The sequence below is a fragment of the Sinohyriopsis cumingii genome, chromosome 2 (genome assembly GCF_028554795.1).
Source record: "Sinohyriopsis cumingii isolate HCF-2022 chromosome 2, ASM2855479v2, whole genome shotgun sequence".
In the NCBI taxonomy this organism is placed as follows: domain Eukaryota; kingdom Metazoa; phylum Mollusca; class Bivalvia; order Unionida; family Unionidae; genus Sinohyriopsis; species Sinohyriopsis cumingii.
In genome coordinates this window covers 17,198,206-17,270,294 of record NC_142962.1, presented here as the reverse complement: position 1 = coordinate 17,270,294, position 72,089 = coordinate 17,198,206, and positions in this window count along the sequence as shown.

Here is a 72,089-nt window from a genome sequence, read left to right as displayed (position 1 = left end):
ATTCCTTTATGTGCGCCATACAAGCGTGAACATTCTAATATTATCATCCATAAATTGTTATCATTTTCAATTGTATCTTTAAATAATTTAACTTTCTTGCTCAACATGTTCAACATTCAAGTTGAAGTATAATATCTTATAGTAACACTGATAATGTTAGCTTAACTTCAATACAAATACGACGCATCAAGAGCCATATACATTTTCAACGTCAAGAAGGCTGTTTCTATCACCCTTGACTTTAAATTTGCTAATTTGTTCGCCCTTAGTGCAATGAAAAAAAAAACGACCTTCACCATACCCAGAAAAGAGAAAAAATGCCGATATAATTGGTTTAGGTTTAAGCTTGTTTTGCTGCTTGTGAATTATATTTCATGTTCTAAGATAATTTTCCGCTGTCTGCTTTTGATTCGAATCTAGTGTCATATTTTGGTCTCTTTCCCTGAAAATGTTTATTTTTTTATTTTATTTTTATTATTATTAAAATCTATCCAGTTTTTCTGTGTCTAGCTGATTCGTTGCATTTTTACCTTTTGGAACTTATCACCGTTCCCCATATTTTTGGTAGCTCTAGAATATGTTGGTGACAAACCTTTGGTTGCCATTGTTAACTATTGTCTAGGAACTTATCTCAATAACGTTCAGATTCTTGTAATTAATAATTTACATCCATGTTCTGAAGTTTACATACATACATACATACATACATACATACATACATACACACACACACACATATATATATATATATATATATATATATATATATATATATATATATATATATATATATATATATATATATATATATATATATATATATATATATATATATATTCACACGGTTGTGTGTGATACAAAAACTGATAAACACTTTCTCACAAAATAAAACAATTACCATTATGGCACATACAGTGCAGTAGTTTAACAATAACAAGTGTCTTTTAACATTATGACGTATACAGCTGATAAGGGCGCTTAAATGCCCTTGTCTGTTATACATGCATGGATATGTGTCTTGATGGATAGGCTGAATAACCTTGATCTTATAACGTATACATTTACTGTAGTCTCATTACATAAATACTCCTGTTGTCCGATATACTATTATGGAAATTTTGTCTTGATGACAAGAAAAAGCTGACCTTTAATCTTATTCCATCCTGATATGTTGATAAAACAAAATATAATTTAAATTTTCAAGCACTTATAAGTTTAAATATGAAAAGTTTACTATAAACTTAAAATTCTGTATAACTTTACTTTCGATATTGTTACTTATTAAGCTGATGCAAATAGAAGATTAGCTATTGCTTCAGTTAGTTCGTAAAAGCAATACGTAGCTAATAACGGATACTAAATTAGTATGAAATCTTACATTTTGCGAGACTTTGCTCGACACATCTCGAGATTCTACTGCCGACTTGGTGTATCAGTTCAAATAAGATTTTTGGGGAAAATATTCTACAGTCTACACATGCTTATGAACTGAATCGCCTTGGATTCACCAGTTAATTACTACAATGAAGAGAACAAGAACATCAGCTAGAAAACAGGTTCCTTTATTCGCTCAGACGCCCCTTTTCTCGATTTAGTGTTACAGAAATCAAAGCTGATGTCCAATAATGACTATTTTCAGTTGATTATTTTCATTTAAAAAACAACGAATCCTTGAGTCATAATTGTTTTTTTAAATTTTATATATGATCTCTACCTTAGTTTCTTAGTATTTATATTTCATGTGTCTTAATCCTAATAAATCATATGTTAATCTAATACATCGTTTATGAACTCACAGTGAAGTTATTATCATAGATTATCGGGCATCTTTTTGGCGAGGCTGGACTGTAAACAAAGCATCATGCAATACAACATAGATTTTACTTCCGGATCAGCATACGTTACTCACAGTGCACTGTCGCCAAAATACACACAGCCAACCGCACCATAATGCTCAGATTCTATATATAAACACTTACCTTTAAGTCAATGCCAATAATGTATAAATCTAATTCTTGTATCACCACCAAAATAAAAGCTGTGGCTACATTCTTTGTTATTAACTAAAAATAATAATTGTGACCAGAGTCCAATTACAGCAGGGGACGGCGAGTCCATTGATGCAACCACAGACAGCGTTTCTGCCAGTATTTGTTGGGTTCTTTAAGTTTGCTTGACAGATATCTTCTTCAGATTCACCATATAGGTGAAAAGAATTAAAACTCAGCAAACCAGACTAATCACATAAACTGCTTATTGGCTTTTCATATGAAAATGTGTGAACAATTTTTCAGACAATAAACCTAATGCAGCGGACGTCTTTACAATGTTTAAGATTTGAACAGATTTTCGCATGGAATGATGTACAAACTAAAGTCAATGTTATACATTTTTTAAAATGTACTTCATTTTTTATTATCTGGTTAAAATACCAGACTAATTGCTGTCCTGGATTTGTTATATTGTCATATCATATTTCAAATATGCATACTATTGGGTTGTGTCGGCACCTCATGTACACCTTTCTCAGAATACAAAAATGCCATCCTGTCAACTTATGTGGATTCCTACTGTTAGGACAAAAACGAGATAAGAATATTAAACATTTTGTCGCGGATGTTAAATCATAGTTACACGAAGAACATGTTATCATTTTTCTCACATTTTAAATGTTCTTTTTATTCAAAAGATATCAGTAACGCAATGATGATCATAGACAGGTTTCAGCTGCTCATTCAAGCGCAGAAAGTAAAGTTTACGAAACTCAGCTTCCATATAGTCTTTCAAACAAATAAGTACACTTGTAATGTTTGCTTAACGTTCAAATGGATCAATATTTATAACTGGGTACATATCAAACGTTATATTTATAACAACTGAAGAGCTATTTTATCAAAATGTTCATTTTTTTAGAACTATATTACTTATACATAATGAATTCAAACCAAATTTTGCTAGAAGATAAGTGACCGAACATGTTAATGTATTTTTTTTTTGTGGGGGTGGGAAGGGGATCAGATTCTATAGACAGAAAATGTCCGGCCCTCAAATAGCTTGAAAAATATATTCTTGCTCTCATATAGAAAAAGAATATATTACATCCATTTTGTTAGATGAAATAAATAAAAAAATTGTCTTGAGGTAAAATAAAATAAAATCAAAAAGAAAATCACATGCCTATTACCCTCTCAGTAGTAACCACCACCACCACCACCACCACCAAACAAATTTCATTGGAAACTCATTTCAAATATTACAAAGAACACAAATATAACGAGTGGATTCGAACTACACACGAGTGAGCGTTGATAATTCATGATCTGTCTCGTACTTAAAAGGCCAAAACGAGATATGGTTCCGTAAAATGATAATTTGTTAGGTATGGATCATAGGATGTACAATATGAATTAGAGACTGACTTAATACCAACACGAATGTCAGTGCATATAAATTAAGTACTTGCTTTAACATCAGCTAATCAGTAAAAAAAACCTACAGCAGTGTTTTACTGTTCGACGAGACGTATAACTTGATTCGTCCCACGTATCAGTAGGGTATAAAGATAACTCCATTCGTCCCACGTATCAGTAGGGTCTATAGATAACTCGAGTCGTCCCACGTATCAGTAGGGTCTATAGATAACTCGATTCGTCCCACGTATCAGTAGGGTCTATAGATAACTCGAGTCGTCCCACGTATCCGTAGGGTCTATAGATAACTCGAGTTGTCTCACGTATCAGTAGGGCCTATAGATAACTCTAGTCGTCCCACGTATCAGTAGGGTCTATAGATAACTCGAGTCGTCCCACGTATCAGTAGGGCCTATAGATAACTCTATTCGTCCCACGTATCAGTAGGGTTTATAGATAAAATCAACCTTTATCACTACTAATGGAAATGTCATTATTTATGTGGCCATTTCATAGAATTCGCCACGGCTTCATCACACATGCAAACTATTTGCTTACTGTTAGAAAATCGAACAATTCACTCACTCACATTGACACCATAAAGTGCTTAGGTTTTCGAATGCACGTTATATATCTAACTTTATCAGCTGTTCTGATAGAGTATACAAAAAAAAAGAAGAAAAGATGGAGGGATATTGAAATTATCATGACGCAACTTACACTGGTTCATCCATAATAAGTGGATTGTTTAAAATACGGCTAGAGACGTGTGAATCCCGCAAGCTACAAAACATTCAAATGCAGAATAGTAGGTGGGTACTAACTGAATTGAGTGAAAAGAATAATGGACAAAAATATAAATATAAATCTTGAAAAGAGCGATATTGATGTCAGAAGAAAGTAGAGATCAGTCAAACACCACACACAACATATTCTGTATAACTCGCGATATCATACGTTACTGACATAAGCCAAAAAAAATTAAATTCACTCAAACTACTAGACCAAGGAGTGTTGTATGATCTTCAACCTCGTCACCAATGATATACTATGATACTGAATTAATCTCACTTCATTATATTAGAGATGTTTAGAGGGTGGAATAACAGCGTGCATTGATGTGACTCGATTTGTCCATGCACTGAATTCTGTATGTACATATTTTCTTTATGAAACTGATACAGAATTCGCAACCATCAGGAAGCAACGAAAAGAGGAACGAAGATGACTTTGATGTCCATAGAACTAAAAACGACAGGATCATATTATTTCAGCCGGGTACCCACTTAAGAACCGTTAAATATCAAAGTTATTACATACACAACTCTTTATACCATGCCTCAAGCCCAACTTTGTTGCAAGGATATCATTGTTGACACTAATATTCTGAATGATATATTACTTCAAAACTTGCATAAATATCGAATTCATCATCAAAATGCAAGTGGTATACATCGTGCTTGTTAATTGAACAATACAAATCTTTCAAAGTCCGCGATGGATACGACCTGTCACCGTCTCGTTAAGAAGGGTAATGTATTTGTAATAAGTCAATATCAAAATTATATCAAGCTATACAGTTGATATATTCGATGAAGCACTGTTTAAAGCATAACACTGGTTATCTGTATGCAATTGCAACCATTCTCTTAATTTTTTTGGGTGTCAGATTTAATTTTTTGTTATTGTGGCCGCAATAGGTTGAGCATTGGGCCAGGGAAGCATCCCAGTGTTGCATTCCCTGAAATGACACGGCGCTGATAATAGAAGGACCTAATATTCGTTTTTCTCTCTGATATTTGAGATTTAGGGATGAACGTTTGTGTGCTTATAGGGTAGGGTTGACTGCTGCGCTGTGTAGTTGGGAAATCCAGTTAGCACTTATTCCTAGGAATGTTATAGTCTATAATGTATTAAAAGTGCTGTTAAAGCCCACACAACAAAACAAAATTCACAGTGGAGTTTCCCATTCAAAGGCAAGGTCGCAGATCAGTATTTTAATTTTAATTTTACTTTTATAATTTCCTTTCCACTGTATAACTTTCAAGACCGTACACTTTGATTGATGACATATGAAACAAGATGTAATTATACACATTGATATTACGATTAGAACAGTATGTACCTTATTCTAGGTACTATCTTTAAGATCATGGACTCGTGTCAATATTTTAAATTTTGTTTCATACATTACTTTCCTTTGTTAACTTGAATGTCCTTTTAGATCATGAGAAATATCTTTTCACGATCCTGATGGTAGTATTGTGTAAAGTAATGTTTTCTTTCAGCACAAGATATTTTATTCATATCGCTGTTTATATATTTTGTCAAATTTGCATCCAACGCCAGAGCACAATTAATTTTGGGCATATCCACCGATTGTTTGTTTCCACAAATTCTTATTGTTAATTTTTACGATGGAAGAAAATGCAACAAAACAAATTGAATTTGTAGGGAAAGGAGCGAAAACATTACAGCTTGCATGAATCTGATTCCCCAGAAAAACATTACGCAACTATGTGAATACGAGACAGATATTAGCATTTCACAAGCCACCGTGAATGTTAAAAATTATTAAACAAAAAATTAGCTAAGCTCATAATATTGATACATGACAGTTTCAAATTACAGTCCGTGGCATCCGTCCGTCTACGAGAGACGATGGCATAGCTCCAAGGTACGCTTTTGCTTATCCTTCTTTTTAGCTCTCTTTTCAGCTTGCTTTATTCTTCTCTTTTCCTCTGCGTTTTGAACTCCCTGCCTGACAGCTAGACGCCAGCTGGAACGGTTGTTTGCACAGCTCTCCCAGTCGTTGACGTTGATGTTTGCTGTCTTCATATCCTTCTTGCAAACATCTTTGTAGCGCAGATGTGGTCGTCCAGTTGGTCGTGCACCTTCTGCTAACTCCCCATATAACAGGTCCTTGGGAATGCGACCTGGGTCCATTCTCTTGACATGGCCGAGCCAGCGAAGGCGCCTCTCGCTGAGTATGGAGAACATGCTGTTCATGTTGGCGCGTTCTAGAACCTCTGTGTTGGGTACTTTGTCCTGCCACTGGATGTGCAGAATGCGCCGCAGACATCTCAGGTGGAAGCTGTTGAGTTTCCTCTCGTGTCTTGCATAGGTGGTCCATGTTTCGCTGCTGTAGAGAAGTGAGCTGAGCACGCACGCTTGGTAGACACGCAGTTTGGTCTTCTCTGTGAGGTTGGGGTTGTTCCAGACCCTCTGGTTAAGTCTGGCCATCACTGCTGCTGCCTTGGCAATCCTGCCGCCCACCTCAGAATCAATGGAGAGTGAGCTGGAGATGTTAGACCCGAGGTATGTGAAGTTCTCGACAACTTCCAAATTGTACCCATCGATGGAGACAGAGGGAGGGGAGTCTGTGTCCTGTGCCATGACATTTGTTTTCTTCAAACTGATGGTCAGTCCAAATTCCTTACATGCATGGGAGAGGCAGCATACCAGCTGCTGAAGTCCATCTTCCGTGTGTGATGTCAAGGCTGCATCATCGGCAAAGAGCAATTCACGGATGAGTACCTCTGTGACTTTAGTCTTAGCACGGAGACGGGCGATGTTGAACAGCTTGCCGTCAGCCCTGGTATGGATGTACACTCCCTCGCTGCAGTCCTTGAATGCGTACTGGAGAAGCATGGAGAAGAAGATGGCAAAGAGCGTCGGTGCAAGGACACAGCCTTGTTTGACTCCGCTAACGACTGGGAATGCTTCAGATGTTGCGCCATTGAAGCACACTGTGCTGTGCATGTTCTCGTGGAACGACATAATGACAGCAAGCAAACGTGGGGGGCAACCGATCTTCTGCAGGAGTCTGAAGAGTCCACTCCGACTAACCATGTCAAACGCCTTCGTCAGGTCTATGAAGGCAATGTAGAGGGGCATCCGCTGCTCGCGACACTTCTCCTGCAGCTGACGTAGTGAGAAGATCATGTCTACAGTTGACCTGCCGGCTCGAAATCCACACTGGGATTCTGGGTAGACGCGGGAGGCTAGGATCTGCAAGCGTGCCAAGGCAACACGGGCGAAGGCCTTTCCAACGATGCTGAGGAGGGAGATGCCCCGATAGTTGTTGCAGTCGCTACGGTCTCCTTTGTTTTTGTACAAAGTGACGATGTTGGCATCACGCATGTCCTGTGGGATGTATCCCTGTTCCCAGCAAAGGCAGAGGAGTGTGTGTAGGGGCTGGAGCAGTGCTGGTTTTCCGCTCTTGAGGACTTCAGGCGGAATGCCGTCGCTTCCAGGAGCCTTCCCACAGGCAAGGCAATCGATGGCTTTTCCGAGCTCTTCCAGGGTGGGCTGTGTGTCTAGCTCCTCCATGACAGGCAGGTCTGGAATGGCGTCCAGGGCAGTTCCAGTGACATTGTTTTGGGTTGCATATAGCTCAAGATAGTGCTCAACCCATCGCTGCAGTTGTTTCCCCTGGTCTGTGATGACTTCACCCGTCTTGGACTTGAGGGGGGCGGTCTTGTAGCTGGGGGGGCCTGTCGCTTTTTTGATACCCTCATACATTCCTCTTGTATCCCCGGTGTCAGCAGCTGTCTGTATACTGTTGCAAAGGTTCAGCCAGTAGGTGTTGGCACAGCGGCGGGCGGTCTTCTGGGCGTTATTCCTTGCAATCCTGAGGGCTTGTAGTGTTCTGGGGCTAGGTGCAGCCTTGTATGCCAGAAGGGCTTTCCTCTTTGCCTCAGTCACGGGCTCCATCTCCTCCCAGTTTGCCTCATACCAGTCGACATTCTTTCGCTCCCTCTTCCCGTAAGCTGTGATGGCTGAATTGTACACAGAGTCACGGATATGGGACCACTTGGAATCAATGGTGTCATCAGGTGTCACTTTGGTGAGGGCTTCCTTCAGTTTGCTGATGAACTGCTGTGTTTTCTCTGGGTTGCTTGCACAGTAGGTGTTGATACGTGGGTGACCCTTCTTCTTGGCGTGGTGCAGCTTCTTGGGTAATATTCGCACCTTGCTGGCCACGAGGGAATGGTCCGTGTCACAATCGGCACTGTGGTAGCTGCGGGTAAGGAGGACACTGGCCAGTTCTGCACGCCTGGTGATGACGAGGTCTAGCTGGTGCCAGTGGCGTGAACGTGGGTGTCTCCACGACACCTGGTGGATCTCCTTGCATTTGAAGAAAGTGTTTGTCACACATAGGCTGTGGGAGCAGCACATCTCCAACAGTCGCTGACCATTCTCGTTGATCTTGCCCCTTCCGTAAAAGCCGAGACAGGTGGACCAGGCCTCATGGTCAGCTCCCACTCTAGCATTGAAGTCTCCTAGTAAGTAAAGGCTTTCATTGTTGGGGATACTGGATATTGCCTGATCCAGAGCCTCATAAAACTTGTCTTTCTCCTCGTAGGTGGAGTAGAGGGTTGGGGCGTACACACTGAAGATGTTGACCGGGCCTAAGGATGTTGACAGCCGGAGGGCAAGGATTCTCTCAGTACCTGATGATGGAGGTTCAATGAAGGCGATTAGCGTGTTCTTGACGGCAAAGCCTACACCATGCTGCCTAGGTTCATCCAAGGGCTTCCCCTGCCAAAAGAATGTGTAATTGGCTTCCCTGATGGTGCCGCTGTCAGCCAGTCGGGTCTCCTGGAGGCAGGCAATGTCGATGTTCAGTCGTGAGAGTTCTCTGTCAATGACGGCAGTCTTCCGTGCATCGTCGATCTGCTGTAGGTCAGTGGTCAATCCAGGACACATGGTCCTGATGTTCCAGGTTGCAAAACGAAGAGTTGGAGTCTTTTTATTTCTTCTTTTAGTCTTTCCTGGTGCAGAGTTTTGTGGCCCACTTGTCAAGATGGTTCTCTAAGCTCCACGCACCCAGTGAAGCAGGCAGGCCATGGCGGGCAGCACCTTACTGACTGGGGGTTGCCCAGCTTGAGGCGGGCGGTAGCTGTCCAGTGAGACCTGATGATCTCTCCCACCGTCAGAAGTAACCCCTGGCGCCAAGCTCTACGCCAATCGAGCTTTGACTTAGAACCGGTAAACTGCTACTTCTCGTGTTGTGCCGACGCCGTACGACGACGCTGGAGTGTCCTCTCCAGTGGAGCTATGAAGCCTGGGCAGGGTGGTATGGAGAATCAGCTGTTGCCCATGCAGCAGATCCCCCCTCTCCACGCAGCTGGTGTGCCCAAGGGAACGACGAATGCCGATACAGCTTGGCACCAACGGCGTCGCAGGAGTTGCCGGAATGACGTTGAAGTCAATGTCATACCGCCTTAGGGACTCCATCTCCGGATTTTCTGTCGGGGTTTACTCCCTTAGCCTTTCCCATGAGTGGGTATAGCCACAAGGCAGCAGAGGTTTGGAATCGGAGTTTTCCTTCTCCTAGATGAGCTACCATCCAAGGTTTACGAGTCCCATCTACCCGAAGCAACTGGTTTTAAGGCGCCAGTGGGCCGCCTTCACCCCTTCTCCTGTTAGTAGAAAACATGGTCTGCCGGGCTTCAAATCTAAGCCACTCGCGAAGGCCAGGAGCTGGATTTTAGTTGACAGAGGCAGTAAGAGACGCAGGCCGTATGGGGCATTTTGGAGGATTGGGGCGCTTGTCTCCCACTCCCACCCCGGGCAATGTCAGCCTTAGACCACATGACAGTTTCAAATTACAATTTAGTGAACATTGCAATAGACTGATTACCGTTAATTTCCGAACATGTCATTTATTCTCAAAGAACTTTGGTAACATAAAAATTGTAGGTAGTTCTCCACCCTGCCGAGCCTCGCCATCAAACTCTAGTTTATAGATGTGTTAATAGTCAATAACTAGAATACATAAATATGTCAAGGACAGCCTTAATTAGAAATTATCACTCGTATTGATCTCTTGAAGAATTATGCTGCTTCAACAAAATTCAATACAGAGATAAGATTTGTGCCGACATGTGTATTCATTTACCCAATCATAACAAGACGTCTCTTGAAAGCGCAGCGCATTACATCAGTAACATGCTCAACAATGAGGTACAGCGTTTAAAAGCTCGAAAACAGAGGCAACAATCAACAAAATCAATACGCCAGAAAGAATAAGAATCAATCCCAGCCAAAAGTCCTTCTTGCACATTCAAAGAAAGTAATGACCCTAATTTAGAACAGGAAGACGACGAACCAGATGATAATAGCATTGTTGCATATCGCGATACCCTGAACGAAGAACAGAACGAACCAAGCACTGGAGACGACAGTATAACACACTTGAAACAGACATATAAAACCTCAAGCAGTGTGTCGACGAATCCAGACGAAAAATACACAGAAACTGTGACTGATAATGAGTTTATGTGTAGTTCTGTAAAGCAATAGGCAAGTCAAAAACAAAATTTAAAAATATGACAAGGTGTAACATCTGCATGTCTTGGTATCATGATACTTGTGCTGGTATTAGCAGAACAGACCCAATAGGATTCTGGGTCTGTATTCTATATAGAAATATGCCTAAAGACCTTAGAACAATTCAGGCTTCGGTAAATTAAATGCATGCTTGTACAACGGTCATTTTAAACCAAATACAAATTCTGTCAAACAGAATGGAATCAAAATTTGCAAACATAAATGACCAAATATCCAACATCACAAACGCATGGCTGTGTATGACAAATCAACCTCACTACAACTTGAAGAAATCAAACAGCAAACACTAGATGCCAAACTTGAAACAAACAAAAAGACAGTTTTATTGTTGAACAAAACACGAAATGCAATCGAATTGCTAAAAACTAATACAAAATACCCAAAGTCAGGTAATGAAATGGTCAAAAGCCAGACCGACAGGAGTCAACCAAGAACTGATAAACCAACACGAGCTAATGATAGATACGAACATCCTCAAACAGATCAAAATCGACGTAGTCGTTCTCTTCCAAAACCATCAATGACACTGATTACAGGATCATCTCTCCTGAAAGATATCAAAACCAGAGGACTTTCACGTGAGGTACATGTGAAGTCATACCCTGGTGCCACCATTGACAGTCTCAAAAGAGAACGAACAAACTTGACCTAAATATTTACCATACGATTATTGTACAAGTAGGTGAAAATGACGCCGATAGAGATCTGGAAATAAACCAGTTTGAAGTCAAATACATGTCCCTCATTAACCAGTTGCTAGCCCAAGTAGACAATGTCGTTATATCTGGTCTTATTCCAAGACGTGACGTCGATATGACGCAATATGATGACATCCTCATAAATATTAGCAGATCCTTCAACCTGCCATACGTATCAAACCATGACAGCTTTTTGCTAGCGTCGGGTCAGCTACCATCTACTTTCTTTCACTCCGACCTGATCCACCTGAAAGATGAGGGCACAGCAAACCTATTGAAAAATATACATAGTGTTACTCCTGTACTCAAAACAACACCTACCAACGTGAGTAAGCACTACCCAACTGCTAAATACCAACATAAGCAACAGAAGAGCCACAGACTTGCAATGCAAGCCCGTAATGGGTGGGAACAGAATCATCAACATAATACACAGAATACATGGCATGGTTATCGAGGCAGACTCGAACGTTATACAAGGCCTTGGAAAAGTGACACTTCGATCATACAACAGTACGCACATGACAGACGTGGCGTACCAAACTATAATTATAACCATTAGGTATGTCCATCTCGATACAATGATTATTATACATACACCTCAACCAATAATAAGTATCATGTTTTTGGAGATATTTGTTCCGACGGCATCTCTGTTCAAAGTACAAATTCTAATTGTACATGCCAAGATTATGAGGTCTCTCCCACGGACTCAGGAATAACAAATAAATCTGTCTTCATTCCTATAACGACTGAGAAAAATTTAAACTGTACATCCTTTGGTCTGAAAAAGAAAGGTTTGCAACTTATCAATATCAATGTAAGACACATCTTACCAAAGATCGATGAACTAAGACTAACGATACAAAATGAACCCAGCCTTGCAGTAATTGGACTATGCGAAACGTTTCTAGATTGTAATGTACCTGACAGTGCTATCTCTATTAGCAACTTTTCTTCGGAAAGACGAGATCGACCACAAGGCATAGGAGGAGGGATAGTCATGTACGTTTCAAATAACTTAACATACAAGAGAAGAACAGATTTGGAAAATTCTACTATCGAATCAATATGGATCGAGTTAAGTTTCCTCAATAGCAAATCACTCTATATCTGCTCAGCATACCGACCCCCAAACTCCCTCTCCTCATGGACTGACCAATTTGAACACGAGTTAGAGGCTGTTTTATCTTCCAACAATGAAGTAATTATCATGGGAGACTTTAATATTGACCTCATCTCTGATACTAACACTAAATGGCTACATATGATACAACTGCACGACCTTACACAAGTAATATATGCTCCAACAAGAGTAACAGCCTGTACTTCTACTCTGATTGACCACATCTATACTACCCATCCAACCAATCTCTACGAGATAAACGTACCATGTTTCCCTATTAGTGATCACTATCCTATATGTGCAACTCGTAAGCAATAGAGCGCAAAAAAAAACTTACACTCCTACATGCAGTACAGATGTTTCAAAAACTTTTCTGAAAATGAATTTCTCTCCGAACTATCACAAAACATTAACATAATATATTTCCCTAACATAGACCTAGATTATGACTTGTCTAACTGGAATCACTGTTTTCTTACTATCCTAAATAAACACGCCCCCATACGCATCAAGAGAATTAAACGATCAAAACAACCAGAATGGTATACTAATGAAATCGCAGAGGCACAATGCAAACGAAACTACTACCATAAACATAAAGACTTCACAAACTATCATTTATGGTGAAACAAAGTCAAATCAATCATTGTAAAACACAAACGCTCCTTTTTCAAAGAAGCCATCACATCAAAGTCCGATAACAGATCCATCTGGAATCACTTACGAAATCTAACTTCAACGAAACCTGCGCCTATAGTTCCATGTGAAATTATAGTTGATGGCACTAAATATACTGAAGAGCTCGATATTGCAAACCAGCTGAACCATTTTTTTTTACTAATATCTCCCAAACGCTTGACAGGTCTAAGAATACAGAGCCTAATTTAGACAAACTTACTAAATTCGTGAATGAAAGGGTACCCGATCATGTTAGTTTCAACATACCCTTAATAACAATAAATGACACTTTTGATATTATAAATAAACTTGACACAAACAAATCAGCTGGTCTAGATGGAATTCACCCCAAAACTCTGAAAATGTCGGCTTTATCAATCTCAGAGTCGTTGAAAAAAATAATTAACTGTAGTATCACTTCCAATAAATTCCCGGAGTCACTGAAGTTAGCAAAAGTATTTGCAATTTATAAGGGAAATGAAAAGAATGACCCATCCAACTATCGACCCATATCTGTTCTATCCGTACTTTTAAAATTTATGGAAAAACATGTCAGCAAGCATATTTTCAGATATCTTGACAAGTACCAACTCCTCCATAGATCACAATCAGGTTTTCGAAAGAATCATTCATGTCAGACTGCAATGACAAAACTTATAGACCAATGGCTACTAGCAGTAGAATCAGGTGAACTTACTGGTGCAATCTTCATTGATTTTAAAAAAGCAATCGATTTGGTTGACCATTCGGTGCTCATTAAAAAACTTTCAGCCTACAAGTTTTCTCCAAACTCAGTTGCCTGGTTCACGTCGTATCTCACAAACAGACAGCTGGTTGTTTGCACGGGTAAACATATCCGAACCAAATCATATCTTAAGTGGTATTCCTCAAGGATCTATATTAGGGCCTCTTCTTTTTCTACTATTTATCAATGACTTAGCCTTGTATCCAGAGCATGCTAACACTGATCTTTTCGCTGACGATTCGACATTGCATTTATCTGATGAATCTCGAGACTCCATTAAAATTAACTTCAAACCGACCTCAACAATATATCAGTTTGGTGTCATCAAAACAAAATGCGTATTAACATCTCTAAAACGAAATGTATGACAATTGGAACAAGGCAGCGTCTATCTACTAACATTGATTTACTTCTAACTCAAAATGGCTTAGACGTATCTATTGTCAAAAATCAAAAACTTCTTGGTATCTACATTGATCAACACCTCAGCTGGAATGCGCATATCGATCACTTATGTGCAATGGTAGTCAAAAGAGTAACTCTATTAAAATTGTTTTCAAAATTTCTACATCCACAATCACTTGAAATTTATTTTTCGGGTTATATACTACCACTGATAGATTACGGCTGTACCATATGGGGAAACACATCAAATTATAATCTGTCCAGAACTGATAGACTCCAGAAAAGGGCAGCCCGAATAATACTGAAACTTCCTGTTATGACTCCCTCAAATGTTTTGTTTTCACGTCTGAAATGGCTACCTATACAAAAACGTATTCTTTATTTTAAAGGAATCATGACATACAAGTCTTTAAACGGTCTTTCTCCAGATTATATCTCTAACATAATTGAACTAAGATCATCAAATACTGAGCGTAATCTCCGATCGACGAATAACAACGATCTCCAGATTCCTTGGTCGAAAACCAATCATTACAAAAGCTCATTTTCTGTATCAGCACCTACTGTATGGAATTGCTTACCAATGAGGATACGTAATTCAACATCCCTTGCTTCTTTTAAATTATCATTAAAGAAATTCTTTCTAGACCAGCTGGAATGATATATAAAAGCTCTGAATAGAAAACTTTAAAATCATATCCATAATTGATATATATTTGTATGTTTCCCAGTATAGTCACACATAGTCATTCATGTCAAATATGTACGAATGAGTGTGCGACGATACATGGTTATGTGCATGAAATTCTATTTTTATTATTTTATTACAAAAACTGAGGACCACATGGCAGATGGGTCAGCCATGACCAAATGTGTTATCCTCGTTAAAGAGAATTTATTATTATTATTATTACATAAGATTGGTCCTAATACGTCTATAGCTCTATTTACACGACTTCTGAATCGTCTATTACAATGCCAAAGATGAAATGGCAGAAAATGGAGAAAGATTATTAAAAAAACTTTGTAAGTTCAATACACTACACGTTTGAACACTCTGAGCTTAGAGTACTTATTGACTGGCATGAAAGACAGCTACCTATGTCAATCACGTTTTAAAGATTAGAGTCGCCAATAATAGCAAATTCTTGTAAAGCTTACAGGAGTTTAGTTATCTTTATTATCATAGGTCGAATTGATCAGAAATATAAATGATACAAAACGTTATATATGTCACTCACAAGACCTTAGTCAATCAGAAATAAAAATGACACAAAACGTTATATATATCACTCACAAGTCCTTAGTCAGAAATATAAATGACACAAAACGTTATATATATCACTCACAGGACCTTAGTCAAGTCCACGATATGTTTACGTAATATATTTAATGTCTTTAGATATTCAAAATTCTTATCTCGATGCTTTAAAACCATAGATGTAAAGTGAATGACATCATCTAGCAGAATGACTATATATCCGGGATCCATTTTTGGAATGAGGCCCAGATTCACACTCAATAATAATAAAGATTTTTAATTTGACAAGAAAAGACTCTTAAGTTCATAAATGCAAAGACAAACACGGATCACATGTACCATTCCGCCCACAGTCAGAATGACAATTATATTCAAACGATAAATGATTTGGTTGATATTGTAGTAAATTTAGAGTATGTGCACGTGGTTGTAGTGCCCCGTTTTAAGCAATTCTTAGATTTGTGTGATTACTTGTTTGATTATTGGAATTTGGCGCCATGGAAATATTCCTGGCCCGAACTAATGAGCTAATCAATAGGAGCAAACGTCACGGAGTGAAGTGTTAGTGTGTTTCCATGATGTCCTGGTTCACTAGTAGTGAATTCCGACCAGAACCGAATGACTGTCCCTGTAGTAAAATAGTACATATTAAAATCTAGTGGTATACATTGGTAGCGTGACTGCAAGGACAGCACTTACGGTATTAAACCGGTAAATTACACAAGGGCATAAATAAAAAGGGACTTGGCAGAGACCGTTTATATCGCCATGCGGCCGAATATGGTGCAGTTATATCGGCGAAATGTGCCTGGAAAGCATACATTGACTGGCCTAAGGTGGCGGAGTTAAAATAGTTCCCATTGTTAGGGAGTACTCACATAGGTTCTAAGGCGTGAACGGTTGGTGGTACGGAAACATAATGAAGCCAAAACACGCAGATGTACGGGTGATGGATAGTTGACAGTTTGGTTTTTCTGTGGTCTTGCATTAATTAGAGGAAAATTTAGGTATCGAATGGACACGTCGGGCTTTCTGATTTACAACTGAGGTTGTATGGAAGTCTTTGGAAAGTCGGGGAAACTTATGACTTCTAGCGAGAATCGCGCCAGGGTTTGACAACCGCTCGGTCAAGTAAATACCCGTGTGCGTATAACAATATTATTCCTATTAGATATATAAAATGACTCATGAACATACAAACTCAAGTAACACTATCCAAGCAAAGATTCATTCCTTCCGATACAACTTTTATTACACTTTGGATCAGTTTTCGCGACCTCCAGCATCTTTGATGCGGCCTAACAGCCTAGATAACCGTAATATAAATATTTGAAATCATTCTATGTATGCATGGCAGATTTATTTAGTCAATTTAGCTGCCAATTTATGATATGGTATACTTCAATGTTTTATTTAGACCACTTACAGATGAAGTAGATAAAGATGATGAGTGTGAAGTTCTTTCTTTAATGTAATTAATGCAACTATTCTTCAATGAAGCTGATGTCTTTTGATTGAGGCTACATTAAAATGTATGAACCGAAGGCAGAGACAGTGTTTCCTAATATTCGATAAAAGTATATATGCGGTTTCTGGGGATAACATATCTGCAAAACACTTTGGCGACCAATTAATACAACAAATGTTGTCTGGTAAATTGGGCTTGCATTGGATAAATACATTCAACAAACGCCATATGGTCATAGACAAATTATCAGAAAGAATGAAAAACAGGTAAAACGAAAGTTAAAAAAGAAGAGAGATTGGATGCAGGTGAGTGGCTCTGCATCGTCTCGTATATCATAGTTTGTAACTGATTGACTGATTGATGTATTCTGATATCATTATTAGCCTACCATGTATGTATGTATGTATGTATGTATGTATGTATGTATGTACGTACGTACGTACGTACGTACGTACGTATGTATGTATGTATGTATGTATGTATGTATGTATGTATGTATGTATGTATGTATGTATGTATTGTATCTATGACTTGCTCGGGTATCTAACTGATTATTTGCATCATTCTGAAATTCCAGATAAACATAATTGGAAAGAAATTGTAAGGTCAAAAATTGTTGGTCTTGAAAATAGCCTCTGGAGAGTTCGTATGTCTAATCAAGCAGATTTTGATAGATTCTCTTTGATACACGAATACTTACGACCTGCCTCAGTGTGGCAGTCGGCTAAAACCAGACAACACACTAAGGTATTTACATATGTAGCTAAACTATGGGCTGCTGTTCCTCAAACACAGCTCGATATGTGTATTAGATGTGGGAATGTTTATACAGACTTGATACTTCATTGTTGTGTTAGTTGTCCTTATATGTCAAATTTTAGAAACTCTTTTTGGGATTTCCTTACTGATAAATTTCCACTGAGCCTGCACATTACGTTATTTAATGCAGAAGATGAGCTGCAACTACAATATCTTTTAGGTAAAAGGTTACCATCAGGTGTAATCGACAAAGAAAACTCCAAGCTATTCGTCCTGTATGCAGCATACTTTGTCATGCAGTGTGCAGCTATCTTCTGTAAATAAGGTACTGAAACTTGCAACTTATGCAGTTGACGAACACTTTGTTGACTTTGTATTCTAATATATATTTTTATATTATTTTTTAAATATGTTTTAAATATTTATTTTTTATATTTTTTTTTAAATACTTATTTATTGATTGTATTCAGATGATTTATTCTTATATCATGTAATCTTCCATGGAAGGAAATAAAGATGATGATGATGATGATCATTACACAAATCAACATTATTACTGCGCACATAACTCCGCCCAGATAAATTTGAACTTAGCCGCGCGCTCGACATAACTTTCGAAAGAAAATAGCGTGTCTAGTTAAAAATGAAATTTGGAGTCATATTGTGAATGAATGTGCATTGCAACAACTTTTCCATTTGATCTGGAATGAATTGATTTTGGTATTTTTCTCGATTCTAGGAAATTTCGTGATCATAGACTGGATTTATATGTGACAATTCCACATGAAATACATCAGATTGAAGAAGCTAGAGCGAAGCGTGTTGACATCTGCAAATGTGTTTCTGTTTCTGTCATTGAATGTTTGAAATCATAATGTGGGAAAAATATGAAGTCTTTCAATTGCAATTATCAAAAAGACGCTATGGAATTTAACGCTTTTTTCATTTTGAGTGCAGTAAGGAGGATGTAGTTGCACTTATCATCGAAATTTCAGTACAATTTTGAAATGTGTAATCCATATTGAGAACCTATGACATAGCTCATGTAATTTGGATTTGCAGAATTAGGAAAATACATTTTGAGGAAATTCAGGATGTAAAACTGTAAGTATATTTTATTTTGCCATTCTTATCACCAGCTAAAGAAGAGAGTATATGACTTGTCACTTGTATGTTATTTGTAAGGACCTTATCTTGCGTATGTTATATACTGTAGCTAGCCTAAATCCGAAACATTGTATCAACGCGGAATGTGCCAAAGCAGCTGGTATGTAGCAGTCCACGAAACATCTGTTTTAGTTCATTCAGAAACAAATTTAAACAACCACAACGTAAAGAGCATCTTACGCGAGTGTACATGATTTGTGTACAAATCAAAAGTGCTGGCGTCTGCGTCCATTGTTTGTTTACAATAGAAAGTAGTTCCTTTGTGCACGTGAATGTTATATGTGTATTGTTCAATATCGGATAATATTGCACGATTCTGACAATGTAAAGTTAACGGGGAAAAAATGAGTATATAATAATATTGGTTATGTCATAATGAAATGATCATTATCGTATGGAACTAATTGTAAGCGTTAATCTTACAAAAGCGGACTTCCTTAAATATGTTATCACAATTACTTTTGAATTGTAAAAATTATACTGCTACAAGTTGTTTTTGGCAAAATAAACTGCATAATCTGTATGAAAAACAAAATACGGTAAACTGATATATAAACCAAAAATAATATCTAAACTCATCGTGAATAGTCATGTTTTTATGAACGGCGAATCTATATACTAGCCTACCGTCATATTCGTTAGTTTTATATACAGTCATATGAGGCGTCAAATGCGTTGGCGTAAGTACGGTTGATATGCCCAGATTAAATCGTTTCCGTTAAATGTCTGGTAAATGATTAAATGTCCATCCGTATAATCTTAGTGATCAATAAAAATCATTCGAAGCCTAGACACATGCCTAACGATTCTCAAAAATGTGATGATTGCAGCTTGATTGCAACATTGCACATGGATATTTCATTTCATCTTCAGTCAGCAACACATAATAGAACGATATAAAACTAGTTTCAGAATATTTAGGATCAAATGAAGGAATTGTTTTAATACACAGTTATTAGTCTTTCACACTATGCTGTATTTAGTTATTAGTCAGAAATCTGGAAAACTAATTGTAGTTATGTCCTTAGAGAAAAAAAAGTTGATAAAGACTGGTATATATGTTGGACGTTTGTAATTAGGATTGCACTTATTTCGTGCAAGACATCTTTACCTACCTATTAAATGATCGCGATTACTTAGATTACTGAGCGTTTCATAAAAATGACTCATGCTTGTGCAATTAAAATGTTTCTAATTTCTTTAGCAGCAGTTTTAGGACTCATATATTTGCATGATTAATCAGACATGTTCAGAAAATACTTTGTACTAATTTTTCATCCAATATTTTGCTATGTATTCGATAGGTTCACATGGTTAACCTTAGGTATGTTCGATGTAAAGACAATATTTGCTTGGCTGCCTGTACTGTTCCTGATTTAGTAGAGCCTTGTTTGCAGGTTTTTATTAGTGTTTTGTGATATATAAAGCGCACGATGTGAAACAGTTTAGGGGATGAAAATATGTTTTACATTTCACAACACTTTCGCATTATGTCAATTGGATTACCCGCTTGATTACACAATGGTCAATGTCCAGGCAGTATAATTCGGTGTCAAAATGACTGAAGCATCTCTTACAAAAGTACTTTTAAAGAGGGTGTTTATCTGTTGACAAAACCTGTATTTCGCAACAGTGATACTTATTTCCATCAAATGCAATTATATTTCCAATTGATTATCTCAAGTTTTGTTTCTTAACTGGTTTTATGAGTCTGCCTACAATTTCAATATTCAGCTATACTTTGAATTAATTTTCAAAATCTCTCAATATCTGATTTCTGGCAAGATTATATTTTGCTGATAAGTACCGAAGTTTGGCATTTTTCATTTCATTGACTGGTATTTATGTGTGCAGTATTTCAAATAGCCATGAATTAACTCAGCCAGTCATTTATGCTTATAATTCTAAATTTGTTCTGTGATGCATGTACAGACAAATTAGTCTGACCTTTATTCCTGTTACGAGCGTAATCTCTGAATCAAGATGAACGTTTAATAAACTAATATATATATATTTTCTTTCTTTCTTTATTTTCTACTCATTATCTCCTTCGCATGTAATTCATTTATGGTTGTTTTTAAATGCCCTTTATGTTTCCTCTGTTACGATACCAATTAAATAAGAATTGTAAATTTAAGTGTCATCAGCATACAATTATTAAGAGAATGAATGTCAATCTATGACACTTGAGAGTGGCTGGGTGTAAAGCATGAAGAGAACGAGGCCGAGAACATAACGCTGTGGAACACTAAACCATAGATCAACTGGACTGGAGTGTATTCCATTTACTGACAAAATTTGTATTTTGTTGGCTAGGTAAGACTTGAACATGGTAAGGCTGTACTGTGAATATCAAAGACTACTAGTTCATGCAGCATATACAGCCTACTAAGTACAAAGATGGCTGAAAGTTTCAGCTGCAAACAACCATCCAAGATTACGATTTAGCTAATAGGAATAAAGGTACACCACTTTCAACAATTTTCTCTATGGTCAACCGTCAGGACCTGTTTGCAAATTTCTTCTGTGACAAAGCATAATTCATTAGCGATGTCTGACAACACAATTTCAATTGACTAATCATCACCATGTAGTTGCGATACAGAATATCAACGGCAACCTTAAATAACAGCATTTGAACCTGTCTCGGTGTATTTGGTACACGCAATGAACTATGTGACATTATTCTTAGTAGCTTCATATATCTGCTTATAATAATAAGGTGGTTGGAAAGCAAAATACTCTCATTTTTACGTAGTTCTCTTTTAGCAGTGCGAAGCTTGTCCCAAACAGACGGAGGGCTACGAAATGATACGTTGATATGGCATATGGCGCAGAGGTGATCTGATGCAAGTTCGAGGGACACCAAGGAACACTGTAAAATATTGTCATCAGGTCTATGAGGAATTCAGTCTAAAATGTGACCATGTTTATGGGTGGGTTGTCTAGCTGTTTGAGGTTGAAAATTTGAATAGAATCTACGAGATTTGATGTGTGTGGATTTCCAGGACAAAGTGAAACTTGGAATCTCCAAAATTAATCAGGTCGCCACTAAAGAAATTTCCAAACTCGAGGAGGTTAGGAAACTGCTACAATCAAATAAGTTCACTCAGTTTGTGTTTTCAGCTATGAGAAGAGCGGTAGAAGTTGAAAAAATGGACTTTCCTTTGTTTTACTGTCAGTGAGGTTTGGACCAGTTCAAATGATGTGTGGTCGAAATTGAAGGTTGTAGAACGGTTACGATGCTGGATTATGGAGTTCTTTGCGATGACAGAAATTCCACCTCCGCTGGATTTACGTAGGAACAACTTGATCGAGTAACCAGAAGGTGTTCGATCCAAGCACTTTTGGCTCATCGCCATATTTCTGTTAGGAGAAACACCGTTGAAATCCTGACCCTTGATAAAGCTAACTATTTCTGGCTTTGAATAATGCAATGCGTACTGGTTGCTCAGTCTTCAAGGTTGACGATTTAAGAGGAATTCTAATTAAGTTATCCAAATTAACGGTCGAATTGTCAAATTGCTGTGAAGGAAAGAGTGAAAGGGAAATACCTGGAATTTTTCTTCCTGTTCTACGACTGTCGGCTTTGAAGCAATGTATTTTGTTGCTGCTTTGATGAAGCGAGGTTAAAAACAAATGCGGTTGTCGCAGTGTGGTAAGGCAACTAAGAAAAAGTCTGATAGTTTTCTTTTCCGAAGCAAGTAAATGAAGAAACACATTCCAACAGAACATACTATGAATGATTGTGCCGTTTGTGCTGTCACCAATGAAGACGAATACTGACAAGAAACGCATACGAAAAACGGCACAAAAATTAAAAGTAGCTGCCTCAATCATGGTAAGCAACGGCGGCCATTTTAAACATTGAACGTTTTGTACAGTTATCTGTTGATATAATGCCATCAAATCATCGCCGGACTAAATTCACGGATATAATTGAATTCTCTTTTTGATTCCCACCGTTTTGTGACATTTGACATTTTAAATTTGAACTTTTTAATTTAGTTGGTCCTGTTTGATCAAAGATGGAATTACTTGTCCCGATTTATTGATCAAAGTTCTGTTATGTTGTGATTTCTTTTGTGATTTGTATACAAAGCCTATGAAGTTCCAAGTTAATACAGCACAAACGGCACATCTATGACTGGAGTTGAACCGATGCTGTTGGAGTAGTTTGGATGTCAGATACAGTTTATTTCTGTGTAAAATTAAAGTAACTCACTTAACAATTGCTGACAAACAAAGCAGGGCCGTAGTGAGCGATCAACGACCCTAGGGTAAGAAACATCCGGTCATCTCCTAGCTTTTGTTCAAACAAATTTTTTTTAAATAAAATTAAAAAGTGTTGTTCGGCCCGGGCCCCCTTACGGATATTACCCGGTTGCTCCCCCTCTTGTCGGCCCTGAAGAAGAGAACATGTTAACATTATTGATTCATTTTAAGTATTCAATCATATGAAATGTGTGATCACTAAACCAGCCACAGGACAGATCACTAATGTCTGCATAGTTTTGAAAACTAATCGACAATAGAACACCGATCATCTTTCTTACTTAAGAAGTCATTGCTCTTGACTGTTTTTGAAAGATCAACAACTATAAAATGCTTATCCAAAGTTAAGTTATTCGTTAAAATGTGTACATAAGACATGCTTGGCTAAATATAGTGTTTGAATTGCACAGATATTTCGTGCAAATGCTTAGTCTTGTACTGGTCTATCTATAGCACGTTAATGCAAGGCAAAGTGATATTAGTGCACTCTTATTTTACGCAGTAACATTGCAGCTTACATGACAATTTTTTATATCGAATACAATATATATTATTTCACGTTTATGCAAGTGCACTGTGGTGTAAGGGAGGGTTGTCAGAAGCGCAGAAAGGAGATATTTTTTTAACTAAAAAAAAGGAAATCGCCTGAAACTATATATTTTGCTTCTAATTGGTTGATCTTATTTGCTTCATACATATGCTTCGTCAGTCAAACAAGGATTTTATAGTTTGTGCACAAATTTATAAGACAATTCAAAGGACTGACTCAAAATAGATGTGTGCATATTTTCATTATTAATGTTAGCAGCTAAAATTAGATGTGACATTTCAAAGAGTACCGTTTTTCTAATTTTCATAACTCTTACTTTAAATTTTTTAAAAACAAATTTCAGTCAGATTCAAACTATCAAAATATCAAATAACAAATTCAGATATTGTTCAATAAAAAAGGTCGAACATTGCTTTTAAACAAACACAAGTTTAGACGTATCATGGGGTGTATCATCTAAGACATGACACAATTACGAGTAATATAGTTACATGATGTACCAATGCGTAGTGCATGAGTCGCTAGTGGTATATATATATATATATATATATATATATATATATATATATATATATATATATATATATATATCAGAATATGACAGACAATTAGCAAAGTAACACACTATAAAATTGGTATTTAGAAAAGCGAATGCGAGTGAATACTTGCACGAGCAAAATTCTCATTTTTCACGCTTATAAATATATGCAAAATGTTAATGTCTCTGATAAGAAATTATGTTGAATGATATATTGCATGTTTCACCTGTATATAGTACCTGCTCCAAAAACTTGGCAAGTCCAATTTAGCAAGAAAAGTATGTAATTACGACCAAAATTTACTTTATGGGTGTTAACATAAATGATAAATGTGAATGCACAAGTGAACTTAGCATGACCATACATAGAACAGTACTAGGAAAATGAGGTGCAATCATGAAGGAATTATGATCGATATACTTGTTTAAGTTCAATACGAAATAGAAAGCGCGAAGATTATATCGTACACTTTCATTCCGTAATAAACTGAATGACCCACACGATTCCAATATAAAATAAACGACGAGCTTTATCTATGAATTCTAAATGTGGTGGGCCAAAATAGCTTTATTCTTTGGAGAATATATTAATGTGCATTTTAAACGATTTCATCCATTTGGTGACAGCAGTAAATAGTAGTCTATTACCACAGAAATTAACGTAAAAGCATATCAATTGTATTTTGTGTTAATTTGCTAATTGTCCTATTCTCTCTCTCTCTCTCTCTCTCTCTATATATATATATCTATATATATATATACATATATATATATATATATATATATATATATATATATATATATATATATATATATATATATATATATATATATATATATATATATATATATATATATATATATAATGGGTGTGTCATATATCTAGAAAATTGTTTTATGCAAATTTGGTAAAACAATCTTCCAGAGAGTTGTTTCACATTATCTCCATCTCTTCCATTTTCGTCTCTTTCTTAGTTGCAGAAATGCAATGGGAAATATCCAGTCTAATTGAAATGCCCTAATGGTCTGCCCAACCTCTATAATTTCCGCTCACTGTAACCCTTTTTCCTCGATTTTGATGTATCTTTGTTTAAAATATTTTAAGCACTCTTCATTGGGACAAATGCAAAATTACGTCATGATTTTATTTTAATTTTATTTTAGTTCTTGTACCGGAATGCACCTTTATTAGCTGAAGCAACCCGTTGCAAAATCATAATTACGTCCATAAACCACCCCCACCCCCAAGTTCCTCTGACCAATCTCATCCGGTCTACTATAGTTGTTTTATCTATTATAAAGAAATGACAGGGAGTGGAGGGGCTGTTTACTCTATCATACTCAGATAAGATTGCCTTTCTAACCCTGAAGTCCCAAGTATTCATAATTTTCTAGTTGTTTTACGTGCATTTACAATTGTTTGCAAATCGAATATATACAATATAATTTGTTTCACATATATTACTCTCCTCTCTAAAAATTGCTAACTTTGCGAACGTTATTGAATATGATTCACAGAATAATTAAAAATGAAAAGTTATCATCGTCAACATCATCATAATCGTTTGTAGCAGCAGCGACGGCAGAGCCGGCCCAAATAATTTTGGCACTCCAAGCTATGATTTCCCTCCGAAAAAATTCACTTCCGTCTAATTCGGCGCCCTTTAAAGTCTGATGCCCAGGGCGTATAGTATAATTGGTCGGGCCGGCCTGACAGACGGCGCTATACCCGTGTTAGTATTACTGATCATGCGTAGATTCCAAATCTTGAATTTTACTAGAGCTCTCAAAGTAATATAGTGTGACAAAACCATCGCAGTGTGGGAAAAGAAATCGATTCAAAGGGCATAACATCTTTTGTCAATTCGATTTGAGAATAATACATTTTGATTAGAGGTGAAATATTTGAACCTTTTACTTCCAACATCTGATGAGTTTTGTACATTACAATGCTGCAATATAGGAACGTGAACTCATAATCGACGCTCGCAAATTATTAAAAGTGAGTGTGATTCGATGCATTGTAATATCAGTCTCCAGGGTACTCAGTTTTCTTTCATAACCCAGTAATTACGTCTGACATCAGTACAAATGACAATTTTAATAGACGATTTGATACTCAAAAATTAGATGGACATTCAAAAATCCTTCCCTTGACAAATTCATAAACGACACGCGATTGTTCCATAGGGATTTGTTTGAGTTGTCATAGTTAAATGGGTTTGAATAAAATCTCAAAATTCGGTAGCACACGAAAGAAGACAACTAATATTCTGCTATATTTAATTAAGACAATTACACATTTAAGGGTTTGATGTCTTTGTTTCTTTGACAATGTGTGGGATGAGTGGGTCAATATTTCCCATAAAATCGTAATATTTCATTATTCGTTTTGCTCAAAAGCAAGCTATATATTATTACAAATTGTACTGGATAAATACATGCAATGCAACTTTAGGTAACAACTCCCGCCATCTTGGGCTTAGTTGTATTATGTTGTGTTCAGATTTTCCGCATCAATTGCGTGCTCTAGATTAACTAGGATTCATTCTTTTCAGAGACCCGTAAACTGTGCAGCTATGCTGTCCAGCTCGTTATTCTGTATGAGTTGCTGCTCTTGAGACCTTTAAGTACTTGAACATTTTTCTCACTCTGGACATTTGAATTGCTTGGTATTTGATAAAATAAATCTAAACTTCGTGATGATTTAATCACTGATTCTTCTTTTGGTGAGAGAAAGATATGCAGTGTAATACAATGCTGAAAGAATATTCTATTTGATGTAAAGCAAAATTATGTTATGTTCTAATAATTTGCATTATATTTAATGCACGTCTCTTTAGGACAAGATCAAGAAGATAACATTTCATCAAAGATGATTAAGAAGATAACGTTTCAACAAAGATGATTAAGAAGATAACGTTTCATCAAAGAAGATTAAGAAGATAACGTTTCAACAAAGATGATTAAGAAGATAACGTTTCATCAAAGAAGATTAACAAGATAACATTTCAACAAAGATGATTAAGAAGATAACGTTTCATTAAAGATGATTAAGAAGATAACGTTTCAACAAAGATCTAGAGCATGAGTAAATAGAAAAGAAACATACTTCAAGAGGAAAACAGCTGTTAATACGAGAAACCATCTTTGAAAATAATTTAGAAAATTAATATGACATGAAAAAAATAATATTCTAGAAATAGTCTGTCACTTAATGGAAGTTTCCATTCTAGAATATTTTAAGCTGTTAGAAAGATAAAATCTGTTACTAAAAGTATAATAAAGAATGTGGTAGCCATCAGGTACAACATATTATTCTACTGGGGAATTCCAATGTCGCAGACTCAGACTAAAATAAACATATTTACATTATTAATAATATGAATACTTCATCCACAATGATATGAAAAATATTAGCTATTTATTCTGTTGTCACAAAGCAGATGTTACTGGACAAGTACAACATGAACATCATTTTGGACAGGGCCAGGTCCAAAACGCAAGTATACATAAATATCATCATGGGGAACAAAGTAACAAAGAAAACAAATTAAATATACATAACAACTTTCAGAGACGAACACTGCTGACGGAACGAATTAGTACCATTACCTTTATTCCAACAATAACATAAATATAATAAATAATAATATAAATATAATAAATAATAATATAACAGAATCTTTAGTAACTAATATTCCATTGCATCAAGACTTGAAATTCAAAAGGACAGAACTAAAAAATCATGAAAGGCCCAAGAACCATTCTGGAACAGAGAAAGAAACAACTAGTACTGAGATAATGATAAAGGACAAAACTGAACTAGACTAATGGTTGAATATAGGATGGCATATACTATACAGTTATAAGCATATACCTCTCAAACAATATCAAATAAAAATAGATGGTTTTCTTTGTACATATCAATGACGCACAGATCAAGGTACACCGCGTCTAAATCAGAGTATTACTTGCGACTCCAATTGTTCAGCCTGGTTTTACCGTTCAGGACAATGCAAAGAAATGTTCGAAATATTAATTTTAGATAAACAAGAATGTAACTAAGTTAAAGACATTGGTGGCAGATTTTATTTTCAAAATATGGGTTGCATGGTTGGATATAGTTGCAATTTACAACAGTCATCAGATTCATTTGTACTAGAAATATACGATATTAGAAACTCCAAGGTGATAAAATATATATATAATACCAGTCTACAACAACTTGTCAGAAAATATATTATGAAGTAAAACAACAATGGCAAGACATGTTTATGGTAATAACTATTTAGACAGATTATCAGGACTGATAAATAAGAATGACGAAATTATTTCACCTGTGCAACTAATATACCCCATGATATAAATGGTAAAGACCATAAAACAAATAATAAGCGTTTATGGTTACGTCTTTAGTTACAGGAGCCGATATAAACTAGTTAATAGATTAGATAATCACCAATTCTTTTCGCTATTACATAAATAATTTTAATGCAATTGTAGAACATAAGCTAACAAATGAATCAATAAAATGGCGTTAAAGGATATTATGTTGAAAAAAACCCCACAGAGAACTGCGTGTCTGAATCTAAGTTATCATCTATACGGTTAAAATCACACCTACATATCTAAACAGCCTAAAACAGACATCCCAAATCCACACATTCAAACTGCTGACAATAGTATGACTAAAACGGTGTAATACACTCGACACGTTCACATATAAATGAAATTATATACATTACGCATGCGCGCACGTGAAGTTGCTTGTAACATTAAATCATTCCATCGAAAGGACTGTACAAGATTATCATAATAACCAGGTTCGTACATGAATCTGTACAAAAAAATATTACCAGTCTAAGAACTGGAACCTTTGCTCATCCTTTATACATGCAATGTTTCATTTAATTCATTTCGACTGTTATAAAATGGCTAACTTGAAAACAGAATATAGTGCATCTAATAAGATGGAGTTATATAACATGGAGGTCTATCATTACACGTTAGAGTAAATAATGCAAAATCCAATATATCAATCAGTTCTAACACATAATATGGATATCATGAAAAGAATATAATTACATATTTTACGTTGCTCACGTAAAGTGGACAGCTTCCTTATAAAACCTTCTGTGTTGTGGCGTTAATTTCTAACTCAAGCCTGTAAGTACCGTTGCTATGGTGAAATCCACGGCCAAAGAGCTGAAATCTCCAACACTGCCGTTACTAGCAAAAAGTCGTATATACCAAATTATCTAAATAATACTGAATCTTGAAATATATTGGTCCTAAACATCGTTGGTTTCCATTAAAACCAGACAATATTGACGTTTCATCACCTTATGAGTCATGTAATTTGTCCATCAACTGATAAGACGTTAATAAATTACTGTCCTATCAAAGCTGTACGTCGAAACGAAACCCGTACACTTTTTAGTTTAGATATAATACATGAACATTAATTATACACAATTTTTTCCGTGATAGTTGTATCCATGGTTACTAGTTTGATTATACCTTTTAGATCCATAGAAAATGTTATTCTTCCTTATGAATTTTCCCGAGATTAGTCTTTGTTATATATATATATATATATATATATATATATATATATATATATATATATATATATATATATATATATATAATGTATTCTCTTTATCAACCTAACAGTTTAGAAATTACTTCCACCTATTTTTTCCCCTATAGTTCCAGGTGTTCGTTGTTTGACCAAGGAAGCAAATAAAAACATTTCTTTCCATATATGTCTTTACGTAAAGATATATAATATTGAATTTTTAGTGCTTATATTTGATCTAATTAGTTGATGTTGAGAAATACCTCTGTTTAATACCAGTTTAAGATATGTTTTATATTTATCAGGAAAATCTTGTTTCGTTGGTCATGAGCTCATAAATTATTCATTTGAGAGATTATTTAAATATAATTAGATGTGACGAAATAGTGAGTGTAATCAAAGGTATTGGGGAAAGGAAGGAAAATAGTCACCGTATATATATATATATATATATATATATATATATATATATATATATATATATATATATATATATATATATATATATGTGTGTATGTGTGTGTATGCATTTGTGTATGTATGTATGTATGCATGTATGTGTATATTTGTATGCGCGTGTATGTGTGTGTATGTGTGTGTATGCGTGTGTATGTATGTGTGTATGAATGTGTGAAACAATGTGTATGTATGTGTATGTGTGTGTGTGTAAAAGGCTCGAAACGGGAACATCACTGTGAATACACACCAACAAACTGGGGACACATCTCGAAGCGGGGACGTTCCCGTTTTGTAATGTCGGCTTAAATGTAAAGTCAATGTTTTATTTAATGATATAAAACCTTACAGTAAGCGTATCTGAGCATGTTCCCGTTTTGTCGGTATTTTTTCAGATCATGTTATACACAACAATACACTCGTCCCACTCGACTCAAAACCTCGTGTGTATCAGTAGGAAAACTGCGTCCCCGTTTACGCAGTAAAAATTCCTACTGTTTTGCTGTCGGCTTGCGTACTTTGCTTCCGAATTACGAAGCGAAGATGGCGCCAAGAAGAGCTAACAGGATTTAAACCATTTAGGTAAACATAGACAAATGTATATGATATATATATATATATATATATATATATATATATATATATATATATATATATATATATATATATATATATATATATATTAACAATATCAATATACATGTTTATTAATGGGTAGTCCAACGTTCATAACACATTTCGCCAAATTACATCGGGAACACAATAAAACTGAGTAAAATGTGACATTTAGATATTATGCACGGTTTTTACGGTGGGCAGGAGATTCTAGCATTTCATCTATGCTTGTATATTTCATGTTCTATTTAACTCTGGATAATAAATACACTGGAAAATATCAACATTGATTTTAGTTCATTCAAATGTAGTTAGAAGCATAATAACGAACAGTCTACATGGTAACCAAACCATACTACCATTTCTTTCCTCGAATTAACCGTATTAGAGGTAAATCCGACAAGTTAAGCTTGAGCCAATAGGAAATAAAACGAAGATTTGTACATGACACAAATCACGACACTGAAAATAGAAGTTTTCATACGCACATTTAGTGTTTCTCGATGAACATGCTGGCTGAAGTATAAATAATGTGAAACAAAACAGATAAATTTTGTTTGACTCCTAGGTTAATTATCAAATATTTATCATTCTTCCATCGTTTAGTCAGTACCATTTTATACTCTCTTTCTTGGCTCTGTTACTTCTATCTGTCTTTCTCTCCTTGCTAGCTTGATTTCTTTCTGGTTGTAAGTCCCTTGTTTTCCCAGAAAACAAAAGAACATTAATACTATTAGACGCAAGAGGTCTCATTAGTGAACGAATGAAACAAACTATAATAATTTTCCTCTAATTAATGCATGACCACCAATATCACAACTAAACATTCATATCACAACTTCACAACTGCCTGCCTACCTCACAACTGCATGAATTCTCCTTATTATGTTTACATAACGTAGCGCCGGTACTTAGTTACCATAAAATACAAGCCACAACTCAAACACCAAATACCGAGAACTATTTTTCCTACGCTACCTTAAGCCAGTCAAATCATAATTTTAATACTCATTTCGCCTGGAACTCTACACCATATTTACCATCATAGCAAGAATAAAAGGCGTCTCCAGATAACGGGACTGTCCCATCTCAGTCATTTACCAGTCAGTATCATAAATACTGCACATGTAGTCACACAATCAGTACAAACAGCAGCAGAGGGGGTGAACAGACCGAAACTAAAATAGTACTGAATAGACAAAAACAGTTTCGGTTTACTTATTTCGACGATAAACCTTTCCATGTAGACCATAAAATAAAAAAAAATATCCCTGAACGTCGAATAATTTCTCTCGGAGAGACTCTTTCACGACCCGGGAAATGCAATAACATCCTCCCGCTGACGTTCTTGGTTTACTTTAATAAATCTGAAACTATTTCCGTGCGGGGTCGTCATTGACACGGTCGGTCGGTCCAGCCCCCCCCCCCCCCCTCTGCTGCTCTGGGAAATGAGTTTCCAAGGAAAAACATTTTTATGTTAACCATACAATGTATCAAGTCCGATACGGTATCGTGTCCGCGGGTCGTGTAAATTTATTGTTACAAATCCGTGCGGGGTTCTTTGAGCGCGACTAAAGAAATTTTTGAATTTATTTATGTCCATATCGCCGCTACACCAGGTTTGATGAATATTTCTCAGCGTATGAACATCAACTCCATTAAACACAGCAAGAAGATTACAGTTATCCCTGATTACTTTTGGTATTTGTGTGTAACGTTGAGTAACATAAATCACATCAGTGTTTTTATGACGACCCCGGGAAAATATTCTTGCAGGATTTTTTTGCTTGTCCAGCATCACATCATCATACACTACTAGGTTATTTATTTCCCCGTTAAGGTCTTCCACGGACGGAGCTTCTTCAATATCAGTTATAAATTCAACAACATCCTCGTCGCCGTCTTCACTCAGCGCTTTTGCACTCTCATTAAAATCTTTTATAACATTATAGCATCGCTGATCATCTACAGATGGTGCTACCAAATACAGCTTATCCCACTTCATCCACTTCATTATCATGTTCAGTAGCAGTTGCGTTTTACCTGATCCTGACGGTCCTATGATGATCATTCTGATAGAATTTGGTAGCACGGAATTATGCTTGACTGGTTCTTTCCTTCGCGTCGCAGAAAAATCAGTGATCTCCATTTGTATATAAAGAATAATAATTATGGATTTATATTGTGTAAAGTGCAAGGCACGAACCCCTACAAACGACATAACAACCATTACAACAAAAAATAACAGACAAGCACTCTCTGGTAAGTGTGCGCGATGTGGCACAAAAAAATTTAGATTTCAAAAAAAAAGCGAGGAGGTGACATTGCAGCCAAACTTGGAAAGCTCCCCGGAACTCCCTGGGCAAAATATCCAGGAGAAAAACATCTTCCGGGATACAATTACTGCGGTCCAGGGACCCGACTAGATATCAGACTTGATGAACAATCTAAACCAAAACCGGGAGAGTATCCGATAAACGCTATCGACGCAGCGTGTCACATACATGATGTTGCTTATCTAAGTAAAGATCTACAAGACAGGCATATCGCGGATGTGAAATTAATTCATGCACTAAGCGCCATAAAAAATAAATCATTTAAGGAGTCACTCGCCAACTGGTTAATAAGATCAGCGATGAAATCTAAATTAGCATTAGGCGCTGGATAATTAATAACAATGGAAGCGATTTATTATTCCCCAATCGGATACTGGAGAGGTAACTCAGCAATTAATAAACTCGCCAGCGCAGCAAAAGTAACACGCAAGGTTGCCAAAAATTGGCTATCAAAACAAGCAATATGGCAAATCTACCTACCACCACCTCGACAAATCAATTTTGCACATTTTGATGTTAGTGTGCCCAATGAAGTTCATCAGGCTGACATACTATTCCTGCCTCATGATACTGTCCGTAGAAAAACATACAAATATGCGCTAACAGTAGTTGATGTTGCTAGTAGATACAAAGAAGCAGAACCGTTAGCGACTAAAACAGCGTCCGAAGTCGCCTCTGCGTTTAAACGAATTTATCAACGAGGACCTCTAAACTGGCCACGATTATTACAAGTTGATCCTGGTAAAGAATTTCAGGGCGCGGTATCATCACTGACAAAGCAGCATAACGTTGTTATACGACGAGGGCATACTGAAATTCATCGGGATCAGGCAATTGTTGAGCGATTTAATAGAACACTCGCTGAGAGATTATTCGGATACCAGTACGCGAGGGAATTCATTTACGATACGAGATCTCGTGAATGGGTTGCAAGACTGCCAAACGTGATAGCCGCACTGAATAATGAAATTACCAGAACAACAAACATGAGACCTGTAAATGCAATCACAAAAAAATATATACCCCGCGTCAGTACACGCAGATATGTTTCAACGCAGCCAGGGACGCTAGCGTTCCCACTGCTGGGTAATGTCACCGTTAGGTATTTATACGAACCAGGCGAACTAGAAGGAGGAAAAAAAAGAGCAACCGATCCCACATGGAGTGTTACTACACATAAGATATCCAGCATAACAAGATCAACTGGGAGAAACGCAATCTACAGATTAGATTCAACTGCTCCTCAGCGTGGATTCACACGCGAGCAACTTCAGGTGATTCCCACGGATACACAATTACCACCCCGATCACTGAAGTGATTCGCACTGAAGTGATTCAATCATTTTAAATAACTGCAGCAACACCTCTGCGTCGGTTACACTCAAGACAGGTCAACATCACATTTTCACGTGTATGACCACGACTGCTATCTATTCTATCTACGGTAAATTGTCTTGGGTCGTTTTTCGAATACTGCCACAGCAATAAACAATTACAACTCGCACAGTGATTATTCTGCTGTTGTTGTAATTGTATAATGAGTGTTTCGTCGAGATCAAACTCTCTACCATTTTTTTTGTCGCTCTGTTTGTAACCGGCTAATTTCTTTCTTATTGTATCATCAACGATTGATCTGTTGATGCTGTCGTTGACAACATCATCTAATACAATTCTTTGTAACTGAGCTATCCTTCTTACTCTTGACACGGCTAAATAAACTAAATTTGACCACTCGATGCGATCATCAACAATCCAAACTGTTGTATCTGAAATAGTTAGTCCCTGCGAACTGTGGATGGTCATAGCGTATCCTAGCGTCCACGGGGATTTGCTCATTTTCAGTGCCTGTTCGACAGCATCAACATCAACTGTGACAATATCATTCAATACTAAATTCTGTTTCTCCACCCCCGACGCAGTCAGGCGCCCTGGAATATCAACGTCAATATTCTGCAATCGCGTATCAGCTGGTCTATAACACAACGGCACTGCCAGCATGGGAAATTTCTTCTGATGTAACTGAAATAACCGCTGCTGAAGTGTGTCCCTGACTATCTTTCTACTTGCCACAATTAAATCACCTGGTTTCCACGTTTCCCAAAAGTCGCTCAGCGAAGTCTCTGGAATTATTTCACGCATTATCTCACACTGGACTTTATTGGTTTGTAGCCTGATCAACGCCTTAAACTCTTTCAGCGTTTCATCGAGTGATCTGTGATCGTTAGTTATTTCCTCATAATAATCTACAAAAGTTTTCAGCCACGTGTGTGGAGATTCACCTGTAAATGGCGGTGGTTGACCATGATCGCCGCACATCACCACTGCGGTATTTTTCTTTAGCAACCAATCCAGAAACTGTTTTAATATATCTAACGGCACAGTGTCTATCTCATCCCAGATTATTTTCTCGGGAATATATTTCGTACCCATCCGCGATGGTGTCCACGTGCCGCCGCTGTATTTGAAAAAACTGTGATACGTGCACGCGTTAACATCCCGTTGTCTCATCTCCCTGGCAAGTCTGTGTGTGGGTGTTAGCACAATCATGTCAGAGTTTCTAAATAATTCAATCGCCCGAGTTGTCTTACCAGAACCACCAGGCCCGTTCAGATAAACTGTTTTGTGTCTTGTAACAGGATCGTGCACCGGCGGCGACAACGACGTCGAAGGCATTTCTGCGCTGCGGTATTTATCTTCGATTGTCACATCAGCCGATTCACAATATCCGTGTAACATTTCATTCTTTATTCTCCACGAGCCCCACGATGGATCATCCGATATAACATTATCCAACAGCGCTGAGTGTTTTTTATCAATATAAAATGAATCCGTTGCAACTCTCACTGCGACAACAGGGAATCTATTAATCATCGACAACAAATTTATGGATACATAAGCTAGCATCGAAGATCTCAAATGTGTGTACTGAGATGATTCTCCGTCGATATAACTAAAAACAGTCCCTAGTTTTTCCCCGTTTGACAGAAACACATCTTCGCGGTTACAGAACATGTTGTTCGTGGCTGCATCAGCGACAACAAGATCCAATTCAGTCTTGTCCATGATTAATCGACTGTGATGTTGTTTATGATCATACGCTCCACCTTGAGTGAATTTCCCTATTATTCTTCGTCCTAGATCTTTTGCTGTACTTTCGTCATTTCTGAGTTTGTTTTTAAGTACTTCAGGAGCTTTCTTGATGATAGCGTTGATAGAAGTTTCTGGATGTTCTCGTGACCAATCTTCGATGACTTCTTCTAACGTAACCCGCGTTGGAGTTGGCAACCAAACTTCGGTTTGACGACAATAACATATAATCGCTTCGCTGACCGTCAGCGACAACAGTATTCGACTGTCAAGCATGTATCGCAATAACACTATCGGTGCCCATCGCTTCTCAACGAAATGTCTGCCAAACCAAACATAACACACAACATGTAAATCCTTAGCGAATTTAAACGACGACACACAAGCAAATCCGGTCAAGTCAAAATCAGGCAATGGTCCGTTTACAGCAACTCTTGTCATCGAGTTTGTAACGTGGCCAAACCGTTTAAAATATTCGCTGCATTCTCCACGCCCAAGGAAACTTCCTGGATAACACGCCGTCATGTCGACGGATATCATACCGCGGTGATCATATCGAGTATTCCACAAACCGCCGTGTCCGTATTCAACACAGCTCTGTTGGATATCCGCAAGAAAACTTTTCGGAGTTGGTCTCCATGAATTTCGTTCCCGGGCTACATGTGCGGCAACACCGGGGACAGTAAAACAGTGTGTCAGTAACGTATCAATGTCCGTCGCATGATATTTTTCTGCGAGTTTTTTCATTTCGTGCTGTAACGCCATTGTTCTGTATATTTCCCCGTCGGGTCTCACAAACTGATCATATTCTCCATCTTCGCTCGAGAATAACCACACCGACACTGGATCGGTTTTACTTATCCGATGAATACAATCAAACATATTTCCCGAGTAATACTTCACAACACGGTCTCGCGGAAATATCCTAACCGAGTCAGTCCAGGCGTGACTGTTATGATCGATAATAGTTATTGGTGTTCCACGGGAATTGTATTTACACGTATACAATACCGTACCGGTTAACGATGAAACCGTTATAGGAAATTTTAGTAATCGCTCTAGCTCAGCAACATCATTTATTGACGCTCCTTTATCCGCTACTCGTGTCGCCCACGCTGTTATTTTAGTTTGTCTTAGCGGTGTTAGGCCGTTTCCTCGCATTGCATTTTTAAAATGTTCCATTACTCGCTCAGCTACACAATTCATCTTTGACTCTGTCAACGGCGACACCTTCATCGGTTTGAGTTTATCAACGCTTGGTTTCTTCATCGGATAAATTCCATAAATGACTGCGGTCACAGGATACGCTCTGGCATAATATGGTATATCAATCCCAACAAGTACTCCCGGTTTTGAGTCTTTACTTAACAGAACGGTTTTCCCCCGCCTGGCATCAAGAACAGGGTCTAGTTTGTCTCTGATAATCCACGTTTCGTCGTCTTTAACAATAAATTTTATCTGTATGAAATATCTTCTATCGTCGAGATACCCAATTATGTTACGCGCGATTGTGTCATTGATGGTAGCATCAATGATACGGCCACGAGCGATGCTAGCATCGCCAAAAACTCTTCGAGGAGAAATGCTTTGCATTTCCGGGATAATTTTATACGAAGACCACGTGTGTGCGGCACCATCACGACGAAACTCTTCTTTGGCGTTCTTGATAACACCAATTACCGTTGCTAACTCTCTTCGTCGACGATCAGCGGTTAATCGGTCAAGATCGAATCGAGAACCTGCGGGTTTTATTCTGGATAGTCTTTCAAATTCCTCCATATTATAATTAAGACAAGTATTTAAATAGACAAAAATATTATATATAATGAACGGAAACTCAAAGAGTTTCTCATGCAAGTGGATCAAACTAAATTCATCAGCGCCGTGTAACAGACGTTGCAGAGGCGAATACTGTGGACAACATGCTCAACAGGTCCGCGGCGGGAGTCTAGGACCGATACCGTGTATCAGATGCGGCATTGGAGTACGAGGAAAAACGCAATTATGTTCAGCGTGTGGTGGAAAACGCTATCGAGAACTAAAACGGTATTATGATAAAAAATATCCAGCCTCGAACACTCTCTCGGAGCGTGATTACATAAATAAGTTTTCAGACAAATTATGAATTAGACAAATGATTTGCTTATAGTATAATGAATCAAGAATTCGTCCCCGAACAAGAATTTGTTTCCGAACAAGAATTTGTTCCACATCCAACTATTCCAAATTATGAAGCGTCACACGATGGTACAGTCAGACACTGCCGGCGACGGAAACCAATCGGTATGGTATCCAATACCGGTTATCTAAAATTCCATGCTGGAGGAAAAGATTATCTCTGTCATCGTTTCGTCTATGAATGTTTCCATGGATTGATCCCTAAGGGTCTTGTCGTTGACCACGTTGACGGGAATCCGACCAATAATGCCATAAACAATCTTCGGATGGTCACGCAACGCAAGAACTGCTTACTGGGTAACACAGGTCATTGTAAAACAGTTGGAAAACGGGCTGTTAAGTCTCGAAATACAGAGACGGGCCAAGAAATGATATTTCAATCAATGGCCGCAGCTGGCAAATATTTCGGTATTTGTCAACCTTCGGTACAACGAGTCGCAAATGGGATCTACAAAACAGCATTTTCAAAAAAGCTCAAACAATATATTTCATTTTCCTACATACAGCTTATCCTCGACGATAACTCGTAAACACTCTCATGCAATTTAAAAATATAAAAAATATAATAATATGAATCACGAAAACATAAATGTCATAATTGTTGAACTCGAAAAATTGCAACAGCGTGGTTTTAATATTTTACTATAAATTATGTCAGATTTTGAATCGTTGAATGAGCGCGCCGGCAAGAACAATCTCGCCGCGTGTTATAGGTTCATTAAAAATATACAGAATTACGTTTACGGGTCACTTGCGTCGATAACTGACGATCAGGTATCTGAATTCGTTCCACTGTGCGGCGCAGTTGAGAAGATCAGGCTTGGATTGTCACAACAATATGAGACTCGAAAATTAATCAACACCAGGGTACGACGGCTACAAGGTCACATAAAGAATCTTGGAAACGCTAACACTTCCGAAAACTCTTCGAGTTTCGAAAACTCTTCGAGTTCTGACACGGAAGCGCCTACGGGTACTAGTGTTTGTGACTCCGTCGACGAAGTATAAGTGCGTGGAAACGCTATGCGTGAGCGATGCTAGCATCGCCAAAAACTCTTTGAGTTTCACACACTGAAAGTGTCTCACGCTTTGTACATTTTCACGGTAAAAAAAAATAATACATTTTTTTTTTGCCCTTGGAAACTCTTTGAGTTTCTCATGCTAGCATCGCCAGAGAGAACTCGAAGAGTTACGCTAGCGTTTCCAATTTCAGAGTGTGAAACTCAAAGAGTTTTCGAAATGTTTTACATTTTCAGGATTAACTCGAGCGCGGGCGCATCAATACAACAATGAGAATAGTTCATAATCTGTTCTCGTTGACACCAAGCTGTGATCATATGATTTTGCTGTAACTGCGCCAATTGTGACCGCGTCAACAAGAAGTCTTCGTCGCCGTACACGTCAACGATTATTTTAACGGGGAAATACTGTTCCGAGAAACTCTTTGAGTTTCCAAATGCGGTTTTTATTGCCTCGTAAAGAATTTGCTTATCATGAATATGAACTCGTGCGTGAATGTATTCACACATTATATACAACCGTTTTTTTTTAAATGCGTGAGCGATGCTAGCATCGCCAGAGAAACTCTTCAACGAGAAACTCTTCGAGTTTTCAACGAGAAACTCTTCGAGGAGAAACTCTTTGAGTTTCCAACGATGATAACCACCTGGCGATGCTAGCATCGCTCGGGGGAGCATTTCCAAAATGTGCTTTGCGCATTTTCAGGATTTCACCAGTAAGTTCACGGAGACAGTCTCGCCACGCAGGTCCAACAAATTTCCCCGTTGGTCGGTGAGTTTGAAATTTATCGTTGACAAAAACACGGTATGACACCGCAGATAGACCACATTGATTGGTTCTTGCACAATCAGAAAACCAGGAGGGTCTTTTGGTGTGAACGTGTACAGGATAAACCCCTGCGTCGCCGTAGTATTATCTGATGCGCTGTAGCTACCGTCGATGACGTCACATACAAGATTGACCGCAATAACATCTGTGATATTTACGATCCCGACGGAGATGTGTCTGCCGTCCCCGGTAGTGCTGTTGTCGTGCTTGAGAATAACAGGTTGTGGTAGTGTTCGCGAGTACGCGTCAGTGATATCTTTGTAGGATTCCTCGATGAGATCCCGGACTGATTTTCGTAGCGTGGGCGCGTTATATCCAGGAAGTGTAAAATCTGGAATATCTTCCACGCGGATATTATACAGAGTTGCAAATTTTATTCTTCTGTTCGGGGTAGGATCAGTCAGAAATCTTTGAATTACTTCTTGATTTATAAATTCCATCGCGGATGCGAGTTTGTTTAGTTTTTCTATGGTTGTGATAATTTTATCGCGAGAACTGCTTGCAGTTCCAGGACTTGTTATATCAGAAATATAATCTTGAAAATATACTCGCAACAGTTCTAGCTGTTCTTTATGAAATTGTTTGATCGGATCAAATAAACTAGATTCTATCTCGGTTACGTTCATAAAAGAGAAACCACGGTCGGGGGGGGGGTGCCCGGTTCGGTGAAAACTTAACCCCAACTCGTCTTTGAAGACTGGACTGAAATAAACTCCATCAATTATTGGTGGATTTTGAGGTATACCAAATTTGTTGGTCCGCGGTCTCGCGAAAAGGTCGTGTACTTCTTCTTTCGTGGTCTCGAAATCTGATTTTTTAGGTTTTGGTAGATCCGGTCCGACCTCGGGTTGTTCTTGTGGCCATCCTAATACGGACCTGATTGAGCTTTTATAAATATCCACGGCGTATCCCGGTGTTGAGATTTCAATGACCGCAGACAGCGTTGGTTCGTGCGCGGTCACAGATATTTTGGCTTCCTTGCCGGTGATTCGTTTTATTTGGCGTTGTATCTCATTGTTGATTTCTTCGATCTGATAACTCCCAGTGGGTAGCGTAATTGTATCCCATTCAAGTTCACGTTGTTGTGGGTCCGCGCTGGGTCTCCCGAACACAAATGAATTATTCGGCTGCAGACCACCAAATGATGCCGACCTGATATTGGGCCAGCTGTGATACACACTGAGCTTTGCCAACGCGATTTCGTTCACACGAATTGGAGTTCGAAAATTAATACCGAATTCTGGCTTCGTCGAGGACACTGAGATCATTGTGGTCCTTACCGGCGTTGTGTTTGTGACTATTTGTTGAAGCAGTTCTTGTGACATTATTTATTTGTTTAGTTTTCAAATAGTCATTGTACGCATCTGACATTAGTTTGAATTCAGAATCTGATATCAACGCAGCATCGCTGGATTGCGCGTCTAACGATGATGATATCAGCGATGATAATTTCTGATATGCGGTCGTGGCTGTATTTAATTTTGTCGTGTAATCGTGTAATTTTGTGTTAGCACACGAGGATATTTTTTTTGCTATGATGCCGAAAACTCCTGCCGTGGTTGTGGTCGCACAAACAGAGATCGTGGCAGCGACTACTGCTGTTACCGGAGTGACCGCTGATAGTATTACTCCCGCGGATGCAACAACGGCGGATACTGAATAAACCATAACGTCTAACACTGTTATGCGTCTGCGGTATTTTTTTACTTTTTGGGACGTCGCGTCGATGACAGTTTTTAACTCAGATTGCCACTCACGGACTTGATTGTATCTATACGCGGATGCTTCCATTATTACTTTACCCGGTGACCAATTAAGGTGTTTCGGCGACAAATTCCAGACAATACCAGTAATTGACTGTGGCTAATCCTTCCGGATTTTCGACTTCCAGCGTAAAAGTTTCTTCGGTTCTTTTGTTTATCACCACAGACGCAACTCGGGAAAACCTGCTAGTTAAATCATGTCTGGTAGATATCTTAAATTCTACAGCAGAGAGTACTGTCAGTCTGTATATTCCAGTAACATCTGCAGTATGTGTAATAGTCTTGTTTTGTTGTGACCATGTTTCCCTTCCTGATTTTATCGTACACACAAGGTTTTTTGGGGTTACTCCGGCAGGAATTTTAATTAAATTAAATTTTTCCATTATCTGCGGAATTCCATTTACTACGTTATCTAATGTTTCCTTAATTTCGGTGAGTTTCATACTGACGGCATTAGGTTTCCCGAAGAACTCATCTACGGTGTTAAGAACGTTTCTGCGAAGTCTTCCAAACTGGGTCACATGAACATCATACTCAGCTCGTAACGTGGATAATTTGGTATCTATGACGCTGTCGGCTGTGTCCACATACTGTTTGTTTGCTGCATCGTCGTTCGAGGATGGATCTCTGAGTACGGTTATTTTGTTTCCATTCATGCTGAGTTCTCCTGTCATCGTGTCACCGTCTTTTTTCACGCACTTGTCAACACCTTTATCAATACTGTCTTTGATGCTTGCGATTGATATATTCGAGTCCTTGATCCGGCCGCCATCACTAAATGCAACGAAGTTATCCTTGGTAGCTCCAAGAACTCTGCGAATTATATCATTCCACTTAATGTTGCTCGTTCTTAGTTTTCCTTGCTTGTCTTGAAAAATAGCAACTTCATCTGGGTCAACTCCAGCTATATTCAAAAGATTATCGACTTCATCTCGGGTCGCATATTTTGAGAGATCAACATCTGTGCTTGGTTTGACTTTTCTTGTGAAAGGTCTTCCGTAAATATCTACCATTATTCTTATTGCTGTTTTTCAAATGCGAGCATGAAAATGCTAAGCATTTCTCGATGCGGTATATTCATGCACTACTCGATGCGGAGACGTTGCTGGATTTCTTGAGATTGCATCAAGAACATTTAAAACCTCGTTCCCACAAATGGGCGGATCAACTAATGTTTGTGTTGGTAGCGTCGACTGCCACACTGGAACATTAAAAAATCTGCTGACATACCTGAGAAACTCAACTGGCGGTGCTAAACCGTACGAATCAAAATAGATAATTCCACGTGGATCGATCGCGTAAGCAACCCAGTGAGTTCCAGGACCGTCTTTGTTGTCGAGATTGATAATGCCAGTTTCTGGATTATTTGGTCGTTGCGGTAATTGATCTCGCATGAATACTCCTCTGAAATGTTTTATACGCAATTTTTTAACAACATCGAGTAAATCAAAATTAGAAGCTGGAAGCGTCAACGCTTTGTGTTTCAGCGTTAGAAATTTTTTGGGTACCATGATGCGGGAGTTCCCGGTAGTCTTAGCCCTGATCCGCGAGCGGATCTCCCCTTTTTTTTGTACCCGTGTCCGGTTGCTTTCTTTAGTGCCATTCCAGCTGCGGTTCCAACTGCACCAAGTGCTGCTGCCTTTGCTACGGCTGGTGCTGCCGCGGCAATCAACGCCGGTATTGCTGCGAGAAGAGGAAATATTCCACCGGTTTTAGTCATGTCCTTGATAGCTGCAGCAGAGAAATTAAGTCGGACACCGGTTTTTGCTGTTAGTGCCTTATTAAAATGTTTAATCTGAGTATTAGTCAACGACAATTTGTTTGGACCACCAACAAGTTGATCTCGTTTTAGTGTTATTGATGTCCCGCACGTGCTTGCGTTCTTTGATTGCAATTTCTTCGTTTGACCGGAAGTCAAGGTGACATTAACATGACTGTATGACATTATATTTCAGAAACTAATCTAATTGTTACATGTTTTTGGAAAACATCACATGTTTTCTACGGGAGCGTCAATAACTCTCATTCGTCCGCCAACACCTTCAAGCAGCATTGCTTTATCGGAGAGTATAACCGCGACAGCTCTAAAACCAGCAGGCGGGCCGGCGGGAAACTCACCTACATGAGCTTTGAAGTGTATATCAACGACAGATTGTTTTGTTAGATCCAAATGTTCCAGCGAAAAGTAATAAATCGGATACAACGTTGTGAAATCCAACTGTGATATCTGCAAGCCGGTATCAATATTTTGATCACGTCCCATAAATGTCATCAAACGATGATACGCACGCGCAACTTGATTATTTTCAAAATGTATCACTATATCTTCGGATGGTTCTTGATGTCCGTTTATTCGCAGCGAAACTTCAGAGACAGCAAGTTTGTCAAATATCATATGACTCTGTAGTTGGGAAGTCAACCTCGCATTTTGCTGGAGTGCAACAAAAATATGTCGCGGCGCTGATATTCCCTGTTGTGATGATATATGCCACGTAAACTGCCCGAGACCGGCACCTTGAATGGAATCTGTTGATGTTGTTAACCACGATATCAGTGATTTACCGCCTGTGTCCATGAAAGAGAGTAACCGTTGCTCTTCAACGAGTGATGGAGACATCACTGGCATCCACAAAGCAAGCTTGAATAATATTACTTTACCGCCAGCAACACCGTCTTCTCGCCAGATGGCGTCAACGTCATCACTTTTTCGGTTAAGTACAACTGTATGATTGGCTCCAAAAATAACCCTTCTGACATGTCTGCAAAATCCAAAGATGTGAGACAGTGGAATTGCGCATGAAAATCTCCTACGGTCACCTGATAACATTAATTTACGCGTAGCAAAACCTAAATTGTACTCTGGACTAGGCCTTAATATTGGAAATGCAGCACCTGGTCTGGCCGCAAATCCAGCCGGTTGCGGGTCTGCAGCAGTGCCTTGTCCTGTTTGGACCGGAATAACAGATCTGTGTTCAGGATGATCAGAATTATCCTTAGCGAACATCATAGTCGGACCAGCTGATCTAGTGTAATCATCTGAGTATCTCGCTAATCCCAGGATTGTTGTAGCAACGTCAACATTATCCTGAATTATTTCAATTTCTCTTCCGTCAATGCTGTATGAAGCACTTTTGAACAGCGCCATGATACCGTTGTTAACAAAACCAACTCGAACATTAGCTCCGTATGCTGTATTAGCGGCAACATCTGTTACAAGTTCACCCGTGACTTCAAGAAATGCTTCAGCGGGCAGGAAATATCTACTTGTATCCTGGACTCGTAATTCAATTCGTCCGCGTTGATTAGGTACTGTTGCCTCATAAGAATAATACTGATAATCGCGCACGGACTCATCTTTTAGTGTTGGTGCATCCATGTCAAACGCTGGATCAGATATAGGTTTAAACATTTTATATAAAATTATCGTCTTCTAAAACGAAATCCGCTTCCTGATATCAGGCTTGTATTTATTTGTTCGGGTGTTTGGGTTACAAGCTCTGCAAGTTTTTGATTGGCGGCCTGATTTATTATTTTACCGACATCCGCTGGCATAAGTTCAGTACTCGCCAGTTTCACCGGTGGCGGTTTTTTTGATCTGCGAATTAACCGTGACAGTCTGTCCTTGATTGACGCGAATGCTTTCCCGGCGAGATCACCAACAGATCCAAGGGCTTTATCCTTAATGACATCAATAGCTTTCATCGACAATTGTTTTGCAATCGGTAATGCCTTAGGGGCTATTCTTGAAAACAAACCAGTAATTGTATCACCGAGACCATCTCCGTAGGTTGCTCTGTAGACTGGTAATCGCGAGTTCACTACGCGGACTGGTAACACGCTAGCGTGTCTAGGTTGAGAATTGTGCACGATCATTTTATTTAATTATTGTTTCTCTAACTAAATTCACTAGTCGCTGTGGTAACCATCCGTGAGTTCATCAATGAGTCCCCGGTATGTACTTATATCCATGATGCCACGCTGAAATAGTCGCTGACAGATACCTGCGGCCTCATTTATAATTTCTGGGGAGTTGTTTCCGGCGCGTTTTCCTCCGATGAGAACTTCTAGTCTGGACACATCGTTGACGACGCTATCAGGACAGATGTGGTCGTATCCGCTGCCTGTTTTCTCTTTTTCTTGTTGTTCTAATTCAGCAATTTTTTTGTTTATTGCGTTAATTTCTTCTCCCTTTTTGTTGTATTGTTCAACTGCGGCTTTGTATGCATCCTTATTTTTCTTACTTCTTTGGTCAAGTTTCCATTTTTCTTCTACATTTTTGTAAAGATCGGATAGCTCCGCCGATAGTTTATATTTTTTTATAAGTAATTTTCCTATTTGTTCGGGCAGCGGAGTGGGCAACGGAATGGACGACAAAACAGGAGTAGTATAATCATCATCGTCATCGGGAGCACTAGCACCCACGGGTTCACGCGATAAAAATTCAGGCACTGGATCGGACAGTGTCATTTGCTGTTCTAGAGCTTGTGTTTTCTTCGCCGGTATTTTTGCCTGCTTTTTCATTTCCCTTTTCTGCATTTTTGCCTGCTTTTCCTTTTCCTTTGCCTCCTTTTGTTGGTCTCTTAGTTCCTTATTAACCCCAATTACGCCAGTTTTTATAAAATTATAGGTATCATCAATGCTAGATATCCGAGAAATGCCTCGGTTTACTTTATAAACATAATCCCGCCACTCACCCTGAGTCATACCCGAGGCAGCTCCTGGTTTTAGAAAATCTTGCCGGTTAGGATAATTTAAGACAATCCAGGTAGAAAACTCCCTAAGCTCATCTATGTTAGTAAGCGGAATATTTTTTATTTCAGTAATACCATCTTCGGTAAATTTATTAATAAATGTTTCCTTAGCGACTGTCACTACTCCGGCGGCACCTGGATCAGCTGCGGCACCTGCATCTGCCTGTTGCTGTTTAAGTTCTTCTATTGCTTGAAGTAGCCCTCGTTTTGATTTGGTAGGGTCAGCAGGATCAGGTTTTCCTACAATTGCAGTTTTAACTTCACCAGTAGCTGCTGTAATAGGCTTAAATAATTCCTCCGCAGATGTTGCAAACTCAACTCGCGCTTCTTGTCTTGCTTTTAATTTTTCTTTGACGGAATCACGAACCGGAAGAAATTTTTTAATCGCGGCTAGTCGTTGTCGTGCCAATCTAGTTGTAAGTGCTTCTCCGATATTTGCCATTATTTATTTATCAATGATTTAATTCCGTTAACATAAAAATGTTTTTCCTTGGAAACTCATTTCCCAGAGCAGCAGAGGGGGGGGGGGGGGCTGGACCGACCGACCGTGTCAATGACGACCCCGCACGGAAATAGTTTCAGATTTATTAAAGTAAACCAAGAACGTCAGCGGGAGGATGTTATTGCATTTCCCGGGTCGTCAAAGAGTCTCTCCGAGAGAAATTATTCGACGTTCAGGGATATTTTTTTTTATTTTATGGTCTACATGGAAAGGTTTATCGTCGAAATAAGTAAACCGAAACTGTTTTTGTCTATTCAGTACTATTTTAGTTTCGGTCTGTTCACCCCCTCTGCTGCTCAAACAATTAGATTTTATTGGAGACTATTTGGCTACAGGAATACATGAGCGACTCTGATCGGAGCTCACTAAAACTAAACCATACCATCATAACAAATATTTTTTGGTGTGTTTGATATCGAACAGTTCTTATCATGCATTGGTTTATGAATGAAGGGGATTGCACTAAGTGGCAAATTTTTGTACACCAAAGTTAGAAATGTATTATTGTGTGGGACATTTTAAATTCTAGCCGTAGTTCTGCCAATAAAATTATTTTAACTGAAGATTGTCATGCAGATCTTTAACTATTTCATTTGAGAAAAAGGGACTCATTCTCTGTATTTTCATACAATTCTGACAATTCAACTTCTTCAAACTCCCCGACGTACATTTTTTGTTATATATACAACAAACATAATATAAAAATAATCAACATGATAATTTTAATTTAATATGTTGATATGGATGGGAAATATATGCATGAGGTGAGATTACTGCAGTATTTAGACTGAATTGAGTTTAATTTAGATTCAAAATACATACTTATTGAATGTCCCCTATTTGATTGTATAATTTCTAACACTGTGTATATGTGTGTGTCCCCGTTCTGATGGTAAATATTCTGATACAGTGCTTCTTGGAAATCAACCACAAATCAATTACAAATGACATGTATATATCAAAGACACAGTTAAATAGATCGTTATCGCCCATAATTTTTTAAAATAAAAATGTCCCCGTTTTGATGGTAAAAATTATATGTCCCCGTTTTGTAGGTTTTACAAGAATGTGTGTTTGTGTGTGTGTGCCTGTTTGTGTGCATGCTTGTCGAGTTTCCTTTTAATACAAAATTTATTCCAGTGGTATACCAAACATCCAACGTACATACTACACATATATTGTGTTTATACCACGTACAATTACACAAACTTACCATTTGAACGGAGTTAAGATTGACTACAGGAAACTGCGTATTAACGGAGTGATTAAACTCTTCACATCTCTGCTTAGTGTATTCGCTACAAAATCTATTTCTGTGGCTTTTGTGGCTATTCACAATCCTCTTTGAAAACTGATAAGTTGCTTCTTTTCCTTTTTGAACAACTATTTTCATTCATAATGATTAAATAAATATAAGATACACTTATGATTTAAACACGAAAGATGGTTTAAATGAAGAATGTAGAGCACTAAAAATATACAAAAATTAGCTAATTAGCTTTTCGAACACTGAACGCGCGTCCATTCACATACCGGCGAGAGTATTGAAAGAAGTGTGGTATATAAACTAAGTGAATAGACGAACCAAGAAGAGGTAAATCAAATATTTAAATGTATTTATAGTTGATATAAACTATTATTATGCTTTAGCTGACACTGTTACCTAGCATGACAAAAAGAAAAGGAAAGAAGTGTTACATAAATTACTCTGTGTGTGTGTGTGTGTGTGTGTGTGTGTGTGTGTGTTAGTGTGTGTTTGTGCCTCCTAACCAATAATTTGATCGTATAATCTCGACTGACTATTGCAACGTTTTATTATTGGTATTGTGCACACTGCAGATAAATCAGATGGAAAGTGTACACATACTGTTACGATAATTCAGGCTTTTGTTATTACTTGGAATAAGTTCAGTTTCAAAGGTTTCATCAAGTCAGAATTCTTTTTTCTCTCTCACTCCAGATTTCTGCATATTCTGCCCCGTATTCATATGTGTGTGAGAGAGAGAGAGAGAGAGAGAGAGAGAGAGAGAGAGAGAGGAGGAAAAGGGAAAACAAAAAGGATTTCGATGAAATTGTGTACAATGTTTAATTCATTTAGAAAACGAAGATTATTAATATTTTTCTCGTTATTTGCTTTCCTCAATAATGATTAATCAGTGGAAATTTATCATTTGCTTCGTTCTGATTTTGATATTTTTGTATTATTGCATACTATTATTTTCTTTCAAATATAATTTCCGTGTCAATCTTTCTGTCTTTCGTTATCTTGTTTTTCGGACTTCGCATCTCTATCAAGGTTAGTTTTTCATCACATTTGATTACTATTTTCAGAAGCAACTATGCTTCTAGAATCCTAATATATATATCCTCTAAAAACTATTCTTGGTTGGTGTATACCCTGTAAATATATGCTTTATGACCTTATTAATATTCTTAGCAGCTTAGAAATATCTGGGTAATTATGCAGTTGTATACTGTATCAAGCATTTGGTCTTATCGGTCAACCTGTGTCTGCGATAATTGTATTAAGTCTTATAGCCCTTGATTTGTTTAACAAAACCTAAGTATAGAAGTGGCCAACCTTAAGTTCTCAAAGAATTTTAAATCGTGTATAAATAAGCTACTTTGATTTTATTAGAATTTTTTGAATATAGCTTTACCTCTCGAAATGATGATCAAATTGTAATTGTTTTTGAAGATGGTCAATCTCTTGAACGGTCCGTTCTAAATGTACCCAGGTTTAATTTTTCTAGCTGTCTAGGATAATAAACACATGGTCTTTTATCCAATGAACTCTGAGTGAGAATTGTATCTGATTATTTTATAAACCAAATAACGAAAGTGTGAAACAATTATTGTGATAGTATGGATGTTAGTGTACAAAAGATCTTTGTCAGCTGGTTAATTGCTGTGAAACGAAATTCAAACCACACATTAGCAAGATGTTACAGGATCAATAAATGAGCGAGATAGCACAATTTTTCTTAGGTTTTTGCCTAAAATATTTTCCATAGATAATTGAGTACCTCGTTACTACTCGCGTAAATGCAAATAAAAATAAAACTGCAGAAATGAAAAGCTATAACTAAAAATAAAATACATATTGCTGAAGTATGATAGAGGGTGTCTAGAAAATGGAGAACATTTCGATAACGAAGAGTTGGAAAAAAGATATAGAAAGAAATGTGGCCGTGTTACTGTGAGTAAATGTCTTCATTTGAGGTAGAAAGGTGGGCATTTTACATAGGTTTTTCATAGTTGTTGTAATTAAGTGCATATGAATTTCGAAAACAATAGAATTAGGAGATACGCTCACAGGCTTTTGGTTATAAATTGTTAAGATCACTGACCTATGCTTACATTTTTTTTGGGGGTGGGGGAGGGATATCAAACACTGAAGACCTGTGACCAATGGTTTGATCATACCCAGGGGAGCTAGCATAATTATTTTAGGACTGGATCAAACATGAAGTAGTCAGCTAATAGTTTTTACTGACGTAGGCCGAAAATTGGGTAGAGTTGAAATGGGGGGCGGGGTGCGTTGGGGGTTAATATTCATGACCACTGACCCAGGCTTTGATGCATACCATTAGCCAGTTTTTTTAAATAAAGGTCTGAAGGCTCTCACCTAAGTTAACCAAAATTTTGTCATCAAAATTTGAGGACCAGAGGACTGTTATTTTTTCAAAAGATTTTAAAGCCGATGACCCAGGGATTTTTCGTAAAATTCGGAAGGTTTTTGATTTTAAAAAATTTGAGGATATCAAGGGGGTGAGCTAGGCTTTATCAAAATAAAACAAAAGCGAATGGTTGCATGCTAATCTTGAAATTCAGTTAATAATTAACGAAAATAGCATGCTTAACCGATTTAAGCGTGAACATTTAAGGTTAAACGCCTCTGTCCTACAGCCGTAAATGAATATGAAACAAGATCATAAGAACTTCCTATCCTCTCTACAATGCAATCGCATGCCAAGTGAAACTTGCCAAACAACATAAGGTGCGCATGGCAAAATAAATTGTACATTGTAATGGACAAAATAGTTCAGTTGAAGAAGATAGTGACAAAGAATATGAACGTGGACAGTATTGTAGCAAGGACTAAACGTGTGTAAATTTAAATCGATTATTTTTAAACATGACAGCAAATAATTCATTGCCTCTAAAGCAAAATGTTTTATTAAGCTGTCAAGTACTATAACATGACCCTCCTGAAACTCATTTTTTAGAATTACTTCTACCAGTAGCTCGGGACGAATTTATTACTATGAGGAACAAGGTGAACTTTCAACAATATTCACTTAGTGTGAAAATATTACTCAACAGGAGCAATGATCAATGCTATCCGGAGAGAAAGTAATAATCACACAATTATTAAGCTCTCAATTCACTAAGGAGACTGTACATTTATCTGGAATTGACGTATACTTGGCTGATAAATCATTTCCTGGAATTTCATTCATCGGAACATGTTTGAATATTATTAGATTGAAAGTATTGTTTTGGTTTCAATTTCCTAAAAGTCTTAACTTTTCCAGATTTTGCATTTGCTTTGAGAAAATATATAAATCATTCAGAAACATGTGCGACAACAACGGTTGATGATTAGTGTAGTTTTAAAGAGTGCGGGTGATGAAAAGGCTTAGCAAGAAAATTTTTGATTGTAACGAATGAAGGTACAATGTTTTTATAATCTCTATACATGTGCCTACCCGTTTTAACTTTACATCCCCATTAAATGTTTAATTAGATTACCCTGAGGTAATTGAAACTGATGTTTTTGGACCTATTGCTTGTAAAATATTCGTGCACTTAAACTTGTCTGTGTAACAATTTTTTGTGCCTCCTTGAATATTTTTGTTTGGATCCTAATATATTCAGAAGATATAGAATGTCCACCTTGGAGTTGACAAATAATTTGTAGGTCTTATTGCATCCACCCAACCCCGCTCCGATAAAAATATATCGTTCACTGCATCACATCACATAATAATGGAATTCCAGCAATTATGCTTGCTGTCTCTGGGTTTTTCATCTTCATAACCGTTTCGGTTATTAAAATGAGTAAATTGTTTAATTTCTGTGAGTATAATTTACCTGATTTCTTTTCCATGAAAGTTGAAATTCCACTTTGATTACAGCTGTTACAATTGGGCACAATATAATCATTGGAAGAGACAACAGAAATAACTATCTCTTTGGTACACATCTTACATAAAGCCTCCTTACCTTCTTTAGATATAAATATTGCACTACATGACGTCTGTAGAAAAGGTTAACCGTTTTCGCAAGAAGTGTCTCAAATATACAAATTAGAATGCAATAAATACGTGCACAACAATAAAGAAAAGAGTAAAGAAAGAAAATAAATGTAAACCCTTTCAACAACTCTTACCATATAGGATTCGTAAAGATGAGATATAAGATTGCCTTTATTTCAAAACATATTGCTCATTGTAAAAAAGATAATATAGTTTTTATGGCAAGGCATTTAGACCTCTGAATCAAAGCTCAGCTGTGGTAGCTACCAAGTATGTAGAATAATGTGGGTGTCTTTGCAAAAGGGAGTACAAATTAATACCACCAGAAAAGAGAACTATGCCACAAAAGTTCATTAAAGTAATGCCATATGGTAGACAAATGAATCCGTTTGCCGTCAACATAATTGAAAATCCTACGTACAAGTTCAAAGCAATAATTGAAAATCAGTGAGACATTAAAAGCTGTTTTTGTATCGGATTTTATGACCGAGAAATGGTCTATACATGAAAGTAGGAAACACTAGCAAATTTCATCAAGTATAATGGCGTGACATTTTATGACAATGAAAAAAGAGAAACAGAAAATAAAAATGTAATAAGAAACGACTACAAAAAAAATGTTTAATTCATTCCTTGCAACAAGATTATGAAGGCATTTAGATCTTGCCAGCCGAACATCCAACACGAATGCGCTTTGGAAGAATACTAGGGTGGTAAAGAAATCGATTCATTTTACGTCTATACTGTACTGTGCTCGAGTGGGGCCGAACTGGCTGAGGGCATTACATCATTTATCAATTTGATCTGAGAATAATAAAATTTGATGCGAACCAGGTGGAATATTTGAACCTTTTACTTCCAACATCTCGAGCAGTGTTTGCACATCGCACTACTGGCAATATAGGAACGTAACCTCACACTCGACGTTCGCAGAGTATTAACAGTGAGTGTGATTTGATGCAATGTAATATCAATCTCCAGGGTACTCAGTTTTCTTTCATAACCCAGTAAGTACATCTGACATCAGTATAAATGACAAAATTTTTAGACGATTTGATACTCAAAAATTAGATGGACTTTCAAAAATCCATCTCTTGACAAATTCTTACACGATACGCGATTGTTCCATAGGGATTTGTTTGAGTTGTCATTGGTAATTGTTTTTGAATAAAATCTCAAAAGTCAGCAACACAGGAAAGAAGACAACTAATATTCTGCTAGATTTAATTAAGACAATTACAAGTTTAAGGGTTTGATGTTTTTGTTTCTTTGATAATGTATGGGATGAGTGGGTCAATATTTCACACAAAATCGTAATATGTCATTATTCCTTTTGCTCAGAAGCAAGATATATACAATTATTACAAATTGTACTGGATAAATACATGCAATGCAACTTTAGGTAACAACTCCCGCCATCTTGGGCTTAGTTGTATTATGTTGTATTCATCAATTGCGTGCTCTAGATTAACTAGGATTCATTCTTTTCAGAGACCCGTACACTGTGCAGCTATGCTGTCCAGCTCCTTATTCTGTATGAGTTGCTGCTCTTGAGACCTTTAATTACTTGAACATTTTTCTCACTCTGGACATTTGAATTGCTTGGTATTTGATAAAATAAATCTAAACTTCGTGATGATTAGTAGTTAATGGGGATACCCTACACTCTCGTAGACTTCTATATTAAATTTGGTCGTTTGTATCTAACGGGAATTTAACATAAAACAGAGTGGGACTAACTAGACTCAATGGATTGGATCTGTCTAGGGTGAGTAGGAATTAGAGAGGGGTGACATCACGGTGCTGATCACTGGCAACAATGTACCAAGTGGCTGACCTCAGTTTGGGTGGAACAGCGTGGCAACGGCTGACCTGAATACGCGTTACTCTAGGGACAAAAACTGGGACATAGACACAGAGCCGTGGTTTGAGACGGGGTTAGAGAAATAGAGGCATAGACAAACACACCCACCCACCCAAATCCACCCACCCACCAACACACATACATGTACGCGTACACATATAAACAAAGACACACACACAAACGTACGTGCTCATTCATATACATATAAACAAGCACACACACACATTTTTAAGTAAGAGGGAAAATCTTTTCAAGGCAATGGAGTGGCCCTGAAAAGGACCTTTGTTTTGTTTGTTGACATCATTCAGTTAGCATAGAGGGCATTGCACGGATATTCTCTCTTCCACAAACTTCGTCGACCTTTGGACCATAGATTAAGACTCTTCAGACAGCCTTGTCGCTCCACATAGATAATTTGTTTCCAAAGGGTAGTCTAAGTGATCTGGGTAATTGCCCATGATGATCTGACATACATGGGGTAGTCCGGGTTGAACAGTATTGACGATAGGAGGGTAGATGATTTTACGTTAGTCCACATCTTGTGACGAGATTAGCTGAATGTAATGAAGTGAACCACGGTTTATTTATAGTGGAAGAAGGGATCGAAACGGACTGAGTTCTTTCACCAATCCTAACACGCATTACAAAATTCAGTCACAGTGCGGAATCTGTCTTCCAATCCGAAGAGAGCTACATGTGACGTCACATTATTTATGTAGGTGAATTAGCATATGTGAGTACTGTCACGGCGTGAATACTGTCATGGGATGCCGGGCATTCTACAACCGACTCATCACCATCCGCCTCGGGGCAACTCCATTTAGCATCTCTATTAAAAAGGCATACGTACCAACATCAGACTATGATGAAGCGGATGTTGAAGACTTCTATGACCAGCTACAAAAAGTTGTGTATAAAACAACGAAGAAAGACATTTTGTTTATGCAAGGCGATTGGAATACCAAGATAGGTGATGATCCTTGCATGAACTGGACAGGAACATATGGGCGCTGCTGCAATACACAGATGAACGAGATAGGACTGAGGTTCCTGGAATTCGCTAGTTACAATGACCTGGCAAGCACAAAGTATCCAGAAGATGGACATGACACAGTCTAAGCTCATACAATCACAGCCAGGATTTTGCTCGAGAAATACCTCTGACACCAGCAAGATCTGCACCACGTCTTCGTGGATTTCAAGAAGGCATTTGACAGGGTACGGCATTCGGATTTGTGGGAGACAACGAAACTTTAAAACATCAATGTCAACCTCGTCAAGGTAATAGAGCACGTCTATGACAAGACCACCAGTTTGGTATACTTCAACGGCAGCATGAGGAACTCGATCAGAACGACAGTCGGAGGCAGACAAGACTGTCTGCTATCTCCCACACTATTCAACATCTTTTTGGAGAAAATCATGGCTGACGCGCTTGAAAAGCATGAAGGGACAGCATCGGAGGCAGAACAGTTACCAAATTACGTTTTGCCGTTAACATTGATTTGTTAGCAGGAAATGAGCAAGAACTAGCTAGCTTAGTAGAGAGCCTGGACAAAACCTCTGCAGCCTATGGCATGGATATCAGTGCAGAGAAGACAAAAATGATGACCAACACCACTAAGGGCATCAGCACTGACATCAGGATCCAAGGTACGTAGCTAGAAACAGTCCACAGCTTCAAATATTTGGTGAAGGATCGAAGCCTGAAGTACTCTCCAGGATTGCACAGACAACAGCAGCGCTTACAAAAATGAAGCCGATCTGGAACGACAAGAACATCGTACTCAGTTCAAAGATCAGACTGATACACTCGCTGGTGATCTCCATTTTTCTCTACACATGTGAATCATGTAACATACCAGCTGGCTTAGAGAAAAGGATACAGACCACAGAGATGACATATTTCCGAAAGATCATCGGCGTCACATACAAAGACCGTGTCACCAATAAAGAAATAAGGCCAACAATCAGACAAGCCATTGGGTCTCACGAAAATCTCATGATTACAATGAACAAACGTAAACTGCAAGTGGTATAGGCATGTCTCATGATCATCAGACTTGCCCAAACAATCATGCAAGATACTGTACAAGGAAGAAGAAAGAAAGGCAGGCAAAGAAAGAGTAGGGAAGATAAGCAAAAGTGGACAGGCTTGACATTAAGTGACTCACTGGGAAAGACGGAACATTAAGACTAATGGAGGAAGCTTGGTCTTGTGTGGTGCCCCAACGGTCTACCAGAATACGGGACTGGTGATGATGATGATGAATGTCTGTGCACAGCGAATCAATGCAACAGACTTATAACATGACATAAACCAAGAAGACAATGAATTGGGGTGCACCGGCTGTAGAGATGAGAAATGATGACAACTGATGACATAGCAGCGGCTACCAAAGTGAACACAATCCTACTTCCAGAGGAGACCGATTTTAATTGGGATTTAGCGGATATTCTCTCTTCACAATAATTTGTTCCGGTACTAGCACCTTCACCGTCTTCTCCTCCATACCGTTAGTCGAGGAATTTAAACAGAGACAGAAAGAAGAATTGGAAAAAATTTTGCAACAGCAAAAAATGCAGAACGAACCTTTCTCACTCAACAGCAACAACAACAGCGAGAAGAAGAAGAGGCAAGAAGAAAACGACAGGAAGAAGAAGACTCAGAGAAGAAACAACGTCTCGAAAAGGAGGACAGTGAAAGTCAAACGGCGATGGTACTCTTAGACATTATGGTAGAGTTAAGAAGTTTTAAAGAAATGTATGCATGAATTCTTTAATACGACCCAAAAAAACTTCCCTAGCCAAACACTCTAATCCCGTTCACAGGCCCTCTACGCCTATGATACCAACCCTAGTGATTTCTACCAAGTCATTGACAGTAGCAGGTCCAAAAGTAAGGACTTTGTCGTGGCAAAGGGATAAAGCGGTTAAAGCTCATTACTTCCCGTTCCTGAGTTTGTTTTTAAGAAACAAACACCCAACGGTCCTATCCAGGAACACCAACCTCTCTCGAAAAGAGAATGCTCCATGTTTGCCAAAATCAATCGAAACTCAAAATCCCTTTTTCCCCTATGACGGTCTTGTGTGAGTGCATGAGTGTAGGTTGATAGGATTCTAAAATCAAATCGAAGAGACAATTAAGTTTTTCTAACTTTTATATTCTGGTACAAATTACAATCCAATGTCACAACACTACACTTTAAAAAGTTCATTTTTCTTTAGTCTTTTCACTCTCTCTGGTTTTGAATTTCTTCACTGTCACAGGTTGTTGTTCTTCTTCCTCACTTTCTTCTCGTTTTCTTTTCTTCTCTTTCTAAACGTGTCTGTTTTTTCCGGAGCGTATGTTTTCTTTTTCCTGTTTGGAACTTCTCTTTCCTCATGCTCCTTTTGTTTCTTAGGGCAGCCTGAAGACCAATGTCCTTTCTATTGATAATGATAACAGGTATCATGACCTTTGTCTATTTTAATGCCTGTCTTGCTTTGACGTTGTGGACATCCTGAAGACCAATGTATTTTCTTCTTACAGATATATCAAGTATCTTGACTTTTATATCGAAAGGCGGGGTAGTAGTCTGTCGGCTTATCTGAAGAAAACTTATGACACCTCGCAATGCTCATTGTGTTGACTGTTCCATCTTTCTGGTAGGATTGAGAGTAAAATGAATACTCTGAGGGAAGGCACTAACCCTTTATATAGAGAATACACTGGCCTTACAGTAATATAAAGGGAACCATGGCGTTTAAAATGTAGTCATTTGACCCTTTGCAATCAAGATGAAACGATCGCATCATTTCGTGAGACAAGGAAAAGAGAGTAAGAGGCAGAAACGTGACCTATCACCTCGCACAGTAGCTAAATACAGCTTTTATCTATGCTAGCGATTTCGAAGATGACATAAGTGAATCAGAATCCAGACCAGGAGAGTCTACGTCAAAAACCAATGTCCACCCCCAGTAACCCCTGCAAAGTACTATCACATTCGAGAAACGGATAAACGTTCCTCAAAATAATTGAAAACCACCGCCAATATGTATACGGTGAAATTTAAAGATTTCAAGTCAGACGTACCGCTGGTGAAAGCAGAGGGGCTCATCACCGATGTGTGGAATTCTTTGTTAACCACACTGAAACGGCAATATCAAGCCAACGAAGACGATCGCTTGACACATTCCATTTATCACGACAGCCTGGAGTCCCCTGTTTGGATCGAGTTTAGCAGGTCATCAGAAATTTCACCTTCAAAAGTCATCGACAAGATTAAACACGTGCAGCAGTTCAACGACAAGTTTCACATCACTGATGGAAAAGCGACACTGTACATGGCACACGTTTCTCTTTCCTAAGGGACCGGACGCAAAAAGTGTCATTGGTAGACGACCTTCGTAGCACCAAATCGAGTCTTGTCAAAATTAACAACCCTCAAGAACAGATGTGTTTGGCCTGTGCTGTCGTGGTGGGACGAACGTATGCCGACAAGAACGACACTGTAGAATGGAAAAGAGACTGGAAAAGTATTCGACAATCGGACAGAGCGAAACAACGAAGAGAAGCATAACTCCTGTTACAACAAGCTGGACTATCCAAAGACATACCCTGTGGCATTCCTGAAAAGCATACATTGCATGACGTCTTAGTTCCACGCTACACCTTGAAAGTACACCCTGTCTTGCCGAAGGACAAAATGAATTCATTACCCAGCTTGTCAGCAAACTTTTATCAGCCCCACCTGTTACCAACAACATCTGAAGAGACAATGTTCACAAAGGAATATTGCTTGTCATTTCTTGAAATGTTGTCCTATTTGCGGACAAGTGATACGTATCAATAGTAACAAGACACATGAAAGAAACGATGTCACATTTGTCACTAAATCGTGGACTTGGAATAAGAACGCAACATTAAAAAATACCAACCCCTACAGGAGGTGGAATACGATGACCACAAGAAGAAAGGCAATTTCATCTTTTTCGATTTCGAATGCATACCTCGAGTCAAGAGGACATCGAACGTTACGGAGATTGTCATCGCTTTGCGACGGTAATGGCCCACAATTTCGATACGATGGACAATTTCTTTTCAAATTCAATATAGAACAAAGTACTGAACGTCCTAAAGTGACTTTAAATGGAGCCAAACTCATCTCTATGCAACTGGGACAAGTACAGTTTAAATATTCGATGAGTTACTTGGCCATGCCTTTGAGCCGGATGCCTAAAACGTTTGGAATGACAGAAATGGCCAAAGGCTATTTTCCACACTTTTTCAATACCGAAGCCAATCATCACGCCATTTTACCCATTTGCCGGATGCTGACTATTAAGACCACGACAACATGCGCACCGAACAGCGTGAAGCTTTCCACGCTTGGTACCACACTCACGCTTGGAAACCCTTTTACTCTCAGGAAGACGTGGACATTTGAGAGTGTTGCTGTGGAAAATTTTGAGAACTCTTCATGGTGCACGGAGTGATCAGTACTTTGAAAGAAGAATACCCCGGCTGTCATCTGCCCTCAAACGACGATACTCGGTTGGATTACTTGTGTGACCAGGAAGACAAATATATCCAATATCATCGAAACGCAGGAGGCAAAAAGAACATCGGAATGTATTCGGTGGACGTCTGGTAGTTAGAAAAACCCAAGATCGTGTACGAGTTTAACGGTTTCTTTTTTCACGGATGCATCATCTGTTACCCTCAAAAGTACAACCGAAATCAGTTTTTACAACGTGCCATAGAAAACGTGTACGAAGCCACTTGTCAGCGACGCTTAAAGATAGAACAGCAAGGATGCCAAGTGGTGGAAATGTGGGAACACGAGTACTATCACTGTTTGAAAATCGATCCCGAATCTAAACGTATCGTGGTAATTAACAAGTGGGTGGACCCTCTAAATCCGCGCGACAGTTTGTATGGAGGACACACGAATTCCACCTGTTTGCTGTATCATGCGGATGAGGGGAAAGTAGAAGAAATCAAATACTTTGACGTGTGTTCGCTGTATCCTTACGTGTGCAAATATTGTCACTCTCCCACAAGGCATCCGCAATTGCTGACGAAACACATCGACCTGGACAAAATTCAACAATACAATGAAATGATCGAATTCAAAGCCTTGCCTCACACGGACTTGTATCATCCCGTTTTACCTCACCATTGCCAAGAAAACTGATGTTTCCTTTGTGCCGTACGTGTGCCGAAACGTGCAACCAAGACCAACCTTGTCATCACACCTTGGAAGAATGCGCCTTGTCAGGAACTTGGGTCAGCGTGGAATTGTTTAATCTCTGAGCCTGGAATACCAACTGTTACAAACGTACGAAATTTACCACTTTCCCAAGACAGAACAATACCACAAGGACGAGATTCAGAAAGACATTTTGCAGACTGTGTAGAAAACTCCTTGGCTGACTCATGCGTACGACAATGCCACTAAAAGTCCTCACGCTTTTTTACTCGTGGATTTAAAACCCACTACCCCCGATTATTTGTGATGTCGTACCCTCCTGTTTCACCACTGGTACCAAGATGGAGAGCCTGTCGTGTACACGTCTCTGTCGACTTGACTTCAGAAAAATATCTATAAAAACCTCAGACAATTTTGGTCTGTCTCACACATCGTTATCGTGACTTTCCTTCAGTCTCATCTTATCGTCAAACGGATTCGTGCCTTGTACGACATCAGTCCCTAACAAAAATCCACAAATACATGCTCGTTTCTTAGAAAGCAGTCTCAAAGATGTCTTCACGATGGGTTACGGTGACAGAACATCATTTACTGAAAGGCATAATTCACATTCCACATCAAACCAAACGCTTGTTTTTGACAGAAACAAAGTAGCCTAGACTCAACTGGCAGATCTCCGTATCAACACTCAAACCAAAAAGCAAATCGTTTTGAAAGCTGGAGGTAGTAGTTCTAGAGGAGGTGTCATCATTCTTAAAATGGGATTCCTTCCCAAGAAAAAACCACTTCCCGATAATAGCGTACACAGAAGAATTAAAAAGCATTGGTGTCAAGACCAGGTCACAGGCAATGAAAATGAAAAAGAAAAGTCCCCAGAAACGGATAAGTCCCCAATAAAAGACCACACAAAACATTTTCTTTCCGCTAGAAAGTCACTACAGTCCGGGTGCAACCCAAGCCACGAACTTAAGCAATGATTACCGCGTCTCCAGTGCCCTCACGTTCGTCCACCTCTCCGTTGCTAGTGATTACAGCCAATCCTAATTTGACACCAGTTTTTGATAATATAATGAAAAAATGGAAACTCTTATCTTCAGGAACTTCTCCTTAAGCGCTGACACATTTCTCCTTATTAGCTGCTACGGCAGCTGCTCACAAAGTGCATGCCACCGAAATCAAAGTCCAAGAGAGATCGGGCATATTACAGTGTTTACTGGATTATCCAAGCAAGAACTGTCCTGATCTAATCCGTTGCGAACGCCTCCACGACACGTGATGCATGTCATCAAGTTGATACGACGTAAAGACAATCAATGGAAACGCATTTCACTATAAAATGACCTAGAGCAAACTATGGGTAACTGTGTTTATGTACTCATGAACGCTAAAAGATGTCCCTTGCAAGAAGTGCACACCACCACCATCGTGGTTCTTCTGTTAAAAAAGAAAAGGGAAAATCAAAGGACAGTCTTGTCGTTGGACCCTGCATCCGAAAGCCAAGCCATCGACGTCTACCCCCAAAAAGGCTCTATCGTCTAACGGAAAAGCAACCAAATAGATTATAAAAAAGAGATTATAAAAAGATTGTTTACAAAACCTTCGACCTACTTCGAAAACGCACTCCAAAAGATGAAAGGGTGTGTGCCAAGTCATCGACGTCAGTGTACCTTTTGTGCGTACTCCGAAAGAACAAACAAAGATATCACCGCCAGAAACCATGAATCTTCTACAAAAGGAAAGGACTTCCTCCTCGTTTAGCCAAACATTGGGACGAGTTGTCAGTCCTGTCCAAAGCCGCTCCACCCATGCGAAAACAAATTATTTAAGACGCCTCCAAAGACGTCGTCAGTACCGTGTGCGAGTGATGTCTGAATGTCTTGAAAGGAACGATACCTTTGTCTCTACATCAGTAAAAATACTTAGCCGAACATCGACACGTTCCTCGCCAAACGTCGAAAGAAAAAGATGGTGGCGCAACGCGGAATGTTTGTCACCTGTTGTTAGAACCCATACTCAAAGTCACATTGGCACCACTGACTACAGGTTTCGCTTCACAAATGTTTCAAAGAGAAAAAGGATCAAAAACATAAAAGGAGGTCTCTAAAGTCACATGATCTCAGACAAGACCTTTGGAGTCTAATCGAAAGACGGAAACTTACTTACAAACTATGGATGGAAATAAAATCGTTATCAATAACAATGTCCTCAGCATTTAATCCCAGTCCTCATTTGACCGAGATGTCCCAGTTACAACACGAATTGCAGTCGTTGATGGAAGCGGAAACATTCAGATCTGGGAAAAATATTCCATTCTCCATAGGGAAAGTCACAATGAAACTCCCATTTCGAAAACCATTCTCTAGTGACTTGTGTACCGAGGACAAGATTTAGGAGATATCCTGAAATCAGCGTTTCGTTCGGTGGCCCCCGTGTTCAAACAGATGGTGACGCGAGGATTGCACGCCTTGAAAAATGCCGCTTTAACGCAAGGCAAAGAAATTCTGCAAAATGTCATCATCGACAAACAAAACCCCAAAGAAGCCTTCGTCAGATCAGCGAAAATGTCTTGTTTCAACCTGGCAAAGACATTTTGGGTCGACGCGAATCTCCCATAAATGATCTGGACGCTGCCTAGACAGGCGGCTCTGCTTCCTTGACGCCACAGCAAGGACAAGGCAGAAAGAGACGACGAAGATACCCCTTCGGAGGATTTCACACCCATAGAGCTAGAATGGCCAAGAAAAGAGGAACCGTTCAAGACTTAGATGTTTTTGATTATTAAATCACAAAGAGAGAGAAACAATGATGCATCGAGAGTCTCGCGAATGTTCCAAGTCGGAACTGGATCTGTTTGCCATCCCACAAACCATGATGACAATGCGAGAAACCCAATAGGAAGAAAATCATTCCGTCTCCTCTTTGACGAATTCAGCTCCCATAGAGATTGAAATCAAAGGACAGCCCGAAGATTACGTCGATCTGAATAGCAGTTACTTGTACTTGAAAGTCCAAGGGAAAAATAACGGACAAGAACAATTCCGCTATTCTTGATGCAGACAGAGTAGTTCTTGTCAACAATTTCATGCATTCCTTGTACAGCGAAGTTGATTTGTGCTTGAATAACAAACTGATCAATAGTTGCATGGATACCTACTCTTACCAAGCCGTCCTGAAAAAAACTCTTGACATACGGAAAATAACCCTAAGAGACTCATCTGGATTATTGCGTGGTATGGAAACCTGACACAACTGGCAAATTCAATAGCACTACTATTAAAGGGAACGAACAAAATTTGGGATTTATGGATCGTCGATAAAAATCAAACTAAGCCGTATTTTAGAACTGATGGACCGTTTGTATTTGGACATGTGGTTGCAAGAAAAGTATTCGCTGAACGGAGTATATGATCTTCTGAGACTGAATCTCGGCAGTGCCGCTTTCCATTTGATGGCCAATGCCAACGAGTACAAAACCAAAATTGAAGAAGCTAGACCCTACGTGCGACGCGTGAAAGTGTTACCTAAAGTGGGAAATGACATCAATCACACTTTGAGCAGAGCAACTGCCAAGTATCCAATACGACGATTGGAAGTGAAAACTTTAACCTTTGCTATTAAACTCCGTCCCAAGATTGAAGATCATCTATTCCAAGGACAGTTACCCAAACGTTTATTCCTTGGCATCATCAGCAACGAAGCCCTCAAGGGAGCCGTCATTGCCAATCCTTTCGAGTTTAAACACTACAAAGTGTCCAAGATCGATGTCAGTCGCGATGGCAAGACCTTGTGTACCAGGGCCTTCGAACCTGACATTAGTGGCAAGAAGAATTACTTGAGGTCGTACTTGTCCCTATACGAATCTACGGGGCAGCTAGGGACCAACAATAGTGACGACATTTCATACAACGATTATGCAGTAGGTTACGCTTTGTTGGCATTTTGTTTCACTCCAGACCAAAGCAGCGACGAGGGACATTTCCATCCTATAAAATCATGTCGGAATCGTGTGGAACTTCAGTTTGAAGAAGCTCTACCCGAGACGGTAAACGTCATCTTGCATGCCGAATTAGACAACACTCTAGAAATCAACAGTTTAAGAGAAGTCATTCTAGACTATTAGAAGCTATGGAAGACTCTTATCCTTCTTTGAATGGTGGAAAATCTTTGGAAATTAAATGGGAGGATATCGTGGAAGCACAACCCAAAGACAAAGACGAAGTGGGGATGGTGATATCACGATGACCAGAACAAGAAAAACCAGAAACAAAACAAAACACAATGGATACCTGGGAACTTTATTACCTTCTGAACTACTGTTTGTACACTGCTTCTTGGAATCCTGTCGTGTGTGCTAAAGATCGACTGCGTCATTGCCAACCTAAATACCATTAAGCTTATGTCATGAACATGGATGACAGTCATCTCCCAGGAACCCACTGAGTAGTAGTCTACTTGCCCCACGATGCCTGTGTGGAGTAGTGTTTTGATTACTGCCTTTGGAAAACGACATCATTGACTTCATGAGAAAAAAAATCATAGACGACTCGCTTCAATAATGTTTGTTGAATAAAAATGCTATGTTTGGAAAAAAAGTGTTTGTGGTTTGTTTTTAAATTACTTTTTATCACTATACATGCTCTTTGATTTCTCTCTATCACTCACCGCGCTTGAGTCATATGAAGATGTGTTCAAGATGTGCTCAAGACTAGCCAAACTGAACTACGCCCACGTGGGTTTACTTCATTTCAGGCAAAACCCGATACCAACCCTGATGAGATAGATAATGTCAAGATGTTAAAAGTATCTCAAGACCTGATAGAAGAGGTGTTTAAAGATGGAATCTAGAAGAAACAAGAAGAATTGACCGAGAAGTATAGACTTAAGAAGTAAAGAGAGAGAGAGAGAGAGAGAGAGAGAGAGAGAGAGAGAGCAAGCAGCAACAACAGGAGCCAAACGGCGGTTTTGTGGACTGCCGTATGGACACGAAAGGGTTATCCTTCTCTTTCCACAGAAGCAGACCCTATCCTGTCAGAATACCTGCAGCCAAACGGGGAGGCAGTCTTAGAACATAAAAGATTGTCATAACTCCCCAACAAAACAGCCCTTTCCAGGCTACAACAACCATCTAGAAATGAGATACTAGTCAAATTGCCAAACTATTTGTCAGTCTTTGTGTTTGTCTGTACGTTACAAAACAGAATTGTGTCTCTAGACACTTCGTTTCCCTGAGTTGTAAAATAGCGTATGTGTCTTTGGTATGTATGAGTGGTAATAAAATGTTTGTATATATATATATATATATATATATATATATATATATATATAAAGTATCATACTTATTACTACTCGGATTTTCGAAGCAATGATTAAATACATATTCAAATATGTCAGTAATTCTAATCCACATTACTTGTTTTCAAAGTAGGATTGTGAGCTAGTTCGTGTATAGTAAAATTATGCATTGGATCTAGTTTTTCATTATTCGTACACGCAGAATAGAATTATTAAAAACATCACATAAAATTGAAACAGCTTTGTTAACATACATAACATAATGATCAATTCCTAATCATGTTCCTTTTTTAAATAACATTTCTCGGTTTGTGGTTCATTCCGTATTATGAAGGAATCATGAATTCGTATGCATCAATAACTTTTCTAAAATGTATGTTTCACTTTTCGACAATGTGTTATTGTTTCCATTAATTTTTCTTCTTTTAGATATATAACTATTTGCTCTAGTGATTAACCGATAAACTATCTAGAAAACTGGCTGTTTTTTTTAAAAGGAAACCTTGTTCAATGTTTTCATTTAATCATTATTCTATTTTGTTTTTAATAATCACAATGTATTTTCATCATTATTTGCTATAAATTATACTTCATGATCTGGAGCCTATCTACTAAGGTTTTGAGAATCAGATGAGAACCATATCCAGAAAAATTTATGAATATATCGTGGAATATAACTTGGATATTTATGATTTACGTTACACTTAAAATGTGAAGGACCTTAACTAGAGCTAAGTGATCATGATCTCTTTTCTTTAAATCTTTTCGAAAGCCGAGCCTTTTTCACAGATATGACGTATATTAGTGGAATTATAATACTTGTTCTCTTCGTTTGTTAAGTCCATTAAAGGAGCGTTACTAGGTCTTTGTTTTTATACGTATTTTCTGCAATATATTTTAAATATTTGTAAAAAATATTTGTACCTCTGTGAACTATGACGTCATACTTCTTGTGAGCCAATATATGGCCGAGGAAAAATCAAGATGGTGTGTGCTTTGCTGTTTTTACTGTTCATGACGTATATGGGTCCTTATTCATCTGACCATACTTAGGTTACGTCCTCGTTTATACTACTTACTGGGTAAAATTTGCTTTCAAATCGAAATAAAAAAAAAACAAAAGGAAGATTTAGATGATTTTGATAGTTTTGAAATTTAAGGACCTGACATTTTTCCGACATCATGTCTATTGAGTTTGCTTTTGGTTGTACATTATTTAGTGTCCTTGTAATTAAATTTCTGAAAAAAAACCCACCTTTATAGGCTTTACGCAAGAGTATTTTTTTTCATTTAGATTGATTCGTATGGAACCAAGTTTGATAATTCTTCATTCCACAGTACGATAATGGCACAATTATCATTATTATCACCTTTATATATTATCAAAGAATCCACATAGCTGCTCTTTTCTCTTTTTGTGAACATGAACAATATATATATATATATATGGATGTATCTATGTATGTATATGTGTGGACATATATGTATATGTATGTATGTATGTGTGTGTGTGTGTGTGTGTGTGTGTGTGTGTGTGTGTGACCGCATAACCTCGACAGGCTATTGCAACATTTTATTATTGATATTGTGCACACTGCTCATAAATCGAATGGAAAATGTGCACATACTGTTACGATAACTCAGTCTTTTGCTATTTCTTGATGTAAGTTTAGTTTCAAAGTTTCATCAAGCCAAAATTCTTTTTCTCTCTCACTCGAAATATATGCGTAATCTGTCCCTTATTATAATGAGAGAGGGAGAGAGAGAGAGAGAGGAAAAAAAAGAAAACATAAAGGATTCGATGAAATTGTGTACCACGTTTAATTCATTTAGAAAACGGCGATTAATAATATTTTTATTTTTATTTTCTTACGTCGATATATGATGAATCAGTGGAAAATTATCATTTGCTTCGTTCTGATTTTGGTACTTTTCTTTTAAGCAAATGGATCTCTTTTCCATTTGCATAATACTAGTTTCTTTCAAATATAATTTCCGTGATAAATTTTTCATCAATAGTAGAGTGTGTTTTAATTTTCCATTGATATAATTTGATGTGAAATATATTTTGAAATAAAACAATGAATTGTACACATTAATAGGTAATTTTCCTGTGGTTGTGTTGTCTGATTTTGTTATGTCCTCCACTCAGATACCATTGATATTAAGCCCATACACAGTGAGATATGTATTTAGTTGTTTACAATGAATAAAATAAAAAATTCAATCAGGTCAAGCAGAAATGAACTCAGTTTTGGACAAGGTATAATCCAGCACACACTATTACATTACAATAGCATGTAATAAAATAAAATGTTTTTAAAAACTAACACACGAACAATTAAATTAAATATACAGAACATCAATTATATTCTGAAAGTCATCATTGTTAAAATATATTTGTAGTTATATATAAGCTTTTCATAGCGTATCTAACGAATTTTGCCCACAGCCGATCAGTTGCTTAACTAAAATAACCAGTTCTAAATCTGAATTTTAAAAAATCCGTTTGTGTAATGTGTAATTGGACAATTTTGTCAGCCAACTATTTATTGCAGACATTTAGTGCAGACGTTATGTAGGACTTAAAGACCCCCTCGCTATCTTTTTGTTTTTGGACTTTGCCGATGCTTCTCTATCCAGTTTTTCCATCCACGTTTGATTAATATTTTGGAAAGCAACTATACTTCTATAATCTCAATATAGATCGTCAAAAAACTGTTCTTGGTTGATGTAAATACACCCTGTAAATACATGCTTTATGACCTTATTAATAGTGTCAGCAGTTAAGAAATCTCTGGTTAATTATGCAGTTGTATACTGCATCAAGCACTTGGTCTTATCGATCTGTGTCGGCGATAATTGTATCAAGTGTTATGGCCCTTGATTTGTTTAACAAAAACTAGGTCTATAAGTGGTCAACATTGAGTTATCAAAGAGTTGTAAATGCGTGTATAAATAAGCCCCTGTTATTTATTAGAATTTGGTGAATATAGCTTTACTTCTCTAAATGATGTTCAAATTATAATTTGTTTTTGAAGATAGTCAATCTCTTGAACTGTCCGTTCTAAATGTACCTTGGTTTAAACTATCTAGCTGTCTAGAAATAAACACCTGGCTTTATCGAATGAGCTCTGTCTGTGCGAGAATTGTATCTTATTATTTTATAAACTAAATTATTGTGATAGTATGGAGGCTAATATACAAAAGTTCTTTGTCAACAGGTTAATTGCCGTGAAATTAAAATCAAACCACACATTAGCAAGATGTTACAGGATTAAGAAATGAGTGAGATCGCAGTTTCCCTAAGAGTAATACTTATAAAACAAAGATTGATGGTTCCAAACCAGCTTTTTGACCAATATATTTTCCATGGATAGTTGAGTACCACGTTACTGCCTCCATAAAATGCAAACAAAAATAAAACTGCATGAATGGAAAGCTCCAACTAAAAATAAAATACATACTGCTGAAGTATGATAGAGGGTGCCACATAATTTCTTATATGCAAAGAAAATGGAACACATTTCGATAGCGTAGAGTTGGAAAAAGATATAGAAAGAAATGTGGCCGTGTTACTGTCAGTAAGTGGTTTCTTTCTTATGCCTGTCTGCACTTGAGGTAGAAAGGTGAGCATTTTACATAGGTTTTTCATAGTTGTTGTAATTAAGTGCATATGAAATTCGAAATGAATAAAATTAGGGCATACCGACCAGGCTTTTAGTTATAAATTAGGGCATACCGACCAGGCTTTTAGTTATAAATTAGGGCATACCGACCAGGCTTTTAGTTATAAATTAGGGCATACCGACCAGGCTTTTAGTTATAAATTGGGACGATTACTGACCCATACTTACAGGCGAGATGTCCAACACTAAAGAGAAGTGGCCAATAGCTTGGTCATACTTAGGGGAACCCGCAAAATTATTGAAGGACTTGAGCAAACATGTAGTGGTCAGTTAAATCTTTTTCTTGATGTAGGATGAAAATTGTGTAGATGTGAAATTGTTGTGGGGAAGGCTGGACAAATTCACAACAACTGATACAGGCTTTTATGCATCCATTAGCTCATTTCTTACATAAATTTATGCAGTCCTTAACCTAAGTAAACCAAGCTTTTCTTATCAAAATTTGAGGACCAGACAACTGTTATTTTTTTATTTTGAAAGCGGATGACCTAGGGATTTTTCGTAATATCTTGAAGGCCTATGTCTTAGGGGTTGTCATAAATAAATTGAAGATAGGAAGGGGGTGACCTAAGCTTTATTTTTAAAAAAATGATAGCGAACGGTTACATGTAAGTCTTGAAATCCAGTTTATAATGAACGAAAATACATTCTTAACCGGTTTAAGCTTGAACATTTAAGGTTAAATTCCTCTGTACTACAGCCGTAAATGAATATGAAACAAGTTCATACGAACTTATAAGGTACTATCCTCTCTACAATACAATCGCATGCCGAGTAAAACTTACCAAACAAAATAAGGTGCGCACGGCAAAATACGTTATACATTGTAGTGGACAAAATAGTTTAGTTGAAGAAGATAGTGACAAAGAATATGAAAATGAAGCAAGAACTAAACGTGTGTAAATTTAAATCGATTATTTTCAAACATGACAGGAAATAATTCATTGCCTCTAAAGCAAAATGTTTTATTAAGCTGTCAAGTACTATAACATGACCCTCCTGAAACTCATATTTTAGAATTACTTCTACCAGTAGCTCGGGACGAATTTATTACTATGAGGAACAAAGTGAACTTTCAACAATATTCACTTAGTGTGAAAATATTACTCAACAGGAGCAATGATCAATGCTATCCGGAGAGAAAGTAATAATCGCACAATTATTAAGCTCTCAGTTCACTAAGGAGACTGTACACTGATCTGGAATTGACGTACACTTGGCTGATAAATCATTTCCTGGAATTTCATTCATCGGAACATGTTTGAATATTATTAGATTGAAAGTATTGTTTTGGTTTCAATTTCCTAAAAGTCTTAACTTTTCCAGATTTTGCATTTGCTTTGAGATAATATATGATCATTCACAAACATGTGCGACAATAACGGTTTATGATTAGTGTAGTTTTAAAGAGTGCTGGTGATGAAAAGGCTTAGCAAGAAAAAATTTGATTGCAACGAATGAAGGTACAATGTTTTTATAATCTATATATATGTGCCTACCCTTCTTAGCTTTACATCCCCATTAAATGTTTAATTAGATTACCCTGAGGTAATTGAAACTGATGTTTTTGGACCTATTGCTTGTAAAATATTCGTGCACTTAAACTTGTCTGTGTAACAATTTTTTGTGTCTCCTTGAATATTTATCTGGGATCTTTACATATTCAAAATATATAAAATGCCCACCTTGGGGCTAGCAAATAATTTGTAGATCTTAATGCATCAACCCGACCCCGACCCGATAAAAATACATCGTTCACTGTATCACATCACATAATCATTGACTTCCAGCTATTATGCTTGCTGTCTTTGGTTTCTTCATCTTCATAGCCGTTTGGGTTATTAAAAGTGAATAATTTGTTTAATGTATGTGAGTATAATTTACCGGATTTCGTTTTCATGAAAGTTGAAATTTCATTATGATTTCAACTGTTACAAATGCGCACAATATAATCATTGGATTAGACAACATAAATAACTGTCTCTTTGATACACTTCTTAGATAAAACTTCCATACCTTCTTTAGATATAACATAATATTGCACTACAAGACGTCTGTAGTAAAGGTTTTCAAGACATATTGCTCATTGCAAAAAAATAAGATAGCTTTTATGGCATGGTATTTAGACCTCTGAATCAAAGCTCAACTGCCGGTCGTTGCTGCCAAGTATGTAGAATAATGTGTGGGTGTTTAGAAAAGGGAATCCAAATTAATACCACCAGAAAAGAGA